Source organism: Pelodiscus sinensis, chromosome 14 (genome assembly GCF_049634645.1).
Source record: "Pelodiscus sinensis isolate JC-2024 chromosome 14, ASM4963464v1, whole genome shotgun sequence".
In the NCBI taxonomy this organism is placed as follows: Eukaryota; Metazoa; Chordata; order Testudines; family Trionychidae; genus Pelodiscus; species Pelodiscus sinensis.
Genome location: NC_134724.1, coordinates 18222268 through 18294356, shown reverse-complemented (window position 1 = coordinate 18294356; position 72089 = coordinate 18222268). Strand labels below are relative to the sequence as shown.

The 72089-nt window shown below is 42.4% G+C and overlaps 1 long non-coding RNA gene across 2 annotated transcripts; it reads left to right on the top strand.

Moving 5' to 3' along the window:
• Positions 1-30815: 30815 nt before the first annotated feature.
• On the top strand, positions 30816-66257 carry LOC106733083 (uncharacterized). Of its 2 annotated transcripts, XR_012895736.1 has the most exons (5): positions 30816-31174; positions 49742-49802; positions 52340-52453; positions 62209-62262; positions 63277-66257. It is a non-coding gene; the product is annotated as an uncharacterized LOC106733083 (long non-coding RNA). The 2 variants fall into 2 exon arrangements; XR_001369337.3 differs by lacking the exon at positions 30816-31174 and having other exon boundaries at positions 49151-49802.
• Positions 66258-72089: the final 5832 nt, after the last annotated feature.

Sequence of the window (72089 nt, the reverse complement as noted above, 5' to 3'; positions counted from 1 at the left end):
ATTTCAGGCTCCACTCAGCTCCTGGCAGGAATATAGCATAGGGCAAAGAGGTGATAGAAAAGGCAGGTGTGTGAATATATAGTCCAGGCCCACTAGTGAGGTAGGATAGGTCATGGGTCAATGTAGTAGCAAGAGGAGGATGACGGATACAGTAGTGGGGAAGTTAGCCCTGTTGCCCCCACCTCGAAATTGTTCATGTAGCTGCTTGAGCCCTGTAGCTGATAATGTGAAGGTCAGACAGCTGGCTATGGAAGGGTCAAAGAAACAGCTCAGAGATGGTGAGGTAGGTGAGTTTCATGCATCAATGTTTGTGGCATCATGCATACATTTGGATTCTGGACAGAGATGGCTTCAAGTATTTCCTTTAGTTCCTCCTTTTAGCTGTGACATGGGGCAGAGAAGAAGGAAATTATGTCACTGAACACCAGATGAAAAACATTTCTTTAATAGTGCTGCCAGTTTCTTGTACTGTTGAAATGATGATGAGATGATAGGAGCATGGGACCATTTCCATGGCTTATGGCCTTCCTTAATTGTTGACTATTACTAAACGTTGTCCTCTTCCCAGCATTGGCTTAGAAGGCATTCACTTGTCTGTTGGGAATATTGTCAGCTCCAGGCCCTCTGACTACGGAGTGTGGAAACCAAATGGCTTTCTTTGTTTTACTTTTTTCTTTTTTTAGAGGGTTTTTGTATTGACTTTTCGATAAGATTACAAGCCTTATTCTTGAGAGTGAGACAGAAATAAAGTGGTCCAGTAATAACTCGAAGGGAAGGGCAGGCAACAGAAGTCTAGTTTAATAGAAGGAAAGTATCCCTGCATTTCAACAACTTTTCTTCTAGTCTATTCACCCGCTCCCTTCCTCTAAACAATTTCACCTTCTGATCATTGGACTACCCCTTGCTCACCAATGACTCTTCAGAAATGCTGTACAGTTCCAAAACCGTAGTTTGTGGTGGTCAATTTATTTTCTCTTTTTTCAATTCTTCCAGTGGAGTCTGGGGTTGAAAAATGAGTTTGCACAACTCACGAAAATTAGATGTGGTTGGCATCTACCTGAGCACTCAGTAGCATTCTTTCTTTCATTGAAACTGTTGTTGAATCACACTTGCCTCTCAAAAATTATATTACTGTGCCACTGGCCCTTTTTCATGGCATCCAGACAGGATTCTTCATCTCAGTTAAATTACTGATTACTGTACATGCCATGTTTAATATTTAGACCTTTCAGAAACTTGCCTTCAAAGCCTATCTAATTTTTTACTATTGCTGCATTCTTAAATAGTCTGTTCCAAGTTGTTTTCACCTTTGGTTGTTTTTGCAAATACCTTTCATGTGGATTGATTATTAATATAACCTGATTCTGAAATGCAGACAAATGTGTCATCTTAAAGCATCTGGTTGGGCAACAAAAATGGGCAACAAAAACGATTAGAGGTATGGAACAGAGATTAATAAGGCAAGGATTATTCAACTTGGGAAAGAGACGACTAACGGGGGATATGATAGACATCTATAAAATTGTGAATGGTGTGGAGAAAGTGAATAAAGGAGTTATTGTTCCTTCCCATAACACCAAAACTAAGGGGGTCAACAAATGAAATTAATAGGTAGTAAGTTTAAAACAAACAAAAGGAAATACTTCTTCACACAATACAAGGTCAACCTGTGGAACTCTTTGCTAGAGGATGTTGTAAAGGCCAAGATTTTTAATAGAGTTTAAAAAAAGAACTACATACATTCATGGAGGATAAGTCCATCAATGGCTATTAGCCAGGATGGTGTCCCTAGCCTCTGTTTGTCAGAAGCTGGGAATGGGTGACAGGGGATGGATTACTTGAAGATTACCTTCTATTCATTCCCTTTGAGGCATCTTGCGTTGGCCAGTGCCAGAAAACAGGATACTGGGTTAGATGGACCTTTGCTTTGAACCGGTATGGCTAGTTCGCCAGGGTTGGTCCCTGGTGAGCCGCTGCCATTATATTTACCTATGCTTCCACAGGTACAGGCAATTGCAGCTCCCGTTGGCCGAGGAGCGCCATTCCCAACCAGTGGAAACTACAGAAAGCGGTGTCCTGGTCCATGTTGCTTCTCTCATCTGCCATTGGCTACGAATGGAGATCCATGGCCAATGGGAGCTGCAATCACCCATAGTTGGGGAGGCACAGGTAAATATATCAGCACTGGCCTGCCAGGGGCTAACCATGGTGAACTGGATCTGGGCCATAGGCCAATATTTTCCCACCCCTGCATTATAATCTGTTTGTCACACCTGGGATGGTTTGACACATTTGACACAACTTGAATGGTTCCTTCAGCTGATGCTGTTTACTGTGTTAAGGCCTACTCAGAAATTTTAATGTGAGCATTATTGGCCTCATTGAATGGCTCTTGAACCAGGGGAAGATTTAATATACTGGGTATGTGCACATTACTGCCTAGTATTGTGTCTACAAACTGTACTTCCCGTATTCAATAGCTGGTGTTTAAACCTCAGTACCGTAGCCTCTTCAATTTACATTTTAAAATATAAACAACCTTCAACAGTATAATCAATGTTAAAACATATATTAAAATTTTACGCACACAAAATATGTAAAAAACCAGAAGTTGTAAAGTCTAATATACAAAAGTGAGGAAAAGCCAGAATTAAGGATGGCTATGCAATCTTAATTTGCACCTGTGGTACATTGTCTTTAATAGCAGGTGATTTTTTTTTTATACAGGGTGCTTGCCTTATTCAGTGCATAAGATGAACGAAGTCTATGGTCAGGACAGTAACAGATGATGTACAAATATCAAGAAATAGAAGAATCATTACTGTGACCACTTCTCACAAGTATGTCCTCGATAGAGAGACTCCCTCTACCTCTGTAAGACCCCAGTTTTGCAAAGACTGACTAGTCTCACTGAAGTGTGTAAAGTGTGAGCACCGGTGTATATTTTTCCAGGATCAACGTGGAATTGTGAATAACTCCCAGGTTATCAAAAAGCCAGGCCCTTTTCACTTTTGCAGATGACCCACAGATAGCATAATTAGGCTAAATCCAATGCTAGTTTTATCAGCATGATATGAATTTCCCTGATTTTTTTTCAATACCAAATCATGTTGTCTTCACACTTGACAGATATAATAAAAATAGTCTTAAGTAACACCGTGTTCTTCACACAAAATGTTACTTGTAGAAGTTGCTGAAGGCTGAGAGGTTGTACAGTAATACAACTATGTTTATAAGGTAAGTAATTTAGATGGTGAAAAAATAGACTATTGTGCTGTCACCAAAATTTTCACACTCATACTTATGAGGTATGAATTTACATCTAATTTAGTTTAAAATTAACACTGAAAAGTTGTAGGTATTTAATCTGCACCTGACATTAAGAAAATCTGGGCTTTATTGCTTGCTGACACAATTCATTTCCATCTACACTTTTCTAGTTTTGTTTGCTGTTTGACTAACTTGAGGACTTGCAGAAACTAGGAGGTACTGTATTCCTCAGCATAGGGAAGAACTGTAAAAAAGGAAGTTGCAAAGATTTTTACATGGGTGTGACGGGTCCCCTGGAATACCTTCAAGTTTGCACTCACACCAACATCCACAGGCAGGGAGCACACCCAGCTGTGTTCATGAATGCTCTAGCCAGCCATTCATGAACTAATAGTAGAGAGGCTACAGCCAAAATACTCTCCATTCCCCAGTCTAAGACCCTAGATATGTACCATCTGGCCCTGTTCAAATGAAGACCAGTGTGAATTTATTATTCGAGTCTGCCACTTCTACAAAAGAAAGAGGCCATGCACCGACTTTTGTTCATGAGCTGAGATTTATCCCTTTGTACTTCAAACACCACAGTATTTTAGGTAAAATAAATGTATTAACTACAGAAAGAGGCTTTTTAAGTGATAGCAAACCAGTCAAAGTAGATTACCATAAGACATTTTTAAAAACCCCACAGTTGGAGCATTTTATCTTGTGATATCTTATGATTTGAGGTTACTCCTGGTTAGCTGCTTATGCTAGGCCTTATGCCTTGTTTAGCTTAGTCATTGTCCTATAGGTCTGTGGCTTGTAGGTTCATTGCTTTACTGACTTAACTTGTTAGGAATATCAGTAGACATCTGACCATAAGCTCACCATGGTAATTAATCGCTGTATATGTCTGAGTGAAAAGGGCTAATAACCTTTTACACCACACTAATACTGCATCCTGACATTAGGAAGGTGTCAAAGTTCAAAACAAGAAGAAGGGTATGTCTACACTGGCACCCTCTTTCAAGAGAGGGATGCAAATGCAGCTGAGTGAAATTGCAAATGAAGCACGGATTTTAATTTCCCGCGCTTCATTTGCATAATTGTGGATCGCCGCTTTTTCAAAATACCCTATTTTGAAATAACAAACGCTGTGTAGATGCGGTTATTTTGAAAGAAACCCCTTCTTTTGAAATAATCTTTACTCCTCAAAAAATGAGGTTTACCAGTTATTTTGAAATAAGGGCTTTCTATCGAAATAACCGTGTTTAGACAGTGTATCTTTTTTTGAAATAGCGCCATAATGTGAATATGCAAATGAAGCCCGGGATATTTAAATCCCAGCTTCATTTGCAGTTTCGAATGTCTACATTTGCATCTCTCTCTCGAAAGAGGGTGCAAGTGTAGATGTACCTAAAGGATTTAAACCATTACTGAATGTATATTGGGCATAGTGGCATTAGTATAAAAGTTGTATCCTGACCAGTGTGCTTTGGCAGGTGTCATTCTTAGGAGATGTCACAATGATAACCATTGGTGATGGTGAAGAGAAAGATGTCTAACACTTCTGGTTGTTCTGAAAGGCATGGTATGAGTAGAAAAATGCCCGTTCTGTATTTTCTTTCTCTACTTGCTGGGTTGGACTTTTTGTAACTTTTTCTAACTGTTATAAAATTGTTACTGTATCTGTATTACTAATACAAAAGTTTATTTTTCCTAAGTGTTGCAGACATGCACATTGTGGTTCCCAGCAGAACAGTAATTCCAATAAAGTGAGCCTGATCTTGGGAGAAGAACATTCTAAAGCTCAGTCTTAATGGGAAATTCTTAAGTAATCAATATAAATACACAATCAGTAGATCAAGCAACAGTTTGTGAGGACAGAGCTTTGCCCCATGGTCCTTGATCCTCCAATGTGTATGTTACATGGCTCTATGCTGGTGTAGGGGGTATCCTAGCTTGAGAATAGCTTTGAGATCTCTTTATTCTAGCATCAGCTAAGTCAGAAGAAAAGTCCTGCCCAATCCATGTTACCAGTGAGCTGAATTCCTTTGTCAGAATAACTAAGTTTCCCGTTGCCAGCGTTGTCCACATATTTACTCTGCTGACACCATTATTGGACCTAACCAATTCAGTTATAAGATCAAGAACACATATTCCTGCTCATCCAGAAATATAATTTGTCATCATGTGCCGACAGTGTCCGTCTGCTATGTACATTGGACAAACATCTCAGACGCTTCGCCAAAGAATCAATGTACACAAAACGGATATCAGACAGTATCACAAAGAAAAAACAGTTTCTTGTCATTTCAATGAGAAAGGGCATTGTCTCAACGACTTGATTACCTGCATCCTGCTTCAAAGGCATTTTAACACCAGACTTGAAAGAGAAACCTCTGAACTGTCATTTATGCTTAAATTTGACACTTTATTGCTCTGTCTTCCTAGTAGTGGCAGCTAAAGCTCCCACCCTTTTTTAGAATTGCCAGAACCCGGAGCAGTTGCACCATTTACCCTCCCCTGTCAGTGGGCCTGGTAACTGAAAAGGAAAATCAGTCATAGCAATACTTTCTCCATCTAGGCAGCAAACCATTTGCTTCTGAACTCTATCTAGAATTAGTTACAGCCATCCTTAATTTCTGTACATGAGACTCAGAAGAAATTCCTTAGGAAAACAGACATTTATAGCACTTCGGTGTTCCAGGCATCTATTTAACAATAGGAATAAAAATTCCTCAGTTGAGCTTTTCAAGAATTCACCTACTAAATATTTGTTTTGCAGTCTAACCACAATGCCTCCATTAAGTTTTTTCCCCTTTTTCATTTATTTGTTATAGAAGTAACAGAAGGTAACATATTTCATATAGAAGGTGCTACAGTATTATGGCAATGGGTGTGTGGTATGAGACTACAAAGGGAGTGAGCCTCATTAGTCATGTTTCAGACCTTTGAAAGAAAGGGTGACAAAGATTAAAAGCCTACCCGGCTCCAGGCTGCCTCACTCCCTGTTATATAACATAATTATACTGTAGAAGTAGTTCTTGGATAATGTACTTTATGGTCAAACAATATGATTAGTCATAGATTACTGATCACAGGATTTGCCAAAATATGCCAAGAGTGTTAGTGCTACTCAAAACATAATATAAAATGGGGGGGGGGGACTTTTGTTTCTTTTTCTTTTGTGAGTGTCACCAACCATAGATATGGGAAATAAGGACTGTAGCTTTGAAGTATCCCACCAGATTCTGCACCCCACACTAGGGTTCCAGCCACCAGTTCCAAGGGTCCCAGCTGCTGACCTTGCAACCTTTGGGGACTTGAGCTGTCAGCCCTGGGGGCTTCACTCTTGGCCCTGGGGTCCCAAACACCTGGGGGCTCTGCTGCTACCTGGGGTCTTGGTGACTCCACTACAGGCCCCAGGGCCCCAACCATGGGCCCCCCCACCCTCTTCAGCCAGCCCCAGCAAGGAGATGAAGCTGGGCAAAGCTCACCCTAAAAATTGTTCCTGTGGCACTGACCCCAACAAAACAGAACAAGGAGGATACAAAGTGGGGGAGGGAGGTTGCTTGGTCTTCTTTCATTGTTGGAGCAATTATATTTACCATATGCAAAATCACAGGTGTTATAGCATTTAATACATAGCCAGGTACTGAGTGTTATCATTCTTATTTCAAAGATTAGGCAGTTAAAGCTCAGCAAGCTGATATGCTTCTTGGGAGGCATTATGGTATTCTAGCATAGTTAGGTGCCATGAGATATGAGTTTTAATGCTGATACTAGATTGCCATGCAATTTTGAATGCACCACTTCACCTCGCCGAATCTGTGTCCCAACCTGTAAAATGGAGCTAAAAATGATCATTTTCCAAAACTTACTAATGCTTGAGAACCACAAAATTTAGCATTCATAATTGTGTACTCTCCAGTTTTGTCAGTCAGCTTTATTTCATTTTACTTAATACTACAAATGTTAAGCTACTGCCATTGTTTGGTTATACACCGCAATTGAGGGCTGTATGCATAACCACTTTACAGTCAATGGCAGATGTGGGGGGAAACCCTGACTTCCTGATTCCTAGCCTCTTGTTTAATTCTGTAGAGCAGCGTTTCTTAAAGTGGCAGTTGGATGTGTGCCGCGGAGAGAACAGAATTAAAAATGGCCACTCTTAAAGGGACAAGCCTCCTTTGCTCAATTTTTCCCTGGGGGCTTTTTTTTTTCCCTCAACCAAAAAATCCTCGTTGTTCCCCATAAAAAAATTATTTGGTGTTCCACAGTTTTAAAAAGTTTAAGAAACACTGCTGTAGAGTATATCTTTTAGATACCATTGCTAATCCTTTCACCGTGTGAAAACGGCTCTTGGAATTTTCATGCTTGCAAATTTTCCCACAGAAGTGTTTGTTTCCTTTTTATGTATAGGCCTCCTTTTGAATAATTCTCAGCCTCTATCCTATCTCCAAATGTCATGAAAATTGAAATTTTAGAATTGATAAATCAAATACAATTAGTAAAAAAACAAAACAAAAAAAACCCCATGAAACACAAAACACACAACTTCTGATATGTTTTATTGCACCAACTTTTGTCCAGCTCTACCAAAATTTTGTTGAAATATCATCAGGCTCTTAAGTGATTTTAGTAAGAGAAGAATTAATTTATTAGTGACCTGTTTGTGAAATCTTATTCGCAGTATACACAATTGAATGATACAGGGTCTGCACCTACATGCACTGCTCAATGTAATACTGTTGTGACTGAAATCAGCAGGATTTGCACAATTGAGCTCTTTATTTTGTACAGTTTATAGTTCTGGATGACCCAGTTCATAGTAGTTTATTTCCTTTACCAAACTAATATTGGGTTCAAATGTTCACTGTAATGTCAGGGACTAATATTTTTACTCTCCCCTTTTCTTAATTTTACTGGTTTTCAAAGCCAAGCATTCCATAAATTAGTTATAGTAAGAGGGATTATTGTGGAATGTGATATAATTGGCAACTTATTGCTGATGTAGGTGATTCATGTTAGCCCTGTAGTAATAGTTACTTATAATTGGAAACACATGTGTTTTCTGGTGTCTAGACTTGGGAACTTTCCCAGGAAGGACTTTCAAGGTTTTTATCTAAGCATAAAAGACCAAATGATTACCTATAAAGCTGTAGACATAGGAACTAAACAAATTTGCTGGCAAACATAGCAGTTTTATAAGTTTAACTTGTTGAATTATAGTACAAAAACTCTTAAATATTTTAGAAATTATTAGACCAGTTTTAATTCTGTGGTTTGTCTGGCTGATATTTTACCATTTCATTTCATGCCAGTGTTTTAAACTTGTTTTATGTTCTCCAGGGTTGCTCCCTAACCTGAAAATAATTTAATACAGTTCTGGGCATAGAGTTGGAGATTATGCCTATATGTCTAACAACATTAGCTATTTAATCTGCCCAATTTAATTGCAATAATGCATTATTGTTTAACCAATACCACAAAAACAGAGCTAGATATTAATATATTTATTAAACAGAGTTCTGTGAAATCGGTCTTGGTATAAAGAAATTACATGGTACCACTTTCTTTTCCATCCATGGTCAGTAGACTGATTTCTGGAAGGATCTCAGAAAGGTACCATGGCTGGAAGCTGTATAGCTTGGGTGTGATCTGACACTGTCCTGATCCTGCAGCTTGCCCTTGAGCAAATGTCTCATGTTAAAATATCCCTGGAAAAGGAAAGCACAGTTGGCTGTCCCAGCAGGAGTGCTTTGCAAATATTGTTCTGGGACTGGCTCAGCCTATGACTCAGGACGAATAATTTCAGTTCTGGCTCTCACTGTAAAATAGGAAACACAAAAGAAATTCAGTGGTGTACTGGAGCCTTACAGAATATGACTTAATCATCATGCTTCAGACAGTGAGTGTAGAAGAGCTATATTAACGGATGTCAGAAGCCTTCTGAATTCAGATCTCATGTACTGTACAGTCTTTTTTCATCCTACCTGTTATGACAGCAAAAAATGGCATACACTATCTGGCTTCTGCAGCCAAGTATATGGTTCAAACTATTTCATCAGGAGCCTAACAAAATCTGCTTGCTTGACTGCCTGCCTTTCAATCATTTTCTTAACTAATTAAGAAAGTCTGCCAAGCCTTACTGGGCTAAGGTACTAATTGTTCTCAAGCAAGTGTTCCAATCTTACACCAAGTTAGGAAGTGTCTGTATTTTAAATGACTACATGCCAAAATTCCAGTTCAGTCAGACCTATTAGTTTATATGGATATCTGGATATCCAAAGCATCAAGGAAATAACAAACCCAAAAGGCATTATTTTCCAGCAATTGAGAATCTGTAAGTCCTGTTTACTCTTAAAGGGGGTAGCATTCTGATACTTCTCCAGTTCAATTTCCAAACCAGAAAAAGAGCATAATACTATAGGAAAAACTATTTCTCCCAATCTTTCTGGTTAGGATGGTCCCATGATTCTGGTCTCAATGACAAAATTCCATTGACTCATTCATGCAAGATCTGTCAGTCGGATTTTATCTAGGTTGCTATACTGTACTCAGCATCACCAGGCTATCATTTAAAGAGCGGCCCCCTGACAACCAAGTCACTGGAAATTCAAGAACGCCTCTTTTAGCAACAGTTCCAATCTAATTTTGCAAACCAAAGAAGTTTGGAAGATTTGGAATAATGATGTGGATCCTTCTCCAAACCAAGGCACTGTGCCTATTTCTGCAAACTATTGTTCCTTACTCATAAATAGTTAACATTAATTTAATACACGTGGTAAGAAGAATGTTCCATTGTAGCATGTGTTGCATAGCAGAACTCTGATTCTGAAACATTGACGTTGCATTGATTTATTCCTGACAGTAGCTCACAGCCTGGTCATTCAATTAGTAAGTAAAAGACTTGTGCCTATCAACACACTCTCATTTTTAATCTGAATGCTGTATTTCTTTTCCCTACTCTTCATCAGTCTTTGGTCTTAATCCACAAGCTGTTCCACATGGGTCTGTAAGTATCCAGGGATGTGTTGAAGTATGACAGAAGCAGGATCAAAATCTTTGTCAAGAACAGTCTTCATATGTCTTTAGAAAGTGAGTAATGCGTTTTTGGGTGTTAACAAATACAAAAAGTTTTCTGTTTCTAAAGTAAAAAACAGTACAAGGACTCATTTAACACGGATAATTGCAAAGATTTACTCATGACTAGAACCACATGCAGATACAAAATTCGTATTAGTATCCACATCCATTTCTGCAAAAATGAGCCACATATTTCTGCATTAACATCCACATAAAGCAGATATCCACAAATTTTCAAGGCTCTATTCATGATCTTAAACTTAGATTCTGCTTCACAGAAATGTGTTTATTTCAAATGCCAGACTTTTTTGTTTTATACAGAAAATTAGAATGAATTAATCAAAATTATAGCAGAACTTGAAACATTTTATTGCTAGAACAGTTTTAAACAGCCATCTGTGCTAGGTAAGAAAGTGTGCCTAATACAAAGGTATTTGTTTCTACTTGAATGTGCAGCTGAAGAAGAGGAATTGGACAGGAGGTGGTATATTTGAACAGCTATTTCTGCATGTGTGTGCTGCTGCTTTGAAAATACTCCAAACTCAGTGCTTGTGGTTTTTGTCACGAGTTACCTGCTGCCTGGGTTTGCACATGCTGTTTTAATCATAATCAGTCTTTGCATTGTATAGTGTGGCTTTTTTTCCCATGAACATCTTTGCTAAATCATTTGTAAGGATGATGTACAATATGATAAAAATAATAGGAGCCAATTTATTTTGCCTGGCGGGTGCTCTAGTGAATAATCTCTTTAAAAGAGCATGTTGCTTGAGGACCTTGCAGAAATTACCGCTTGAGCAGAACATCTGGTTAGTGGGTTTGGCTAAAGGAAGCACATTACACTATCACCCCAAAGACTGCATGAATTCCTTATTCATTCTGGGGTACTTTTCCAGACGATGATATTGATCTTAAAAAGCTATATTAGTTTGGGTCATAACTACTAAATGGCATCTCTCCCTTTGTTCTACTATGTCACTTCGAATAAGATGATGCATGTAAGTTGGATGTGGGTGCCTAGATTGAAGGGCTTGGTGGCAAGAGATATTCAGTAAAAGGTCTTCAATTATCTGTTAATCAAACAGAGCCTGAGGTTTGTTGCAATTCATGGGAGAGGTGAAAGTCATCTGTTCAGCCCCGGGGGATGCAGGCTGCCAGTATAATCCATGCACCTTTTTGGAGTGGTGCACTGTCCCATCAAGTGGCACTGAGGACGATGAGTCTGCTGTACAGCTTTAGCTGAGAGCCAGCTGGCTTTGAGCTCATGTGGTACAGGCTCATGATCTATGCTTCAAAGGTCCCAGGTTTGATTCTGCCTGCTGGTGTTGCACCAGCGTCCCCCAAAGGTTGGTAAGGTAACTGATGATCCCTAGGGCACAAGGAAATGCCAGCCATGCCTATACACCAGTCAGTGACCACAGAGGAGGTGGTAGAGGAACTGCTATATTATCTCTGTGCCACCAAAACAACACCCTACACTGGCATGGTCAACTATGCTAAAGCACCTTGCATGTCGCAGCAGCAGAATTCCAACCACAGGTCTGGAGTTAGAGCACATTTGTACTTTGCACTGTTAAAATGCAACCTGTCTATCCTCAAATTATTTACTGAGTTGTATAATTAATATGGTGAGGAGCTACGGCACAGCATTGTCGGTACTATGTTTATAGTATGTGGCTTCTTGTTGGTTAAATAGTCTGTCAAAAATCTGCCCCAATTATAAATGGACTCATGCAATAAGAATATGCACATTACCAATGTGCACATTAGATGTTCTAGAATGGATTCTGCCCTGTTACATGGATGTAAATATGCAATAACTCCATTGACGTGAATGAAGACCAGACGTTAGTCCCTATATCCATCCTAACCCCATTCCAATTTTATGGAAATGACCATAAATTACTCAATTATTTTTTCTGGGGTTGGAAATTAATTTTATAGATGGTCCCTTTTGAGTTTGTTAGCCTGTCTATTTTTCAGTATCTTGGGTATTACAGGCAACAGCAATATAAACACACTCTCATCTCTTTAAATGAAAACACACAGAAACCCTTCTATTTTGCTGTATCCATTCACACACGTTTTTGCAATGACAAACCAGTGGGAGTTACATATGTAATACTCTAATGTTTCTACATGAGCTTTGCAGCAACTTAGCAAATACTGTTTTATATAAAGCCAGATGGTTTACCTTTTTAACCATTCATTGTGACAATTGTCTACTTCTTTGTAAATGGATTTTTATTTTACTATGTGGATTTCTTTAGGAAATCTCTTCAAAATTATTTCCTGGCTGCATTTTTCACATTGGGACTGAAATGTGGATAGTTAAAATGATTTGGAAAAGGTTTCCAATTTGATATTCATGCTTCAAATGCTGTTCATTAACCCAAGCATGAAACAGTGGTTTGGTGGTTGTTTTTTCCATATTCTCTTATTAGAATAAAAGCACACTTTCATTTATTTATAAAATTATTTAATGAGGTTAATGATTTATTTTCACCTGGGTTATACATCTTTTCTTTCTACCGGTCTGGCTGCCATGGGGGAGGGGGCGGCCCTCCAGTTAGCATGCCAGTAAGGCAGATGCTTACCAGTTAACTTTTGACATCCCTAATCTGATTATAGCTGAGTATGTTCTTTTAATAGTATAGGCATAACTTTCAAATGTTGACACTATCTTAGAAAACCACTGTTCTGCATATGAACGCCCAGACCCCAACTTTATGCCTAGCATTAGTTTTTGGTTACTGATAGAAGTTCCCAAATGTGAAACTGGAGGTAAAATCTAAAAGTTGGTTGTGTATTTGGGTGTATGCAAAAGAGGCTTTATTTTAACAGGAAGTGGTGCCATTTTTTGCTGGACTGTTCGTTAGTTTCTCCTTTTATGTAGAATAGTGATAGAGATGTAGCCGTGTTAGTCTGGGGTAGCTGAAGCAAAATGCAGGACAATGTAGCACTTTAAAGACTAACAAGATGGTGTATTAGATGATGAGCTTTCGTGGGCCAGACCCACTTCCTCAGATCAAATAGATCTGAGGAAGTGGGTCTGGCCCACGAAAGCTCATCATCTAATACACCATCTTGTTAGTCTTTAAAGTGCTACATTGTCCTGCATTTTGCTCCTTTTATGTAGGGATACATGTTCAGAAATTCATTTTTGATTAATCATGGTTTATTTTAAAAAATATATAGCAGTTCTTTTTGGATTCAGTATAATCAAGAATGTCAATGTTAATTTGTGCATGTGGGCAAGATTCTTCACAGTTTATAGCAAAATCAGGTTAGCTGTCTCAGAATCATATGAATTACAGTTACAGAATACCCAACTAAATCTGATCTGCTAAACTTCCAGCCAACAGTCATATCTAATTTTGTCTTAAGAACTAGTTTGTGCTTCTTTCTGCCTTAACCTAACTAGTAGGGATGTTTCTTGCAAATACTACTTAGGCCAGTTTCTTCCATATTCATTAGTTCTCATATTTGCTGCTAATTACGTTATAGGTTGAACCTCTCTAGTCTGGCAAAATCCATGATCTGGCATGATTTTACAGGCAGTCCCCGACTTACATGGATCCGACTTAAGTCGGATCCGCAGTTACGAACGCGGCTTTTCTCGCCCCGGAGGACACAGACTGCGGGACCTCGTGGTCCCGCCGCCCGTGTACTGCGGGGCGAGAAAAGCTGCTCCGCGTCTCCCTGGTCTGCAGAGGGGCTCGGGCAGCCGGGGCTTTGCAAAGCCACGGGGGAAGCCAGCAGCGGGACAGCCCAGGCGCGCCTGGGCTGCCCCGCAGCCCCAGCCCCTCTGCGGCTTTGCAAAGCCGCGGGGGAAGCCAACAGCGGGACAGCCCAGGTGTGCCTGGGGTGCCCCGCAGCCCCAGCCCCTCCGCGGCTTTGCAAAGCCGCGGGGGAAGCCGGCGGCGGGACAGCCCAGGCATGCCTGGCCTGTCCCGCTGCAGGCGTGCTCCAAGGCTTTGCTCCCCGTCTCCCTGCAGACCAGGGAGACAGGGAGCAAAGCCGCGGAGCACGCCCGCAGGGGGACAGCTCAAGTGTGCCCGGGCTGTCCCACTGCGGGCATGCTCCAAGGCTTTGCTCCCCATCTCCCTGGTCTGACCAGCAGACCAGGGAGACGGGGAGCAAAGCCTCGGAGCATGCCAGCAGTGGGACAGCGCGGCGCGCCTGGACTCTCCCGCTGCCCGCGTGCTCTGTGGCTTTGCTCCGCGTCTCCCAGGTCAGCAGACCAGGGAGACGGAGCAAAGCCGTGGAGGACTTGGGCGTCCCCACCCCCATCTCCCTGGTCTGCTGGGGGGGGGGGGGGTGCAGCTAGTGCCCCCCCCCAGCAGACCAGGCTTTTCTTGCCTACCCCTGGGGTAGAGCAGCTGGGGGCTGCTGGGTTGGTCCCGCAGCGCTGCTCCGGACCAACCCGGCAGCACCCCAGCTGCTCTGCCCCAGGAATCCTGATTCAGCCGCTGCTGGTCAGTTTCAGTAGCAGCTGAATCAGGACGCCTGAGGCAGAGCAGCTGGGGTGCTGCTGGGTTGCTCCAGTAGCGCCGAGGAGCCGCGCTACTGGAGCAACCCAGCAGCACCTCAGCTGCTCTGCCCCAGGCATCCCCAAGTCAGCCGCTGCTGAAACTGACCAGCGGCTGACTACAGGAAGCCCGAGGCAGAGTTGCTCTGCCCCAGGCTTCCTGGAATCAGCCGCTGATCAGTTTCAGCAGCAGCTGACTTGGGGACGCCTGGGTTTCTTAAGTTGAATCTGTATGTAAGTCAGAACTGGCGTCCAGATTCAGCCGCGGTTGAAACTGATCTTTTTCAGCAGCGGCTGACGCCGGTTCTGACTTACATACAGATTCAACTTAAGAACAAACCTACAGTCCCTATCTTTTACGTAACCCAGGGACTGCCTGTAGTTAGTTTATTGTCTGTTTATCGTGGGTGTGGCGTTGTTAAAAAAGTTTGTCTACAGCCACCAGTCCTGGCTTTCAGTGTTCTGTGCTGTTGTTTAGCTCTGTATCACCCCTCAATGTCTTCTAGGAGATTAGCAAGCAAGGGAAGTCCTGGTAATGCTGCTAAGCATAAGCATGTTTTTTGATGCTTTATCTACTTATTTGCTTATGCCAATACACAATTTTACTGTAACAACACTAACACTTTATGATGAAGAGAGCTAATAACCCTGGGCTAGGCATAGGCTTATATAGCGTGTTTCAGTATGTTCGTACATTATTAAGCAGCATTGCAAACACTATTCCGTTTATTTGCCTCAGCAAAATAAAAATAGAGACCCACTTGCTGCACTATCGACCTCCCATGGTTTGGCAAATTCTCTGGTTCAACATCGGTCAGGTCCCAAGCCTGCTGGACTAGAGAGGTTCAATCTGTACATTTAAAGTGTATTACAGACACATTTAGTCTGTTATTTCCCTTCAGATTAGCCAATTTTCATATATATGAAATAGAACTAACACCATGGCTATGCAAAATAATTCTTTAAAAACTTCAATTAGTTGAATATTAACTTCTTATAAACTTTTTATGTAAATGCAAAATCTGTAACTTTTAAATATTGTGATGTACACAAGGTGAGCCATGCAAATTATACTCATTGCTGCTGTCTCCCCAGGGCAACTGTTTAGCTAATGTAAACTGGCATAGTTCCACTGAAATCAGTGCAGCTCTGCCATGTTGATGTACAGTAACTGAAGATCTGGTCCTCCATTCTTAACTTGCCTCTCCACTTTGCTGTTTGACAGTTTTGTGGGTTGTTTCCTGCATTTAGTTGTGATGTGTGACGCCCCGTTTGAAACATAGCATTGTTAGAGCAAATAGGTGCCGTGATAAAGTACTAGCTAAATCCTCTTTATTTCTTTAACTACATTGAATTCATGCTGAAATTATCTCAATCAATAACTGGCAGAGGGAAAGCAAAGCTACTCTATAAAGAGCCTTGCTTGTTTCATCAACGGAATCTCTTACTCAGCACTGCTGTAGCAGAAAGCATGTGCATTGGAAGGCTGGGCTTGAGAATATCTGTCAATATTAAATGTTCATTTATTCCTGAGGCTCTTGAGGTGACATTCTGTTAGATAGTACTGTCTGATGTAAAACTGCTTCATACATGAAGTCAATAAGACTTATGTAGGCACAATTAACTATAGTAGGCTACACTTGCATTCAGGTATGGGAATACATCTTCACTTGTTGCAATTACATCTCTTCATCCAGCATTTGATTTCATTCCACAAATGGACCGATTAAAACTACAATTTAGATAAGTGATGCTAGTAGTGTAAATTGTTACGCCTCAGGAACTGCAGTCAGTTAAAACTTTAAAATTTAAATCTCTACGCTGGGGGTGGGGTTGGAGAAAACCCAGAGTGTTAATCCATGTGACTCAGACAAACTTGCAGTCCCAGTCACCACAGGTAAATTAGGGAACATGTTGATTTGGAAAACATGTGCTGCACTCCGCTATAGAAATCTGGATTTCATAAATAATTTTTAGCACCCGTAAGCTGATGCTGACTAGTGCCAACGAGACAATTTAATAAAGAGTTTAACATTATGCAACACAAGCCAGCTTTGCAAACACATGCTTTCCTGCTGAGATCAGAATGAATATCAAGTGCAGTATGCAAGCCAGACTGTACAAGCCAGCTTGTCTACATGGATCTCTCAACTGACTTCACTTATTGTTGTGATGGGCAGAGTTCCATGGCAGTAATCACAGCAGAGTGTTCACCCTGAGCGCCGTTCCAAGCTCCATCTTACTGGTTACAATGTCAATTATTTTAACATACCTCTTCATCCGCAAGCTGGCCTGTTCCGCTACATTTACCTTCCAAATTATAAACCTCCTGAATAAGATGGCCAACACATCTTGCCTCTGATTTTCTATTTTTTACTTGGGATTTAGCTATCACCAGCTCTAAAACATCCTCTTAATAAAGAGTGCAAATGAGTAGATTATGTGAGTTCTGTATTTTTCATCAGTTCCCTTTCAGGATGTTTTCTAAGTGATTTGGGCTAATACAGAATAAGTTGAAAATGATAGGAAGTTGGAAATAGGCTTCAGCCAAGTGTCTAACATTTAAGTGCTGTATGTTGATGAGAGAGGACTGAGTAATGATAAAGGACACATCCTTCTCCAGGTTACTGAAGCCAACTACATCCTTTGTTCCTGACCCAGCAGGGACTGGGAGTCTTGTGAAAACAGTTTGCTGGCCTCCTGGAGGAGAGGGAGTGCCTTCTGTGAGTCTGGGTGGTTCCAAAACTGTGATGATGCCCTCCTCTGTTTAGCCAGAGGAACTGAATGAAGTTCATAAATGATAAGGAACCACCCATAATTATGGTCATGCAGCAGCTACTTGCTAAACTTAAGGAAACCTTCCTCCATTCCAAAATAAGGAGAAAGAACCTAGGTTGTTTGTGAAGAGGCATAAGGAGATAAAGTATCCAGTCTGCTGCACTTGGGCAAGATGATATTGGGGCAGAAGGAGGCCCATACTTAAGGTACTAGCATAAAAAGAATGAGAGAAGCCTGGGGATAGAAAGCAAAGGCAGGAACAGGGGATATCAGATTACCCATATTCTAAAGGGCTGAGAGAAAGGAGAAGAGGTTGAAAGAAAAGAGAGGATCACTGACCATGACAATCTGTGTGGGAGACTAGATACACTAGAGAGCATACTGTATGGTTTTGGACTAGAACAGAGTTTCTCAAACTGTGAGTCGCGAGCAACTGAGTGGGGGGTTGCGGTACCACAAGTTTGAGAACCCCTGGATTAGAAGATCTACTTGACATTGCTCAGGTTCTTAACTCAATTCATTTTTGTTTTTTCTTCATTTAAATCATTGCTCTGGAGTGAGGCTTGGGAACAAAGGGTTCATTGTGCAGGCTGCCCTGGGGAGAGAAGACTACCCCAGTCTCCTCTCATTGCAGCAGGTTGGGGCCAGGTGAGAAGCACCCCTCCATGGCCGCTGCAGCTCCAGTGGGCACAGCCAAAGAAGGGGTGCAGACACACAAGGGGACAAACTCTCTCAAATATATTGCAGATAGCTGACCCTTTCTCCACGTCTGCCCCTTGCTGGCCCAATGGGGTTATAGCTTTCCCGCTCCCTATTTCTGGCCCCTTGCTGCCTCCCCATCCCCTCTGCCAGTCATTATACAGTACGACTGTCCCTGTTTTCTATCCTATATCCCAGGCTGCCTCCACGTGGTCATTATATAGCACAGCCCTCCCTTTCTGTTTTATGAGAACCTATCCTATTCCAGGCACATCCTGGCACAACCAATCCTGACCTTGCTTTAAGTTATGATAAGAGGATGCTGTATACTGTATTTGGTGATCCTAGCACTTATTGTTAGAAGGAGTTCTAGAACAGACAGACACTCTCAAATATATACAGGCAGTCCCCGGGTTACGTACAAGATAGGGACTGTAGGTTTGTTCTTAAGTTGAATTTGTATGTAAGTCGGAACTGGTACATATTGTAGGGGAAACTCTAGCCAAACTTTTTTTTAGTTTTGGATAGCATAGGGAAAGGTTAACACCCCTCTAATGTTTGTTTTGCTGTCTGTTCCCCTGTTCAGAAGATTTCACATCTATTTCTGTCCCTGTGACAAACTCAGGCCTAAAGGAGTAACTCATCAAATACCAAACAGCTCTGCACCATGCTTTGAGCTAATAGCTTTATTTCCACACACCACCCAGGGTTCTAGGAGGAGGGTCCTTTTTTTGCTAACACAATGTGGCCAGCACTTTGTTTGTTTTGGTGGAGTCTTTGTTTGCCCAGGGAGCCCAGCATGTATAGGGGGAGGAGGGGCGGAGAGGCTGCTTTTGTCTGCTGTTTGGCAGCCTGTTGCTCAGGGGAGGGGGCAGCCTGTTGCTGGCAGGGGGGGAGGGGAGAGGCGTGCAGGATGCGAGGCCGTGGGGGGGGGGGGCAGCGGGCGTGGGGAGGCACTTTTCCTCTGCCCGGCAGCTCTGTGGGATCCCTGTCCCTGTGGCCAGCTGCTGCAGGCAGAGGCCAGTTGGAGCCGGCCGAAGAGGAGGAGGAGGTGGATTCTAGGACCCAGGTGAGCGAGCCCCGGGGACGCTGCTGCGCTCCGGGAGCCCGGCATGTATAGAGGGGAGGAGGGGCAGAGAGGCTGCTTTTGTCTGTTCGGCAGCCTGTTGCTCAGGGGAGGGGGCAGCCTGTTGCTGGGGGGGGGGGGCAGCGGGCGTGGGGAGGCACTTTTCCTCTGGCCGGCAGCTCTGCGGGACCCCACTCGGAGCCGGCCCGAGGAGGAGGAGGATCCTAGGACCCAGGTGAGCGAGCCCCGGGAATGCTGCTGCGCATGTGTGGGAGTTGCCTCACCCCGTTCGTATCTAGGGATCCGACGTAAGTCGGATCCACGTAAGTCGGGGACTGCCTGTAGTAGATAATTTTACCAAATCTGATAGAGCTCTTTAAGTTAAAATAAAAGGGGTTATACTTCTGGCTTTTTGCTGCTGCTACATTTTCATATTTACTCATTCACATAATTTAGTAAACAACTTAGAAAGGGGCAAACCATGTCTGCTCACCAAGAGGTCTGAAGGCAACATGTGTAGGGGAGTCCCACTGCCCGTTGTGAAGACTGAGGACCAGGAGCCTGTGCGGGAGTTCTCCCTTTGAAGACTCACTGAGGACTCACTTGCAGAGTTACTGGAATAGAAGAATGAGGGGCGAGGAGTGTCAATTTGTGGGTAAATCTTTTGGTCTCCTGTAGCGGGGCTTGTACTTCATCTGAGTCCTATGTCAGCCTTCAGGTTGTAGCAGCGATTGTAGAACAGCTCAGCTTTGTTTTCATGGCTCTGGAATATGATCTGTCCCCCAACTCCTGCAGATTTCCTCTGTTGCCTGTATTACTCAGATTTGGAACAGGGAATCGGATTTGACCACAAACGGGGATTCTAATATCTTTCCAAGATGTCATGACATTTTACTGGAAAACTTATAAAAATGCCTATCTGTTTTTAATTGCTCTCCCTCCGGGTGAAAATTTTGATTTTATAGTTTCCTATAAGAAGGTCCAGAAGATTGATAGTAAAATCCCAGACTTGTGAACCACATGTTGAGTTCTGTGATAAAGCAATGCCTTCGTATTCAGCAGGATACTTTTACTGTACTTTTAGATAAGCCCTTGTATGTATGTGTTTTAGTTGTTAGTCTGTTCACCATGTGGAGAAATGTCGAATAGGTCTGGAATTGGCTTTTTAGCCCTTTTTTCTGGTCATCTTTGCTATTCTAAAATAAATACAGAGTGGGCAGGAGTGTGCTTAGCAAACCAAGTACACTGTGCAAAGTGATGAATAATGTAGCCTCTTCAATATTTGATGATACACAATTGCTAATACTATATAGGTTTGGATTGTCTGTCCTCTTGGATATAACACCTTTCTGTCCTCCAGCAGTGTTAGGTATTTGACATGTTCTCAGCCTTGTCACATCCATGCTAAAAGCTCCATTTTGAAATATTGGAAGGTCATGCAAGAATATGACTGGGCTGTATAAATAGGGCTTGGCTGAAACCGCTTCTAATCTAGATCATTCCCTTGTGAAAGAAGAGGAGGCACTGAGGCTGCATGAGGTGAATGCTCCCAAAGGAAATGTCCCAAAGAGAGTTCTCTGGCATACCATAGGAACTCAGTATGTATAGAATGGAATCTTTTCTAATTCAGTCTTCGTATCACATCCATCATATGGTATCTGAGATCCATGAAAACATGCACATAGACATTGCAGAACACTTTGATATTTAACCAAAACATTTTTATGGAAGGCCTGATGATGCCTCGTGGTTTTGATGAGGGGCTACAGAGCCCTTCTCATATATAGCACTTTTGCGACGTATGCACACCCCATCTCTTAGCAGAAAGTATACAGGGATGTGGACACCACCTAGTTGGCCATTAAATCATTGGCAATCCCTCTCTTGATCTAGGAATACCAATCCTTGGTGCAGAGTCGTGCCATCTAAGGGTTAGAGTCAATGAAGAGCGGCCCACTAACTCAGGGCAGCCCAGCCTAGTAGCCAAAGTCAGTAGGGATTGTTAGCCCTTGCACTCAGCTCGGTTCAGCTTGGTAGCCAAAGTCAGTAGTGGCTGGCCCATAACCTCAGGGCAACATGGCTTAGTAGCCAAAGTCCACAGGGGATGGCCCTTTAACTCCAGGTGGGACCGGCCTTGTAGCCAAAGTCAATAGGGGTAGGCCCTTTAACTCAGGGCATCATGGCTTGGTAGCTGAAGTCCGTAGTGGTCAGCCATTGTCGCAGCGCAGCACAGTCTAATGGCCAGAGTCAGTTATAGTTGGCCCCTGTCTCAAGGCAGTACGGCCTATTGGCTAGAGACAATGGGGTTTGGAGGCAACGGCCTCAGTAAGAGTAAGGTGGAAACCTGGGCCCCCCTGACTCCACTGGGTCCTGACCCAGGACCCTGTGAGCACCAGAGCGGTCTACCACTCCCTTGGCGGGGAATCCAGACACAACGCTCCAAATTTAACTGAGTGGGAGAGGCTGCTTCCTGGGTCACTTCCTACTGGTGTCGGTGGGGCAGCGTCCCATGTGATCGCTGGGTCCTCTGGTTCCCCAGCAGCCATTTCTCCCTGGGGCTCCCCTTGGGCTGTGTAGCAGCAGTCTTCTTGGGCTCTGGTTTGCGTTGTCAGGGTCACTGGCTGGTGGGGCCCTGGAGCCCCTGCTGGAGGTCCTTCTCCTTCCATGGCCAGCCCAGACTGAGCTGCTCTCTTGCCTTTTATGCTGCCCCAGCATTTGGAGCATGCCCAGTCTGGGTGGAGAGATGGGATTTCCTCTGTCCACAGAAATTTAACCCCACTGGCTTCAGTGCACACCCCATCCCAATCACTTGTTTGAATCCGGCCCTCGTTTGATAGAGGCTAAATATAATTAATAGCAGATAGTTGTTTGGTCACCTATATGACTTGAATTAATTATTTGGATTAGAATTTAATCCACTCTCTTATATGAAAACTGAGCTTAAAAGGCCAGTTATACAGCGTCTATAAATTCTCTCACTGTCCAACATTTAACAGTGACAGATAGATTTGGGATTATTTTTAAACAGAGCCCTGGGTTGTCCTCAATTACTTGGCAAATGCCTAAAAGCATTCATTCAGATTAAATGCTTATTGATTATATACAAGAAAGAACAAAAAATGGAAACAGGCATTTATATTGAAAATTGATTGATTGCAAAACAAACTTAGTCCAAACTTTTAAAGCCTTTCTCCTTTTGGAGGCAGAATATCAATGTCTTCAGAATAAGGTTTATTTTATTAAAAGGAAAGAGCTAATTTTACTCTGTTCTGATGCACAGGGAACATTTACTTATCCTGTAAATTGCCACACACAAGCAAGAGAGACAGTGTTGAAAAGATGAGTGAAATGTGACTTTACTGATATTTTCGGAACCCCGGACTGCTGGTTAGTTGTGAGTGACTGCTTTGGCTGCCAAGTTCACCATGACATCTGCTGCTTGGACCCTCTTTACAATCTAGTCGGGGAAGTCATGTGATTGGACGTAGTCTCTTTAGACAAGAAAAGTTTGGAGGAATACTGCATAGTTCACTGCAGGATTTGATAAAAAGCCAAGCACATGAGAGAGGGAGGCTAGGAGGAAAGGAAAGGAGGCAGCAAATAAAGCAGTTGCTAATTAAATATTCCAACTGAAGGGATGAGGGTAGGCTGTCATAGTTTGATGACTTTCAGCATTCACCGGTAAAAACAAATTTCCTTGAACAAGATTAAGGCCAGCTGGCTGCTGCCTTAGGAAGAAAGTCCTTTAACTGAGTCAAGAGATGAGTTGTACGGATGGCATTTCAGGAGAGGAGTGGAGATTCAAAGTGGAATGGGAGATGAGAGAAAGAACTATAGTGATCTAAACTGCACTTTTCTTTTTTTTCAAAGTCTCCTTGTTAAGGAACTGAAACAAGGGGAAAAACTAGGCCTCCTAGTTTCATTTCCTAATTATTTTGTCCATCAGTTAGGCCTAATATCAATCATAACAGTTTTAGTCTGTCAGCTTCTGATTCCATATCTTTTGTTTTTACCAAGCATAATTTGAAAAAAAAAAAAAGTATTATATTGACAAGGCCTTTTTGGTTTAAATTAATCTAGCTTCTTTGTCTGGAACTTTTGTATTTGTTGCAGAGTTCAGTATTGTAAACAATTTGACTTATTTTTCATGGTTATTGTAATACCCTATGAACTTTTCCATACTTTTCACATTTGGGTTACACTTTGTAGGTAGGGTTGCCAGATGGTTGAAACAAAAATAGTGAACACCCTCCCCCCCCCAAAAAAAATGACTGGGAAAAAATTCTGTTGAAAGCGGAAAAAGGGGGGTGGCAAAGTTGTTGAGCAGAAAGGGAAAAAAAGAAAAAAAAAGGACTCCAAGGACTTAAGCCAAAAAAAAAAAAAATTAAAAATAAAACAGCATTAAAACAGCATGTCCCCTTTAAGAGTGAGTGGCAGGGATAGGAACAGGGGAGCGGTTGAGCACTAAGACCCAGCATTGCTTCCCCTAGGTCTTTTGGCCAGCAGCCATTTTGTGCTGGCAGCTTCGGGGAACCAGGTAAGCATGGGGGTTGGGAGTTTTGAGGTTCGGAGGGGGGGAGGCCAGGTGCCTGGCATTTTCACCTCCTGGCCGGGGAAAAATTCAGAAAATACTGGACATCTTAGGTGTCTGGTATTCTTTGAATTTTTTTACCGGACTGTCTGGGTGAATACTGGACACCTGGCAACCCTATTTGTAGGCCTAATAGTCACATATCAGTAGCACCACTATAGGTAGTTACAGCAGAGGGGAGGAGCAGACAGAGGATTGGCTCTGATAATGCCCATTCTTTTCCCTTTACGGAAGCCCCTTCTCATCTGGACGGAGTCATCACTGGAAATTTTACATTGCTTGTTGCCTGTTCCGAAGATAACCAGAAGAATTCAGGCTCCAGGACTGTCAAGTTGGCACATTTTCTGGTTCTTAATGTATGTTAATAGGAAACAAGCCAGGTGTTACCAAAGTTGATGTCAGTCTCCTGTCAAGTGGCTATTCTTTGGCACGAAAGGGGGGAGGGAGGCAGGAACAAACAGATCTGCATTTTAGCAAACAGCATGGAACCTCTTTCACTGTTAGAATCCTTATCTCCATCCTCACAGTGTGAATGAACTTTCTCTGGAGGTAACCTTCAAGAAAATGCATCTCAAAGGAAAACTAGACCTAGATGGACATGGGAAGTAGTGGTGCAGTACTCCCAGGTTTTGGGTATCATGGCCATGTGCTCCTGCTGTCCAGGGGCTCTGCTACTAACCACAGGTCCTGCAACCCAGGGTCCCACTTGGCTGCTGGCCATGGAGATTTGGCTGCCAGCAACAGAGTCCTGCTCGGTCTCTGGGCTCATATATGTGGTGTGCCCTTGGCCTTAGGGTCCTGCAACTGGCCCCACAGCAGGGTCCTTGCTGCCAGCCCCAGCTCTAGGAGGTGGAGAGGGGCAGAGACAGGAATAAGAAGTTCAGCTCAGCACCCCTGCTCTAAAAACTGTGTTCCAGTGCAAGTGTTCCAGTGCCACTGCTAGACTATAAAGTAGGGGCAAAACACCCCAGGGTATTTCTTCCTATTTCTGGCTCTCAGACACTTAAGATGGCAAAAATGATCAGCCTGACCTGACATTTGCTCAGTCCTGTTTCTAGGACTCTGTGGTAAGGTTTTTGATCTTAAACCAAGTCTACTTTAAGTGTGTATTTTTATTTCCCCTATAATCGTTTCTGACTTTAATGCATTGTACTTGTACTTACTTAAAATCTGCTCTTTTTTGTAGTTAAATAAACTTGTTTTATTCTTTAATCATGTTGTGGTCAAACTGGGCTGGGTGGTAACTCCATTTAAAGTAGAAAACTGTTGTATACTGTTTCCTTTTAAGAGCCGCGGACCAAAAATAGCTGAATTTCCAGGAGAGGGTTGGACAATGCAGAACACATGGCTGGAGGAAAAATTCAGGACTGGGGATGTGTTGGAATTACCCTGCAAGTGGTAACAAAGGCTGGTGGAAACCAGAACATAACAGGAATGTGCTGGCAGGGTATAGCTAACTACAAAGATGCAGAGTGTGATGTGCGTGCTGTTTGGCTGATTGTGAGGGGCCCAGGTCGGGAGCTACAGTACAAAATGTTGAGACACCTCAGGTTGCAGGGCAAGGATGACACAGTTCCCCACTGGTCTGGTTTGCACCCCAAAACATAATAGCAAATATTAAATGCCTTTGAGCAAACCAAGAGAAACACTTTGCAATGGTCTGGAAAAACTACCAAACAGCCGAGTAGCAGATGGATAATGATAGTTCTAAAGTGGATGTGAAAAGATTGGAAGATGCACCCTCATTATAATGTTGAAAAATCTCATGCTTTTCTCAACAATGGGTGTGGCATTTGTCTACAGGTGTCCCTATCATATTGTCTAACCTAGTCACCATCTTTTAGGATCAGAGATGAGAGTTTACTGGTGCAGTGATGTCATTCCTATAAATTTTGTTTTAGGTCTGTATTCATGTGACTTATATCAGTTCCCTAGGCCAGTCACTTCTGTCATAGGGTATATCTACACTACAAAGTTAATTTGAAATAACAGCAATTATTTTGGATTACCTTTAATAGCGTCTATACAACCAAACTGCTATTTCGAAATAAATTTGAAATAGTGGAGCACTTATTTCGAATTTGGTAAACCTCATTCTACAAGGAATAACACCAAATTCGAAATAGCTAAGTCAAAATAAGTGCTGTATAGACAGTTATTTCGAATTAGGGGGCCTCCAGCCCTTCCCAGTTTCCCCTGGTGGCCACTCTGGGCCAAACCAGGAAAACTCCTCTCCTCTCCCCCAGCCCCAGGCCCCTTAAAGGGGTAGACTCTGGCCACTGGGCATGTGCGAGGGCCAGGTCTGCCAGCAGCTGCAGACCCTCAGCCAGTGGCCATGCAATGGCAGCCAGTGGCAGCCAGCCATCACCCACCCAGTCCCCCAGCATCCAGGGGCCAGCCAGAGGCCGTAGACGGCGCGCGCCCTCATAGACTAGTGTGGAGATCATGGACCTCATTGAGGTTTGGGGGAAGGCCCCCAACGACCATGATCTCTGCACTAGCCAGAGAAACGCGGACATCTACTGCCCATAGCAGCCACCATGGCCAGGAAAGGCCACAGGCGCACCCAGGAGGAGGTGTGCCTGAAAGTGAAGAAGCTGCGGCAGGCGTACGCCAGGGCCACCAGGAGCGGTGCTGCAGCAGGGGCTGCCACCTGCCCCTCCTTCCCCATCCTTGACCAAATCCTGGGGGGCGGGGCAGTCTGCGCAAGCCCTGGGGGGCAGGGAGCCGGGAGCTGAGGGCCCTGACCTGGGCACAGAAGAGGGGCCTCCATCAGCTGTCCCATCACCGGAGTCAGCAGGATCATTCAGGGAGGCCATACCAGGTAAGTGCCAGAACTGTCCCCTACCTGGGGAGGAGGCGGGGAGGGAGACCAGGGACTGCGCAGGTGGGCCATGCCTCCCACGGATCATGCAGCCATCTGTGCACATGCGGGCACGTGCCGTGCCACCCTTGGGCAGGTGGCTCCATCTGCGTGTCCCACAGGGGCCATGGCCCGATAACCACGCGTGTGTGAAGAGACCCAACACGCTCCTGACCTCGGGGTGGGACACAGCAGGGTGCCCTCCCTTCACACACACCCCCTCTACACAGGGGCAGGGGACATCTTCCCCCCCTCCCTGCCCCGCCCCGGCAGCACTATACACAGCACAGGGGCACGGGTGCAGTCTCGGGGCAGCTCCCACACCTGGGCAGAGCCAGACTTGCCAACCATGGCCTCTGTGCAAGCACATCGGCTCTGACGGTGTAGGAGATGGTCACTATGGTCGCCCTCACCTCACAGGGAGGGCTAGGCATTATACACTGCGTCCCCAGGGACAACTGACCACTTCTTTTCTTTCTCCATAGCCGTACCAGCTGCGTCTGCAGTGCGCACCACCCATCCTGGGACATACTCCTGCACCCGTGGCCTCAGCAATACCACCACCATGTGGCAGGGGTACAGAGAGCAGCACTTGCAGGCCCTGCGAGCCCAGATCCGGATCATGGAGCAGCAGGCGCAGGACAACCGGGAGTTCTGGCGGGAACTGCTTGTCCAGGGTCGTGCCATCTGTCACCGTCTGCAGGCCCTGGTGCAGAGCGTGCTGCCCCATGCTGGTCCTGCGCCTGCTGCCTCCCCTGCTACTGTTCCTCCTCCCACTCCTGCCCCCCCTCCCACCTCTTACTCCATATCCTCCTCCCCATCCCTCTGGGGATGCTGAGGCCCCCTCCTCCTTGGTGCTGGGAGGCAGTTGGCCCGGTGAGACCCCCACCCCTGAGTGCTGAGCTTTCCCTCTTCCTTCTTCCCCTTGCTTCCCCCTTCCAGCTGCCTCCTCCCAGTTTTCCCCCTTCCCTCTCCCACCCTCTCTCCTGCCCTCTCCCACCTGAAGTTCATTTCCTTCCCCCCAGTTGTGTTAAATAAAGACAGTTTCTATTTTAGAAAATACGCGTATTTTATTTGACATCGGGGGGAGGGGGACTAGGAAAGGGTAAGTGGAAGGACGAGAGGGAGGGATGGGGTATAGCTAACTACAAAGATGCAGAGTGTGATGTGTGTGCTGTTTGGCTTATTGTGAGGGGCCCAGGTCGGGAACTACAGTACAAAATGTTGTGAGACACGTCAGGTTGCAGGGCAAGCCCCCGTGGGGCAGACCGGGGAGACTGTTAGCACTCCTCAGGGTGGAAGCTCTCCAGCAGGGCCCCCTGGATCCTGATAGCCCCTCGATGGTCCTCCCAGACGGCAGCATGCAGACAGTGCAGCCAGGCTGCTGGCAACGTGTCCACAAGATGCAGCACAGTCCCGGGGGCAGGTCTGGTTCCATGTTGCAGAGTGCTGTGGTGTCCCGAGTGAGGGCAAGCAGACCATTCCGAGACATAAATGCTTTGCTGTCCCTCAGCGAGGTAGACCAGCAAGCAGAGAAACCTGAGAACTGTCTTTCCGGGATGGAGGATCGGGTCCCTTTAAGCACAGACCTCGGATAGCCTGAGGCAGCAGACCCACCACACACTAAGTGTGACCCTGATGCCCTGCTGGCACTGGTTCTGGCCAGCCTTACCTTCAATTCAGGGTCCACTCAATGTGTACTTGCTATTTCGAATTAGTTTTTGTGTCTAGATGAGTTATTTCGAATTAACTAATTCGAAATAAGTTAATTTGAAATAGCGTTGTAGTGTAGACATACCCATCTTGCCTTGTACTGTGGATTGGGTCACTTCAGTACTTTTCTGGTGGACCTCTGGGCGGTGTCTGAGTGATGCAGGAAGTGGTGTTGGTGATTCAGGATGTGACATTCTTTCTTTTGGGTCATTCCTGTATTGATCTCCCTGAAATGCTGTTCGAGGGCTGTGCTGCTGGAGATGAGACCTACACAGATTTGGTTCTGACCACTTGTAATCATTAATGATCCTATTGCACTTTTTGTTCGGCAAAGCATGCAGGGATTTTTCTTGAACTCGAATTCCAATTGAGAAAATGACATTATACTTAACTCTGCACTTTCAGTTGTGTAAGATACTCTTCATATCCTGTCCTTAACCATTGTGTTTTTAAACAGTTGTGTTTCATCCCACAAGGTGTGAAATAAACTCTGCTTACATATCTCTTACCCAGTCTCAGTGGAGTGTTCTGGCTGATGTTTGTTTAATGCTTGCAAAGAGTTTTGAGATCCTCAGATGAAAAGTGTCTTGGTACTTATCACTTTTGGAAATTGAGCCACATTGCAACACATTGCCAGGTATTGTCTTCATGTTCAAAAGACACAGCCATCAAGTGGTGACTGGCCAAATATTAAAGCAGATTTAAGCAGTTAACAGAATTTCTAATCCAGTAGTTCTGCTCTCTAGATGAACATTTCCTGCATATTACACAGCTGAGACTCAAATTAGGAGCCATTCTGCATTGTGCTCAGCCACTTTGGGTCAGCGTGGAATCATGCTTCATGCCAAATATAGAATCACAATAACTCCATAGACTTTTGAGGAACTTCTTTCAGTACAACTATGTTCTCTGGGATTTTCTAACTAGAGGTGGCCCACACAAGAAAATGTTGATCTGCAGCTAAACTTTCTGAAAATTTGGTTATCTTGCGATCTGTGGCTTTGGTTTAGGCAAGTGGTGGACACCCTAGGCTAGTGAGTGGCCCTCCTTCATCTCAGTGGGCCACAAGATTGTCGTAACCAGAATAGGGTAGTCCTGCTAACTGCACATCCATACCTGGAATTTGCAAGGTGTGCCAATTGAACCATAACAGTGCATTCGTTGGATGCAGAGGGAGCGCACGGCTCTTGCTGTCAATGTTGTGTGCAGTCAGCATGCACCTCACTTCATGTGCCCTTGCTTTATGTGCATGTCACCTTAGTAATACTGGTGTGAAACAAACAATGCAGATAGAAACCAGGGGAATCTCTCAACCTTGCGTATGGACAACAGTAACAAATGTCTATGACCTGCAGGTTGTCCACCACTTTAGGCCCATCTGTATAACACAAATACTATCTTATTATCCACAACAAATGTGAAATAACCCAGTTTGAAGGTTGACTCTCTCCAGGCCGTTCTAGGAGTTCCAGCTCCCCAGACCCTTCTGAAAACTCCTGTTAGCAATTCCCTCAATTTCAAAAATAAAGCAGTCAGAGACTACAAGTTGCTCTGCGCTGTAAATCTGAATTTCATTGGTTTTGTAGCGTTAAGTCAGAGCCTCATGTGAATATCATAGTTTGTGGTTTAGCTCCTTTTGTTTGGTTTATTTTGGTTTACAGTCAGCATTTTTTAAAAGCATTCACTAGACCCAATTGATGTGTGTGTATTTGTGTGAGAGAGTGTTTTGAGGTTTTTGTGTTATACTGTGACAATCTGAAGCATGAGATTAGTTCAGGGAAACAGTTGGCCATGAGGATTCTGTTAATATATAAACAGCCGCATTAAAATAACATCAGAAGATTTTTAACCACGCAAGAAAAGGAATATGATTCAAATGCAAGATTTGCAAAACATACCAGAAAGGAAGCGGAATGTCTGACGCTGGTAGCTATGCTGTTTCTTTTTCCCATAGGCCAAACTATCACTGCAAGGAAATAGTTGTACTTGAGCAGCATTCTTGGTATTTACTTGCTAATTTGCACACACAAGTCTTACAGCCTTTTACAAGGGCTGGAGAAGCTTGAAACTAGTTTTTCATTATTAGACCAATTTTAATTTCTCTCTGAAATTATATATTGTATCTCTCTCAGTGGTGTAGTGAGTGTGTTATGCACCCGGGGGCAAAGGCAACATTTCCTCCCCCACCACAATCATTTGTTACTACCTGTGGGACTTTACACATTCCAGTCTTCAATGGGAGGGGAACAGGAACCTCTGTGCTACCCCTGTCCGGCTAAAGTGCAGAATTTGCTGTGTGGGAAGCGGGAGCTTGCAGCCCACAAGGCGAGCAGGGCCCAGCAGTTTGGGGTGACAATGAATCGCACCCATGTGGGCGGCCGAGAGAATTGCTTGAGCTCTGCGCAGGAGCAGTGTGCCGTTCGCATCCAGTGTGTCCGCGCCGAGCTTGGCAGCAAGACTGTGGCTCATGGGAAGTTCAGAACCTGGGGCTTCTGAAGGAGGCTGACGAGACTGGGCTGCAAGGGACCGGGCTTAAACTGCTGTGCGAGTCCCGGGTGGCATCACGTTGTAAGCAGCCGCAGCAGCGTAACCAAGGTGAGAGCGGGTCTCTGTAGAGCGCTGGGCAATGTCCCCAGCTTTGCTCGTGTGCTTCAGCGGAGGGATGGTGTTTCTTTGCTTCTCTTTTCTATTAGAAATCAAAGGGAAAACATACAAACTTCATTTAATGATGGGGGTACAAGAGTGAGGGCAGGGGTTTGGGGCACGTAGGGGGGCTCAGGGCAGGGGGTGCTGGTGTTAGAAAGTAGGTTCAGGACAAGGGGTTGGTATTTGGAGCGGCACGGGGGGAGTTGAGGAGTCAGGCAGGGTGTTGGGTGGGGGAAGCTCCAGGAAGCAGGTGAGGGTTTAATAGTCAGGGATGGCAGTGGGGGCTGAAGGGCTCAGGGCAGGGCGCTGGAAGGCGGGAGTAGCTTACCGGGACTGGCCAGTGGCGAGTGAGACGCAGCTTTTGTGGCGGATCCTCACAGGAGCAAGGGACTCCAGGAGCTGGCCCTGGCTTCCATCTACTCTCCTCCAGTGAGTGGAGAGGCCTAGCTCTAGGGGTCAGCCCTGGCCTGCAACTGCTCCTGCAGCTCTTGGGGGTTTCGTAGCTCCAGGGTCTGCCTGGCCTCCAGCTACACCCCAGCCTCCAGCTGGACTGGGAGAAGGTGGAAGTCAGAATCAGACCTGAACTCCAGGTGCTACCCCTCCATCCCCCAAATTCAGGTTCGCCATCGTGGGGTTGCTCCGATCTTGCACAGAGGCTTCAGTGTAAATAGAAGCCAAGTCTCTCTGTCTTGCCCAGGCTGCGCTGCATGGGCTATTCACAAGCAGCTAAATTGGTGCCCCCTAGCCTAGTGCCTGGGGGCAACTGCCCTCTTGCTACGCCACTGACCTCTCATCCTTGACCCGGACCTTGGTCCAGTATTTTTGCCTCCTGTTCGGTTAAAAAAAAATTCAGAAAATACCGGACACCTAACATGGCTGGTATTTTCTGATTTTTTTTTTTCCTCCCCCAGCCAAGAGGCAAAAATCCTGGGTGCTTCCCAGGTTCTGCAGGGGAGCTGTTTGGCCTAGACCAGGGAGAGAAGATGGCGGATGGCCGCTGACAGCCTGGTAGGGCCAAAAAGCCTCAAAAGCATTCCTTAAAGAGGCCATGCTATTTAAAAAAAAAAATTAAGGGTTTTTTTATATTTTTTTTTAATTAACAGCTCTCAGGGTCCTTTTTTGGCTCAACAACTTTGGTCTCCCCCTTTTTATTCCTCAACAGAATTTTTTCCCCAGTGTTTTTTTTGTTTTGTTTTGTTTTGTTTTTGCAGTGGGGTGTTTGGTATTTTTGGTTAAACCATCTGACAACCCTATCGATCAGGTGAGTCTAGAAAGAAATGGAGAAGGGGGTTTGATATGGAGAAGAAGATATGGAGAGGAAAACAGGGATTCATAGAACTGTGCTTTCTGGTGTTTGCAGGTCTCTCACTCATCGTGAGGCATATGGAAGGATTTGTGACAGTGGTGGAGCATTGATGGAGGGTTACAAAATTTTTTGGAGGGCCCTGAAGCATAGGGAAGGGGAGCGTGAGAATACAAGGGAGAGAGGCATGGAAGGAATATATGGCATGTGTAAAAGAGCAACATCTTTTCCACATGTGGAATGAATTCAGCTATGAAGTAAAACTTTTACAATGCAATTGAGGGGAAAAACTTGAGCTTACAATTCACATTTCTTATTGGATATGATGTTCTTATTTCATTTACAGTATTGATTGATCACATGCAACAAAAATTTGTTGGATTATGTCCACTTTTACAGCATGCTTTTTTTTCTACTGAAGGTCTCCTATTTTCAACCCTCCTACATATTATGCTCATTTTTAGATTTCTCTACACAAACCAGCTTTTTCTTTTCCCTGACAGCTACATTAATACGACCAGGCCTATTGATCTGTATTGATTGTATCTAATTATTTATAATGTTTGTTGATGGCATTAGTGTATATAATAGGGGTTTTCTCTATAAAAATCATTAACTAATATGCAACTCCTATTACCAAATAATAAATGAAATACCGGTATAATTTACAAATTCTACTACCCTGTTGGAATTGAGTCATAATTAATTTAAAAAAATCCTTTTTGTCCTATTAGAGATCCCATCACTTTAACTTCTCTGCAATAGCAATATTTGCAGGCCCCTGCTGCAGTATTGCTGTAAGAACCAGGACTAAGTGGTAAACACAGTGGGTCAGCTCTAAATCTGCTATTAAAAGTTTTCACTAAGAATATTTTCTTACTTGTGTCAGTTACTTACATGGTAGGAAACTTTTGTGTAGCATTCAGCATGCAGTCTGACCTTTAGCAGGAGGTAGGAGATGATATTTCCCTTAAAGATTTTTTCTCTGGGATTTTCTGTTCTTACATATTGAGTGCTTAGAATATCCAACTAATGTAAAAATAAATTAGGCCAGTCAATACCTTTTATTGTTTATTTTATTACAAGCATCGCTTGTGAATCATGTGGGAGAATTGTTCAAGAAGACCTGCAGGTAATTCCTCCAAAGTCTACAGCATGTCTATGTTTAACAGGTTTTGTTTTTTCCTGGCAAGCACTTTAGATATCAGTGAGTTCACATGCTTTTCAAAATGGAGCTGTCACCACCTCCTTTTGTCTTCTGTTACTCCTGGCTTTTTCTCTTTAACCTCCTTCCTCTGAAAGGAAGTGATATGAAATGACGACGCTAAAGGGTACATTGATTTTGATGTGTCTGCTATAAGCCTCTGTCATTACCCTATAGAAGAATTGCCAGTGATTTTTCTAGGGATTCAATTAAAAAAGGTGACTAAGTAGATTACTACATTGAACTTTGATTGTGATTGGGCTTTTCACCAAAACCTGTTCCTGACTGTTTCTATGCTGTCCTTTATATTCTGATTGATGAAGAAAAGGGACTTCGTGAAGGAGGAATGGCCCACTCAGGCAGTTACATTTTGCAGGATCCATCCCTAATGGGAGAAATTATCTTTTCTTCAAGGTGAATCATTCATAAAGGTCCCACCTGGATATTAGTTAATATATACACTCAGCTTTCAGCATAAAAAATTGGGCAGCCTTCCAACTTAAAACAAGCTGCTTTCTTGTAGTATTTTCTCTGGGCATGGAGGAGAACCTTGCAGAGGCTTTACAGTCATGCAGCACTACAAATATCAGTACTATAGACTGGTTTTACTTAACATCTTAATTAGTAATCTAGAAAGAAAAATAAATAGCCCAGGAATGGAATTTAACAAAATATATAAATACGTATTTGGACAAGATTTAATACAAAGGGTCTGGAGAGACTTTTAGAACCAATTTTAATGTATATGGCAAATAGTACTCAACCAACTATAGAGCTAATGGAATATTAGAAATAAGTTATGAGAAGAAAAGTGGTAATAGATATCAAATAACATCTTTTTTCTGTTTCGCCAACTAAAGAGAAGATGATCCATGATAGAGCTGCTAGAGAAGGATAGGGTTAAAGTGGGAATGGCAAACTGGTTACTGACCAGAAAGAGAATACTTTTGGGAGTTCCTTCTGGGGGATTTTGAGCCAAAAAATTAAAAACTCTGTGCATAATATTAAAAAAATGCAATATAGTTATGCGGTTTCTATTATTTTGGTAACTTATTTAAAGTACAGCACATTGGATGGAGAATAGAATTGGGGAGCATTGGAGGAAATCCCCAAGTCTACTGTAATAGTAATGTAGCTAGTATTGACCCTTTATTTCTAGTTACTAGTCAACTATATACAGCCATTTTCTCATTGTTGCATCATAGGCAACTGAAGAGCAAGGGGAAGATTGGGACTCAAATTCACAATATATGACAGCTAACTATCTCCAGGAAGGTCAGTAGCAAACATTTCACGGACCACATTTTGATAGGATTTTTTTTTCAATCCAAAAATAAGATCAGTTCTAATCATTAAAGTACCATAAGCATGTTAAGACCATACTGTCTTTGACAATAAAGCTCCTTTACACCACTCTAGCAATGCAAAGGAGCCTTAACATTTTTACTCCTGTTTATACTCCTAGAGGACTTCACTAAGAACAATGGAAACAATTCACTAAGGAGGCAGGATGCTTATATTCTGTTCTGCCTGAGGAGATAGAGCCTGCCCCACAACTAACTCCTCAGAAACACTCTAAAGCCTTTTCCCTCATACAGAGTGAGCTGCAAGCACTGTTTGTCTCTCTTTCTCACACACATGCATGAGTGCCCAGACCCCTCCTATCCTAGCAGTGATTTTATGTATTCTTATCTGCTCTGGACAGCCAAACTGACCTGCCTGCACCACTGGGGAGGAATCGTGACTGCTCTTGTGGCTTTCCTTTACGTCCCCCTCAAAAGACATTATTCCGCGGGGAAGCAAAAAATCTGTGGGACCATGAATTCTGTGCATGTGCAGTGATGCAAAATTCCCTCAGGTGTAGGAGATGCTGGAAAACAGAATATTTTGCCAAATGCTGATTTAATTTTCATTTCTGTGGCTAAATATATGTCAAACTGCAACTTTTTGTCTTCCTATTCATGGCAAATTATCATATTTCTCTCTAGATATCACTATAGAGTTCATGGTGTTTTTTCAAAGGTGGGGAATATTGCCCCGGTTTGAAGATGGGGGAAATAAAAGCATGGAAAGATTAAGTGACTTTAAAAAAAAAATAATTAAAAAAAAGCTATTGATAGAGCTGGGAGTATGCTGACTCAGTTATGGAGATGAAAATATACACAAAAATAGGAGTGGTGTGCTGTTCTTGATCTTCTATTGTGATGGTTAAATATTATTGTCCCAATGGAGCATCTTCAAGGACTATAGTAAAAAAAATTTTTTTTGTTTAAAAAATAACTGCCTTGCCAAAGTTCCCCAACTAGTAACAGTGAACAACCATTACTCTATTTCCAGTAAGATACCAAGTCTCACCAGTTGGCAGTTTTTCTTTCCTGCAGTCTAGACTGACTGAAAGAGCACTTGATTATTTAGGAGGCAGCAACAGCATTACCATATAGCTGCTTCTTCAACTTTCTTTTCTACAGGAAAATAGAAAAGCAGCTGGAAAAGGAGTGGTGGGGATTCCCTTATCTGCATTTTCACATCTGTGTACTTCACAGGGCTTAGTAAGTGCATTGATTCTCTGCCATATAAATACTTATCCAGGGCAGTGTTCATCCCAAAATTGACAAAGAACGAGAGAGAAATTCTTTCTTCCTAGTAGCCTTTGACTATCAGTACTACTACTACTACTAATTGTTCATTTTCTTGTCAGATCAAAGAAAAGGTAGAGAGAGAAACAGAAGCAGGTAAAAAAGTTAAATAGTCAATGCTGCATAATTTTGTATTATATCCATTAGGGATGTTAAAATTAGATTAATTCACTAATTGAATAATCAATGGAATTTCCATTGATTATTCGATTAGTGGATAAGGGTACGTCTACTTTGAAATGTAGCAACAGCCAGGCAGGCTCTTGCAACATTTCAAAGGTGGAAGTGTTGTGTGGCGTTCCGCCTTTGAAATGTATAAGAGCCCCTAATGGGCTCTTGTACATATCAAATGTGCATATCAAAGATTGAAATGCTGCATGGAGCTTAGGGCCAGCAGGGGACTTAAAGTCCCCCGCTGGCCCTGAGCTCAATGCAGCAGTTATGCTTTGAAATGTTCAAGAGCCCCAGCAGGGACTCTTTTCTATATCAAAGGTGGAATGCCACCCCTACTTCCTCCCACAGAGCTGGAGCTGGGGAGATGTGATGGCGCGTTGGGGTCCCCCGTCTCCTGCACCCTGAAATGGCACGAACAGACTCCACCAGCCAATAGAATGGAGGTAGTTTATTGCTTCTCCAGGATATAGCACAGCACAGATGTAATCTGGTTACAGGAACTGGGGCTAAGAGGCCTCAGTGCCTCCCTTGAGATGGGGGAGTCCCAGCCCCCTCCCCAGCTCCTTCTCCCCTGCTTTCCAGACAGGAACTAACCCACTCTCCTCCAGCCCTGCCCCCAGCCAGGGCAGCATCCACCTTCCTTTGTTTCTCCCCATGGGGGGTGGCTGGTCAGACCGGTTTGGAGCCACCTTTGCATAATGACTCCCCCCTTCCCTGCTGGGTCTTGCTACAGACAGCAGAGGTCACCACAGCCCTAGCAAGGTCGCCCACAGCCCTAGCAAGTTACCCCCACTACGTCACAGGAGAACCCCCCAGCACCCTCTCCACTTCCCTCCCCTTGCTGCCTCTTTCTCATAGAGGTAGCAAAGGGGGCGGGGGAGGAGAAAGAAGCGACTAGTCACTTACCTTCATTGGCTATTAGGGATGTAAGGGAAGTTGAGGGTGTTGCATAAATAAAAGCCTCCACCTGAGCCTGCTTGATTTTACACATGCATTTTCAGGAAATACACTAAAGTGTAAGTTCTAAGATTTTAAATGGCAACTGATTGTAACCTTTGCAACTTGCTGTAATCTTGGTAAAACTTTGTCATCTTTGTAACTCTCAGCCACCTTGCTTGTAACTTGCTCTAAACTGCATTCTTCCCTGAGTGATGAGTGTGTATGTGTGTGTTTGTGTTTTTGTTTGAAGCTGCAAGGCTAAGGCTGGAGCACATGGTGATGAGTCATCAGAGACTGCTTCTTTGCTGGATAAAAGGAAGTCTGGGCGTGCTCTCTAGTGACAAGGTGGATGAGTCACAGGGGCCATACAGATATAATATAAAGGAGAGGAAGCACATGTGAGACACACTCTCTTTCTTCCTCTACTCCTGAGAAACTCCTCTTTACAGCCAGTGTCTTTCCTGACCAGCTCCCCAGCCACAATGAGCAGACAGACCCTCGAGGATCTACATGCCTTGACTCTTTCTGCAACCCATATGCCTGTGTTAGTGTGTGAGTGCCTGAGGGCAGGAATGAAAGTATGTGAAGAAGTGAATGAATGGAGGGGTGTGTATGCCTGTTTGTGTGTGTGTATGAGAGAGAGAGCTAGTTCCATTCTTTAGTTTAAACCTTTGGTGGCAGCTCTATCCTCTTTAGTTTAACAGTGTAGTGCAAATAGTGAAGTGTTAATTCCTCAAACAATAAACTCATACTAGTGTAACCCTGGGTGGTCTCCAGTGGGAACTTTTTGGGGTAACAGAGGGAACTCAGTGTCTATTAAAATTAAGCATCTATGAAGCTTTTTATGGTAGGGAATTTATCATCTTGTATTTATTTATAAAGTGTCTTATACCTATATGGATTTATCAAAGTAAGCCATCATTAAAAAAATGGGTTGGATCATCTGGTTCAGAGCAAATGAGTGTTGACACAGTACCAAGTGCTTGCCCGTTTCTAGAACTAAACTCAACATATCTGTGACATGATGATGATAATTAGATTAGGAATGAAAACTGAAATCTTTGGGGGGCAGGAATTGTCTTATTTGTTAGTGGTCCATGAAAGTTTTAGCTTAGTGGGGGCCCAGATGCTTGGCTGGAGATCTTGGTGGGAGCCTGCCTCAGGGAAGTAGTATAGTGGTATGAAGTTGACTCAATTGATGATAAAGGGCTATGAAAATGCTAAGTGGTGTATAAGATGCTGCTGCTACTATTATGATCTTACAGAGAGAAAGCTGCCAAAATATTTGAGGAGAGGCCATGTAGCATTTCCAGGAATCAGAAAGTACCAAAAATCTTGAGAATACTTCCTTTTTTAAAAATTATTATATAAATTGTGCAGATTCCATTATTTCGAAAAAGCTTTAAGGAAGCATCAACTACAGCCTCATTCCCAATGAGTGTAAATCAGCATAGCTTAATTTACTATAGGGCTAGGCTAGTCCTATTTACGTCAGCTGAGGATCTAACCCTGTAATTTTTGTGTTTTGTCTGACTCTTAATGAAACTGTTCACAGCTGTCCTTTCACGGTCATTGGGTTCTTTTTCCAGTCTGTTACCCGTTATGACAGGCAATGCCTCCACTGAATGATCTAGCCTTCACTCCTTTGCCCTATTTATATTTAAAAAAAACCCACCTTGAAATCCCAAATCAAAAGTTCTCCTTTTAATAATGTTTTCTAACATCTCTGTGCAAAAATCCATCCTCTCCAGCATAATACAGACTTTAGCTGGGCAATCCATTTCAGCAAAGGTTTAAATCAAAGGTACATTCTTTTTAACTTGTTCCTATGGAATCCATTTTATCTCCTCTACTGCTGATTCTCAGTGTGAAAGAAGCTATTTGACTGTCCATTTCTTGGAGAGCTTTTAATGTTGTTTTTAGATTTATAAGAGGAGTATTTTACCAATAAGCCTGTTCAACTTCACCACTAGAATGATATTTAATGGACATCCAGTGGTTTCATACTAAGCAGTTTCCTTTCGCTTTTTTCTCCCTAGGGAAGAATACATTGAATGGCTGGAAGTGTTGGTAATCGCATTAGCTGAAACCATTTTAGTGGCTACAACCCCAGGCATATATTGCCCTTACTCATTTTCCTCTTCCTCACTGCTTTTCCAAAAATTAGGGAAACTTCCTGTAGCCAAATAGGTCATAAAACATTATGGACCAATACTTTGCTAATATAAATGGTATGTTTCCATAGATGTCAATAGGGTTTCGCCATTTAAGGCAGCAGAAAAGATGGCCCCATATGGGCAAAATATTCAGAACTGAAAGAGAACAGTGAAGCAAAGAAAAGGAAGGGAAAGTGTGAGAATCTAAGTGCATTTGTAGCATCCTACATAGATGTAGCATAACTGCATTGAGCTTGGTGAGAGAGATTTTGCAGAAGTATCCCTGTCCACTCTGTTTCCTGCAGATCCCATTGGCCGGGAGCAGCGATTCGTGGCCAATAGGAGCTATGATTGCTAGTAATAGCGGCAGCTTGCTAAGGGCTGACCATGGCGAACCGCCACTATATTATTGCCTATCTCTGATCAATATCCTTTTGTTTTTGCATGCTTTTTAGGTTATGTGATTTAAATTCAAAACATGCACGCGCAACTCGCTATGTTATGCAAAAGGTATCACAGGTTATTCTTATCATATGTATGTTGCTTCTCTTTCTCTACTATCTTGAAGAAAAGAAAAACAAGCTTTTATATATTTGAATCACATCAGACATGACAGGATATTTGATAGATTGTGATGTAAACTTAAAACCCCCGCTTATCTGAACCTAACAATCTTTAATACTGAGCCCAACATACCTAACAAATGTGCAAACAATTTCTAATTCACATCTGCCATATTTTAAAATGGTATCCTTCTATAGATATTTCCTGGGCTATCAGCATGTATCATTTTCTCTGTCAAGTTAGTTATTTAATGCCATGTATATATAGTGAGCAATGAGTCTACAGAATTATTTGCATAGATAGTGATTTTACTGCTTCCTGGGAATTAAAGACCAAAAAGTGGTATAATCTGGAATTTTCTGCCTTATTTTTCTTAGCATCCAAAAATGTGAGGTTATGCAATTCCCATAGTGACTATGTTGTCAAAGAAAATAGTGGGAAGTTTTCCCAAAAAAATAGTGTAGCCATATTCTTTTTTTCATGCTGTGTTGAAATGTGTCTTATTATTCTACAGACAATCCTTAAGAAAACAAAACTCTTCTGCATGAGAATGTTTAGATGTAGACTTACTGTGCTTCAGTGTATTCCCTGTCCTCTGTGATTCTAAGGAAAAGTTTGGAATGGGAAGTTTCTATTCATTTTCCTATTAGCTTAACATTTGTAATCTTCATTTACTTGGAGGAGGGGGGACTCCCTTAGGGTATGTCTACACTACAGCGCTAATTCGAACTAACTTAGTTCAAATTAGTTCATTCGAACTAAGCTAAATCGAACTAACGCATCCAGACTAAAAAACTAGTTCGAATTAGCATGTCCACATTAAGTGGACCCTGAACCAGGGTTAAGGATGGCCGGAAGCAGTGCTGGCAGGGCATCAGATGAGGACTTAGAGCATGGCGCTGCTGCCTCAGGCTAGCCGAGGGCTGTGCTTAAAGGGTCCTGACCCCCACCTCGGACAGACAGTTCTCAGGGGTTCCCCACTTGCAAAGCAGTTCTGGCTTGGAGTGCCCTCAGTGCCCACACTGGGCACATCACAGCACTCGGCCATCAGACCGGCTGCACTTGCCGCAGGCTGCCATCTGGGGAGAGGGGGCAATTGGGGGGCTGCAGGAGAGCTTCCACCCCCAGAAGCCCACAGAGCCAGCCCAGTCCTCCCCATCGGGGGCTCGTACCCCATTCCTCCCTCACCTCCTTCCACTTACCCTTCCCTAGCCCCCCTTCCTGATGTACAAAATAAAGAAAACGTGTGGTCAAAAATAGAATCTCTCTTTATTGAACAAAACTCGGGGAGACTGGGAAAAGGAGGTGGGAGAGGGGAAGAGAGAGGCTGGGAGAGGGGAGGGCAACTAAAATGATCAGGGGTTTGGAACAGGTCCCATATGAAGAGAGGCTAAAGAGACTGGGACTTTTCAGTTTAGAAAAGAGGAGACTGAGGGGGGATAGGATAGAGGTCTATAAAAACATGAGTGGGGTGGAGAGGGTGCATACAGAAAAGTTCTTCATTAGTTCCCATAATATAACGACTAGAGGACACCAAAGGAAAGGAATGGGTAGCAGGCTTCAAACTAGTAACAGAAAGTTGTTCTTCACAAAGCAAAGAGTCAACCTGTGGAACTCCTTGCTGCAGGAGGCTGTGAAGGCTAGAACTAGAACAGAGTTTAAAGAGAAGTGAGATAAAGCGATGGAGGTTGGGTCCATGGAATGGTATTAGCCAGGGGGTAGGAGTGGTGTCCCTGCCCAAAGTTTGTGGAAGGCTGGAGAGGGATGGCACGAGACAAATGGCTTGGTCATTGTCTTCGGTCCATCCCCTCCAGGGTCCCTAGGGTTGGCCGCTGTCGGCAGACAGGCTACTGGGCTAGATGGATCTTTGGTCTGACCCAGTATGACCATTGTAAGCTCAGGGCTCAGGGTAGGGGGTCTCAGTGGACCACCTTGATTTTCATGCACACCTGCTCCTGGGTGGCCAGGCTGGCAGCTCTCCTGCCCTAGATGGCCACTTTCCTGTGCCTAGTGCGGAGGTCGTGGACGAGGTCCACGATGTCCGCACTAGACCGCCTCTTGCGGTCCTGGGCAAGCTCCCGGGAGCCGCCAGCCTGGTCCCGGGAAGAGGGGGAGGGCTGGGGGGCATCGGGTGGGTGGCTCGAGCCGTGCCAGGTGCAGGGTCTGCTGGCTGGGTGCTGGCAGGCTTGCACCTGGCACGGGCACCGTAGCCAGCCCATGCCCCTTTAAGAGGTCCGGGGCCGGGAGGGGGGCAGTAGAGTTTCCCTGGTGTTGGCCAGAGTGGCCACCAGGGAAAGCTGGGGAGGGCTAGCCTCCCACTAGTTCGAATTAAGGGGCTACACACCCCTTAATTCGAACTAGTAAGTTCGAACTAGGCTTAGTCCTCGCAGAATGAGGTTTACCTAGTTCGAACTAAGCGCTCCGCTAGTTCGAATTAAGTTCGAACTAGCGGAGCGCTTGTGTAGCGCCTATCAAAGTTAATTCGAACTAACGTCCGTTAGTTCGAATTAACTTTGTGGTGTAGACATACTCTTGATTTGACTAAACATTTTGTTGCTCATTCCAGTGGGCAGGGAAATAATAAACACCAAGGACATGTCTTTATTGTGGGTTGGATCAATGAGCAGTGATTCCTCTAGTAGGAATCAATTTCTCGCATCTAATATATATGTTAGTGCTTTTTTGCTAACGGGTTAACTGATAAGAGATTGCTTATCGGTTAACTATCCTGGTTAACCACAGTGCCCACCCCCATGCGTGCTGCATTTAAAATTCAGACCTCCAGCTGATTCAGTCCCTGCCCGTCCGAGTATTAAATGAAGAGCATGCAGGGGAGTTGCCTGCCACCCTGCACTGCTACCTTTGATTCAGATTTTTAAACTAACTCCTCTTGCAGACTGACTCCACCTGCCACCCTGCCTTGCTGCTGCCTTTGATACAGAGGCAGCAATGCAGGGTAACGGGGCTCCCCAGAAGTGGGTCCAGGAGCACACCGACTGCCAGCCCCACCCCTAGAGGGAGAATTTAGTAACCTTGTAACTGCTAAGAATTGTTGCGGCTACATGAATACTAAAATAAACTATTTCTAACACCCGTAATAGATGCGATACAGCAACTGCCAAGTGCTGTCCTATCGATTCTGGTACTACATCAAAATGGGAGGGGTAAGTGGAGTCAACGGAAAAGCGTCAGCTGTTGACTTACCAATGTGAAGATACTGTGGTAAGCAGACCTAAATACATCATTATTGATATAGCCGAAGTTGTGTAATTTAGATTGATGGCCTGTGGTGGTATAGACAAGGGCTGAGGGATAGAGTATGACTTGAGGCCCTGCAATAGGAGATGATTTGACTCACAGATACACCATGACACAGTTTCTCCCCAAGCTTCTTCCTTGCTCCTGAGGTATCGTAATTTTCATTCCCTTCCCAGCTGATGTGAGGAGGGAATATTACTCTTATGCTCCAGGACCCAATGTCTGAATAACTCACTCAGGAAATATGGGGAAGTTGGCAGGAGCAGGGTCCTTACTCCCTGTTAGGGGTGCATTAGCCAAATATCAGTGGAAATCTAAGTCGCTTTGTTAGTATTCAGGTGGGCTACGTCTACACTGGCATGATTTTGCGCAAATACTTTTAACAGAAGAGTTTTTCCATTAAAAGTATTTGCGCAGGAGAGCGTCTATACTGGCATGTGCCTTTGTGCAAAAGCATCCATACCAGTCTAGACGCTCTCTTGCGCAAGAAAACTCCGATGGTCATTTTAGCCATCAGGCTTTCTTGCGCAAGAAATTGATGTTACCTGTCTACACTGGCCTCTTGCGCAAGAAGACTTATCCCTGAGCGGGAGCGTCAGAGTATTTGCGCAAGAAGCACTGATTTTGTACATTACAACGTCAGTGTTCTTGCGCAAATACTCGCAGCCAGTGTAGACAGGTGGCAAAATCTTGCCAATGTAGACACAGCCATGTTGTTTCCATATAGTAGTATGAAATTGAGTTAATCTTACGTTAATAAAAATTAATTTTAAAAAGTAAAATCCTTAACTAGAGATGAGTATAAAATAATGTTCCTTTGGTATACTAGCTCAGGACAGATTTGTCCATCCTTATCCACATTGGGTGATATGTATTCCATGAGTGGTTTTATTGGAATCAGTGGAACAAATTGTGAGTCAAGTATACAAGCAGCATGAGTAAGCGCAGCAGACTGACACTGTGTTTGTAAAATTCAAGTCATTTTAGAAGAAACAGAAACCTGTATAATGCTAGTTGCAAACTCATTTCAATGAATAAATGTCCTTTTGAAAAACAAACAAACAAATGTTTGAGTTTCAGCATGCTCTAGCCAGGGAAATAAAGAGGACTGCATTTTTAAAGGTTCAAAAATTGTATTTCTAGTAGGTAAAGATTTTTTGTTGCCATTCATTATTTATGAATACCAAATCCATTTTAATATAATTTCTGCAAATAGCATTATGTGAATTCTTGTATCCCCTGGGCTAGCTTCCTTCATTAACTTATGTCCTAAAATTCATTCGTCTCTGTATGGCAAGCTGTCAAATGGTGATGTAAACTCCGGTCGATAGAGCGAGTCTTGGAGTGGCACTCCTGACTCTGCAGATAGGCTCTCATCTTGCTTGTCCACAACCTGAGGCTAACTGAAAGGCCACACATAAACAGGAGCAAAAAAGAAGATTCCAAATTGCTTTTCCACACTAGACTTAAGCAGACAGAGATCAGGATGTTGCAGGATTAAATTTTGCAGCTTCCATGCATACTTATGGATAATGTATCAGATTTATAATAACTGGGAGCCATTAATTCATACTAACTAATACATTACATGCACATTCCTAGATGGTGACAAGTTGCAAAGTTATTAGTGGAATATATGAAATTGGTACTTACGCCATGTGTTTTTAGCTTCTCTATAATTTAAAACTAGAAAATTAATGTACAAAAATGATTGATAATTAATATAAATATAGATAAAATGCTTCTTTTCTCCAGGATGCACATAATCTCTCAATTTTTTGTGGCTATTTGGAATCTTTCATCATGTCAAATGATGAATTAAAGTTTGCAGATTCCTTGGTAAATGACTTCTAAATGGAGATTCACTCTAAACTGCCAATTTTTTGCATGAGACAGACTATTGTGAGCAGAGATTTCAGTAGTGCTGTTGCTTATTGCCGTGTTCTTGCTACGTTATTAGAAAGTTTTACAAGTGTTTCATTGTGGCAGGCTTAAAAAAAATTTTTTTTTTAAATTTCAGAAGTTGAAAATAGTGTTCTATTTTTTTCTACATAAATGTATGTTTTAAAATATAACACCTAAAAAGGTATCTTTCAAAATCAAGCTCGTGTTCCTCCATGTCATGATGAAGTTTCAAGATAGGTAACATTTAGCATGTCAGGAGGATATACAGTGATCTTCTGCATATTCTTTCTTTTCATATGTCAATTAGAGTTTATTATATCATTACAGTTGTGAGTTGTCATGTAGTCGAAGTTTCATCCTTTCCACTCTAGTCATCCAAGAAAGCAGATAGATCTCTGCCATCTTATTTCCCTTAGGACAGATGGGCTAAACAGTGAAGTATTTTTACTTAAAAAGACCTAATATGGTTCAGAACAGTCACAAAATACATTTGGTGTAGCGAGATGCTTTATAGGTCCAGTGTAACTAAAACCCTGACCAGTTCTGAGTCATATTTTGTGAGCGTTCATTTCTTAGCGTGCCTTTTGCTATATAATTAAAGACAAAATCTGACATTTACTTTTGGTCTGTGGCTGATGGGATAAAATCATAATAATGTTCTTTCAGAGAGGTAACTTTGTTTGTCTGTTTAAGTAAACACAACAAGGAGTACAGTGGCACTTTAAAGTCTAACAATTTTATTATGACATAAGCTTCTAGGAGATTAAAAGGATCTCCAGTATTCGGTGTTTGTTCTTACCATTTTTCAGGGTTTCGTTTATGCCAATCATTTTTCAGGGTTTCATTTGTCACTGAAAAAATAGCATATACTGTAAATTTGTCTGTTTAGTTTAAATTTGGATGACTACTTTTGGAAAGAGAACATTCGTTGGTGTTTTCTTTGGTTAAATATTTTTTCTGTTAAATGAACCAATTATAAGTCCCAAAGCTACAGACACTTATTGCTTGCTGTTCTGCTTGCTGCGGTGAAACTACCCATCTGTGTGTTTGCGGGATTGGATAAAATGTGTGTCATAAAAATTAAAAACTATTAATTCCACTGCAGTAGCATTTGAAATTAGCAGCAAGAGGTGTAACATGCCAGGATATTTTTCTGTGCCACCAAGGAGCAACTTAGCTCTTTCTTACCAAGTTGCCTCTATGCTATCTAGATCTTTCTCACCTCTCCTTAGCAGAAAAAAAGTCAACTTCAAATGCCTTCTACCTAACAGGGCTACTATACTGGCTGCTGTCCTCCTTGATTAGCCATTCATGAGTCAACATAGAGATTTCAGAGCTCCACAGGAGACACTTACTCCTGTTTAAAAATGATCCATGATGCACTGAAGGTATGTTTTGATCTGACGGTCATACAGGTAATCTCATACAGGTTTTATAAACTTCTTTCTATGTTTCATAAATGCTGGCTAGTATTGAGACTGCTGCCCAAGTATGTTGGACAAGACATGAGACCCATTAAACTTATTCTCAAGGTTAAACAGGTCACAAAGTATAATTCCCGCTCATCCAAGTGTTTCTTTGTCAGATTTGTTAATAATAGACCAGCAACTATGTGGTCACGCGTCTGGTTTCTAGGTCAAAATATCAGGAATGGTTAAAACTTTAATTCACTTATATTAATCTTTTTGATGTATGACATGAGCAACACTGGCAAATGTTGCCAGTAGCTGTCAGATTACATATGCGCTATGAATGAAGTCAGTTTAAGTGCAGGCCTGCATCTCTCTGAAGATCTTAGCATCATGTATTCCAATTCAATTTATTTTTATATCTCATCTTTCACACGCCGTTTCTGAAATGCTCAGCAGTGAGAGATAGAATAATGAGATAATGCTTTACAGAATTGTGGAAAGTGACTTGCATACAGATAGGAAAGTGGAGATAGACAGGAGCAAAAAAAGACAGAGGCGTAACTTCAAAGCAACGATAATGTAAATAAGCATTCTTGCAAATGTAACTCTTCTGCCAGGGAGAGCCAGTAGCAGCCAGGGACATGTTCAATGTCTAGGGCTTCCTCTCTATCTATCCAGCACAGAATTGGCTCAAGTCCCCACCCAGTAATCTGAGAAATTCACACACCATCCCAAGCACCTTTGAGAGGCAATTTTTCCTCACTCACAAGCACAGAGTCTGTGTGTAGAAATGAAACTTTTAAAAAAAGGAAGGGAAGTATAACGTGGCATTAATTTGAGAAAACACCACAAACAGAGTTCATAACCAAAACCACGAGTAAAAGTCCCTCCCTGTGTAGGTTTGGCAATGTTCTCCCATCAGGTTCTTAAGTCTAGCAATCTAAAAGTCCCTTTCACTGGACCAACCCTTCTGTATACCCCACTCACAGTCACTGCCCTTGGTCAGAGCAGACCCAGAGTTCAGAAATGCATCCCCAGAGTTCACCGCCCATCCTGAGTCGGGGGAGGTAAAGAGGCATCTTACTCCGCTGGTCACTTGCCATCTGCCTGCTCACTACTTTCCACTGCCACTCTGTTGGCCACTCATCACACCAACATTGCTCTGCTGGCTACTCGTCACCACTCTGCTGGCCATGCCACCACCATTCCATTGCCGCTCTGCTGGCTGCCCTGTCAGCCGCTTGCTTTCTGCTGTGCCTACCAGCCAACTGCTTGCTGCTTCCGCCAGCTTGTTGTGTTTTTGATTCTGGGCAAAACCCAATGATTTCAGTTCTCAGTGTCTTCGGCTCTTGGCCCAAAGCAAAGTCCAGCCACAAGAAATTTCTGCATCCACTGGAGTAAAATTAAAATAACAAAAGAGACTCCTTATGGAGCCTATTTTAACTCTATCATTGAAACAGTGGGGAGAAACATGTTGAATCAGTCTTACAGCTCATCCTGCAGGACATGTAGCCTGCTGATTCAGGGTCCAGCCCTCCCCACTTAGCTTCACAGAGCTCTGGCAGTGGATCCTTTGTTCATCTGAGGTTCTTTACACTGACAATGGGTTAATCTCACTTCATCAGATGCCATCAGCAGAAAGTTGATTTTATTTTTTGGTGGTTTGGGTTCTATAGTTTCTGCATTGGAGTATTGCTCTTTTAAGACTCGGAATCATAGGGTTGGAAGAAACCTCAGGAGGTCATCAAGTCCAACCCCCTGCTAAATGCAGGACCAGTCCCAACTAAATCATCTCAACCAGGGGTTTGTCAAGCCAGGACTTAAAAATCTCTAGAGATGGAGATTCCACCACCTCTCTAGATAACCCATTCCAGTACTTCATCACCTTCCTAGTAAAGTGGATATTAGGAAAAACTAACCTAGACTTCCCCCCCACTGCAATTTGAGACCATTGCTAATCATTCTGTCATTCGTCACTACTGAGAACAGTCACTCTCCATCCTCTTTGGAACCCCCCTTCAGGTAACTGAAGGCTGATATCAAATTTCCCCTCACTCTTCTCTTCTGTAGAGGAAATAAGCCCAGATCCCTCCATCTCTCCTCAAGTCATGTGCTCCAGCCCCCAATCATGTTTGTTGCTCTCTGATGGACCCAGAATTAGACGCAGTACCACAGATATGGCCTCAAGTGCCAAATAAAGGGGAATAACAACTTCTCTAGATCTGCTGGCAATGCTCCTCCTAATGCTCCCTAATATGCCATTAGCCTTCTTGCCTACAAGGGCACACTGTTGACTCATGTCCAGCTTCACATCCACTGTAACCCCCAGGTCCTTTTCTGCTGAACTGCTTCTTTGCCAGTTGGTCTCCAGTCTGTAGCAGTGCTTGGGATTCTTCTGTTGCAAGTGCAAGACTCTGTTCTTGTCCTTGTCAAACCTCATCAGATTTCTTTTGGCCCAGTCTTCCAATTTGTCTAGCTTGCTTTGGTCCCTGTCCCTACCCTCGAGCATATCTCCCTCTCCCTCTAGGTTGTGTCATCAGCAATGAGGGTGCAATTCATCCCTTCATCAAGGTCATTAATAAAGATATTGAACACAACCTTGGGGCACTCCACGTGATACTGACTGTCAAGCAGACATCAAACCATTAATCACTACCCGTTGAGCCTGATGATCTAGCTAGCTTTCTACCCACCTTACAGTCTGTTTATCCAGTCCATACTTCCTTACCTTGTTTGCATGAATACAATGGGAGACTGTATAAAAAACTTTAGCAAAGTCAATGTATATCATGTCTGCTTCCATGATGAGGTAACTGGCTCTGTGGATATGGGGAAGATGGTAGTCAGGTTGGTCAGGCATGACTTGCCCTTGGTCAATCCCTGTTCACTGTTCGGGATCACTTTCTTCTCTTCCAAGTGCTTTAAAATGGAATAATTTAGGATCTCCTCCGTGATTTTTCCACAGACTGAGGTGAGGCTGACTGATCTGAAGATCCGTGGATTGTCCTTCTTCCCTTTTTTTAAAGGTGAGCACTACATTTGTCTTTTTCCAATCTTCCAAAAGCATGCTCTACTCTCATCCCTGTTAGGCTTTGAGAGACACTTTAGATTCTTATACCTTGGGTTGAGTGCTGTAGCTATCTTTAGAAATCTCACATTGATAACTTCTTTGCATTTTGACAAATCTTCAGTGAAAGTGTTCTTAAAAACAAACAATATGTGCTGAGTCATCATCTGAGACTGCTATAATATGAAGTATATGGCAGAGTGTGGGTAAAACAGAGCCAAAGACATACAATTGTCCCCCAAGGAGTTCAGTCACAAATTTAATTTACATGTTATTTTTTTGGTGAGTGTAATCTGCATGGGAGCATGCCTTCTGGAATGGTGGCTGAAGCACAAAGGGACATACTAATGCTTAGCCTATTTGACACTGTACATACCTTGCTATGCCAGCTACAAAAGTCCCATGTATGCTTAGTCTCACTTTCTGCTGACATTGTAAAGTGGACAAAGTATCACCCTTAAATATCAACAAATTCTGTGTCTCAGTGATTGGCTGAAGAAGTAGTAGGAATAAGTGGACTTATAAAACTTTAGGCCCTACACTGTTTTGTTTCTGAGTGCAGTTATGTAACACAAATATCTGCATTTGTGAGTTGCGCTTTCACAATAAAGAGATTGCTCTACAGTATTTTGTATGAGATGAATTGAAAAATGCTATTTCTTTTGTTTATAATTTTTACAGTGCAAATATTTGTAATAAAATATAAAGCAAGCAGTGTACACTTTGTATTCTGTGTTGTAGTTGAAATCAATATATTGAAAAATGTAGAAAAACATCCAAGAATATGTAGTAAATTTCAATTGGGATTCTATTGTTTAACTGTGTGATTAAACCTGCAATTAATAATGATTAATTTTTAAATGTGATTAATTTGTTAGTTAACTGTGATTAAATCAAAAGCCCTAGATCTATTAATAAGAACTTCTGCTACAAGCTGGGAGCTTCTCAGTTGGAAGCAACAGAGCAGGAGAGACATCTGAGTAAGTGGATCGGTCACAAGATGTCTGAGAGCCGCCAGAGTGATCCTAATATGTGTTAGGCAAGGTATTTCCGGTATAGATAGAGCGGTATTAATGCCATTGTAAAAGGCACTGGTAAAGCTCATTCAGAATACTGTCTACAGTTCTGGTCACACATGTTCAAAAAAGATGAATTAAGTCTGGAACAGGTGTAGAGAAGAGCTGCTCAGATAATCAGGGGAATGTAGAGGCTGACTTATGAAAAGTGATTCGAACATCTTTCCTTGAACGGCCTAGCAAAATGAAAGCAGAAGGGGATATGGTTGCTTTCTAGAAACATTTTGGAGAGTAAATACCGAGTAGGGCAAAGAGCTATGAACAACTCTGGGCTGAAATTAGAAGACTTTTCTAACCATCAGAGGGGAGAGGTTCTGCAGCAGCCCCACAATTGGAGTTGTGGACGCAAACAACGTAATTAATTTTAAAAGCAAGCCAAACAAATGTATGAGTGGGTGTGTCTAACATGGATGATGGTGGTGGGCAATGCTCAATAGCCTTTGGGCTCACTTCTGGTTCATGTCTTATGTTCCTAAAGCTCGTGCTGCAGGGTTTCAGCCAGCCACCAGCAGAGGTCAGAAAGGGATTCCTCCCCACAATGAATTCTGGAAGAATTTTTTTTGTTTAATTTTCCTCTGCAGCATCAGGGATGGCCATGGGATATTGGGTAGCGTGGGCTACTGCTGTGAGGTGGTGTGGACCATTTTCTCTCTCAAGTGCTTGACTGTTTGGTTCTTGGTAAGGATAAGAAGCAGATAATTGACTAATTATGCACTCAATACAATTTGTATCGCATAAAGGCCCCCTCTGCGGCTCTGCAGTTTAAATGTAGTAGGAGCCGGGCACTCAGGCAGCCGAGCTCCTACTACATTTAAACTGAGAGCCGCAGTGGAGGTAGGTCCCAGACCCAGCACGAGCCAAGACTGTTGAGTTCCAGCTTGCATTGGGTACTGCACGTACCCCACCACAGCTGCCCATTTAAATGTAGTAAATGGGGTAGGTTCAGGACCCGGTGGAAGCAGTGACTCCAGAGTCCTGGCTCGTGTTGGGTCTGGGACCTACCGCCACTCTGCTGAGACTCTGCCTCCACTACCTGCCTCCCTGCCCCGCCCTCCCCCCACACACAGTGGAGACGGTGCTGGGGGGAACCAGCTTTTAAGCTATCTCCTGCTTCCTCCCCACCCCCACCCCCACCCCGTTGCCTCTGAGATAGAAATAAAAAGGGCAGGGGTGGAATGTGAGGAGTCAACTCAACTAGCTTATCGGGTAGTCAACTAATAACTAGTCTTTTACATCCCTAGTTCTTGCTCACATGCTCAGCGCCTGACCAATTGCTATATGTGGGGTTGGGAAGGAATTTTCCCAGAAGTCAGACTGTCAGCAACCTTGGGCTGTGGATTACTTTCCTCTACAGCGTGTAGGTGTGGAATATTTGGCAGTATTATATGGTACAGCTCACTAAATCATTTTCTTTCCAAAGTGACAGTCTTGAGCACTTGTGCACCTCGGTCCTTCATATTCTCTGCCTGTGGCACGTGAGTTTCATCCAGGAATGGACAATAATTTTCATAAGGGGGCCACTCGATGAATTTTGGTAAGTCATCACAGGTCGCACATTTCTACTGTATTAAATAAGTTGCCTCACCATTTATTGTAAAAAGACTCCATTACGTTCTTTGCACAACAAAGTAATTACTAGGAGTAACAACTGAATATGCAATTATCCAAAACTTACTTTCGAAGGCCATTATATTGTAAACTGTTTTGTGAACACTTGTAAAATTTGTAATAACTTTTACGCTAAATTTTTACTTACAACTGACATGAATTTTAATAATGTTTTATTGAAAAAATGAAACTCAGTGTGAAGAAAAAAGTCTCTGTTGTGCATTAATAAGATAAGTGAAATCGGGTATCATCCTAGGCAAGGTGTGGAGGGGAGGCCAGTTCCAGAACCCCAGAAGGGGTGGAGCCTCAGATGGAATGGTTGGCACTGAGGCTAGCCTTCCCCAGCCAGCCTTTCAGTGCTACCTGGCCCATGCCACCCTAGGCTTCAGTGATATTTTAAAGGACTCCATCTGCTGCAGCGGTAGTTTCCTCAATTGCCGGGAACCCTGGTAGTCCAGGTGGAAATATCAGATAGGCCGGATCTGGTTCCTGGACCATGTTTTGACCCCCTCTACTTTAATATCTTGTGGGCTGTAATACTTCGGTCTAATTTTGGTTGTTGGGTTTAGTGTGCAGATGCTGGGTGTTATAGGTGGTCTGTGGTATATAGATGTTAGGCTAGATGGTCTGGTGTTTCTTTTTGTCCTTAAACTCTGACTCAAAAAATCCATCTCAGCTGCGGAGTGTTTACAATCCCTGGCTCACAATGATACAAAAACTATTCATACACTCTTAATACCATATGGCCTCCCAAAGATACTTCAAAATGTTGTCCTGTCTCTCACTCATTTTTTGTTTCCTGCCCCATAAGCTTAATTTTTTCTCAATCACTTGATTTTCTCATCAGGTTTCTCCAAGGAGGATGTCCTTCGGTATTTACTTTCACATAAGCAAAGGATACATTGGCCTTTCTTCATTTACTTTGAGGCATTTTGAAGCTGCCCATGCATATCTGTGAAATCTTTCAGCCACTGTGATGGACCAGACCGGGTCTGGGCACCGCTGAGGGCATCAGCTCAGGGTGAATTGCTCAAAACCAGGACTACTTATAGCCCTCAACTGGAGAGCTTTCTCAAATAGGCCATAAACCAGTCACGCAGAGCGCTTCAGCTGCCAATCTGGCCAGCAGGAAGCCTCATGAGCAAAACCCCTCAGATATTCCAGCTCTCCCTGTGCCACAATCAGTCCCAGGTCTTACACAGAGGTGAGAGGTTATAAAACCCGATCTCACCAACTCTGAACAGATCCTCCCGGTCCCAAATAACTAGCCACAGTCCCCGGTCAATTTAAACTTTAGATCTTACTCATGAGAGCACACCGAGCCAGTCCTTGAGAATCTAAAGGTTTATTAATAAAAGAAAGAAAAGGCTGAGAGTAAGATTGTTAAGGAGAATACATTACATACATCAACTACCAAGTTCTTGATGCAGGCACTTAGCAGAGATGTTACAAACTGCTAACTTAAATGTCTCTGGTGTACATCCTGTGTTAGGATGGGTCAGCAAGTCCTTCCCCGTTTCTGTCCCTAGCAAGGATGCCTCTGGAATCAGTAGCAAGATTGAAGACCAGATGGAGATGGCCTCATGGGATTTTTATATTCCTTGTGACTTCTAAGCTGGAGCTGGTCACATGATCAAATGGCCTATCTGTGTTTCACATGCAAGTAGTCATTATGCACTGACCAGTCTGCAGGTTTCCAGACACATTCCTCAGGTGTGAATTGGCTCCTCTGAGAGCCATTGTCTATGAAGCAAGGCTAATAAGCATAGCCATTTACTGAATAATCCTTTCTAACAATAGGTAGTCCATGCCCATTGCTCTCTCCTAGACAGAGAATATTTACAATACAAGAACAGAGCCCATATTCATTACTTCACATAAAAAAATTATACATGAGTATCATACATAGAAGAAGCAGAGCATAAGCTTTCATTGACACCTTGCATGGCCCACTTTGTGCAGAATTTGGGACATATGCCACCAGTGAGTGCAACAGTGATCTGTCTGCTCACTTTAAAATCCAATAACATGACAACCACTAAGCATGAACTATACATCATTGCTGTGCAGTGGAGTGGATTTCACCCAGCAGGGATGACCTGACTAAAGATGTCTTCATAAAAAGGTCTATATAACAACTTTTGCTCAGCTGCCTCTCTTCTTTCCTATGTGTATTTCATCTGTCATGCTGCAATGAGGAATGACTGTGAAAATTAATAGGATTTGATATTCGTTCCTGTGACTGGCACTGGAATAAACCTGGTTATAATGGTACAACTGCATCTACACTAGAGCTTTTACCAGCATAGTGGTCTATCAGTGAAAAATCACATCCCTAACTGATGTAGCTAGTAAAGCTTTTAGGGGCAGACCAACCCATAGATATAAGTGAACATAGCATCTTTTTGGAAACTACAACAATTGCTCCTATGGAAAATAATATTGGGAAAATAATTATGACTGCATATTCAAAAGTGATGTTGGGAACCCCTTTATAGGTACCATCCTCAAGACACCTTAAAGGGAGCTGATGTTCAGGATTGCAGGTGATATGCCCTTACTCAGAAATTGGGATCCTTTAAGAGTACCCAAAATTTGAAACAACCAAAATCTTTTGTGGTTTATGAATATTTGGGCTTTATGTAGTTTGCCTGTCTTTAATTGGGTGCATATTTTGCTCTCTGTGGTATGTGGTGGGAGGAAAAGTTAATTATGTAGTTTTGCTTTTCATTTTCCTCGCCAATACGTTCTGCTGCTCTCATTTGGAAACAGATCCAACAGCATATGACCAGAAAGATCTCTAATGGACTATCACCAAAGCTCTGTAAAATGTGTTTTTGGGACTTCTGTACTAGTCTAATCAAAGTGTTAGAAAACACAAGACATGGGTAATTCACATATATTACCCCACTCATTGACCAACACACTACTGTCCGTCATAGCTGCAAAAGGTCAGCTCCTCATCAGTATTTTTCATAGACAGTGCCTGATGCAGATGATAGTTTGAGATGCTTCAGAAATAGTGTGCCCTGAGATTTATTCAGCTCTTGATTTTAGATAAAAAGCAGATGTCAAGTAATGCACTTTTATGTAATCGCTACTCAAAAGCTATCCAGAAATGATGCAGCAATTCACAGTAAGAGCACAAGAAGGAAAGGAAAAATCAGTCAAGTTATAACATATGGGCCTCTCAGGTCTGTGCAATCTAAAGAGGAATATGGAAATTCCATTTTAAAAATTAGTACATGTTGCTTTGTCCTGTTACCTGTTCAGAGCTGGGTTTCAAGGTGATTTTATGAAGTTCTGGCGAGATGTGTAACACTGTCATCTTAGGATGTGTAGTAAGACATGTGCATGTATTTTGAATAAACATCTTAATGTTGAGATTATAATGTTATAGTATCTAATTACTGCAAAAGGCATTATTTTTTTCTGACATGACTTCCTATAAATTAACTAGCTGGAAATCTTTGTGCCATAGTTTTATTTTTTTCATAGATGCATCTGAGTTTGTTGCAGCACTGTAATATAATTAGATAATAGCTGGCAATAATATATTACCTAGTAATAAAAAAATCAAACTATTAATATTGTTACACTTAAAAAACACAATGACCTTCAACACATCAGACTTGACTTGAATTATTATTGTGTACACAGACCTCCCACCACTCTGTAAAGTGCAATGTGCCATTCCATTTATAGTAAAACTGCTTGAGACAAATTGTTCTTTTATGTACACAACTGTGCTATAATGCAGATTATGGAAGTAACAGTGCATAAATAAGCCCTGCTTTCTACTTCTCTTCATAATGTCATCCACTTTTGGAAACTACAGAATACTTTTGAAATGCTAAACCTGTAATTTATCTGTGAATCCTGGATCTTTCCTTTATCCTTTTATCAAATGGCTTTGCCGCAGCCCCAGTAACAGTGCACCATGATCAGAAAGATTTTATATCTGAAAGATTTTATCACCTTAATACCACACTAAATGGTTGAGCTAAGTTGCACTCTGGGTCTATGGATAATTAATAAAATATGAACTTAGCCCACACGCTAATATTGATTTCCCTGGAAAAGACTCAGTTGTTACTAGATAATGATGGTGCATATGGACAATAGATGACTTAAAAGACCCCCTTATCTCTTTAATCTTCACACTGCACTTTCAAGAAGTTCTCCAAATATACCTGTAGGTTCCCTATCTGATCAACTGTGTTATGTCTGTTATGTCTCTTTTTTTCAATTTTGAAAAATAGGTTGACTTTTTCTTGATATCTCACTGAGATAATATAGGTCAAGTTGTGTGACTTGGGGTGAGAGGCTCGGTTCAAACAAAGCAGAGATAAAGCCTCTGATAGTCAAAATCAAAATGTTTCCGTATGTATCTTGAAATAATAAAATCATGCTTTCATGATCTGAGAAACCGCGTGAACAAGCTCTTCTAAAAAGGGGGTTAGAGTATGCCTTAGCCATCCACCTGGGGCACAAGAAGACCAAGCCTTTCTGTACCTTTAGTTCAGAAACCTGTAGAAAAAGAAGCCTGCATAAGAATTGTGAGTGTCACTGTTACTTTCCATGTGCATAAGTGGCAGCTAGGGGCATGTAATAAAAATTCCCACTGTTGGCAAAAAAAATCAGATTTATATGGTTTCTCGGGAATGCAAAATATTTTTGAAGCTTTGCTTCAGAGTTAGGGCTGGCTTTTGTCAAGAAAATACAATACACATTTCCCCAGGTATAAATTGTCACTGTGCTGCCTAGAATCTGCCTTTCACAATGACTCAAAATCACAACTAGCTGTGGAAATCTAAGTTTTTACATGTGAATAAACATGAATTGAGAGGTAATTTCACAGAGCTCAAGTGTCAGCCCAGCCTCTCCATCTGAATCACCATCATTTCAAGTGCCAATTTCTACTCCTTTCTTATTCTTACTAAGTCCTTAATTCTTGATGAGTGCTATCACCAGGCCTCTGTACACTATAACCATCTTCTAGATAATTCCCACTCATCCAACAGACAAAAGCCTTCCTACTAGGTTATGAAGACAGGAAGGCACTATTTTCACATTTCCTTACTTCAGGGGAATCCCTCATGCAATTAACTCAAACCAAAATCAATGTGATTACTAACAAGCATGTAAAATATTTTTGTACTTTGTACATAAAATATTTTTAGGTCTATCCAAGTCATTTATAAATAGCATTCTACAAAATCACTGTAGCCCACATTAAGTGGATTAAAAGCTGCTTAATTGATAAATCACAGTATTGCAATCTCGTGGGGTGGCTGATGTGGGGTTTGTGGGGATCTGTTCTTGACCCAGTGCTATTCAGTGTCTTTATGCAGGAAGGAAATAGAAAGTAATTGCTGGTAAAATTTGCAATTGACATGAATATTGGTGGAATGATAAATAGCGACGGGGGTTACTGCAGCTAAACACAATAATCTAAATCGTTTGGTAAAACGGGCTCATTGGCAGAATGTGTTTTTAACACAGGCAAGTGCATAGTTCATACGTGTAGGAACAAAGAATGTAAGTCACACTTTGGAGGTGGGGTACTATATGGTGGAAAGCAGCAACTCTGGAAAGGACTTGAGGGGTCATAGTACGTAACCCATTGAATATGAGTTCCTAGTCTGATGCTGTAGTTAAAAGGGTCAGTGCAATTCTGGGATATATAAGCAGGGAAATATCAAATAGGAGTAAAGAGATGGTATTTGTAACACTTCCTGGGGGTACCTAGGGCTGAGAGACACCTTACTGCTATTTGCCTTTAACACGGGGAAACCTTCTTTGTGCCTGCTGGGGATCAGCTCCTTTACTTTCCCCACAGGCTACAAGGTTGCCACTTCTCTAGTTCCAGAAAACCGAACATCCTTGCCCTGCTCAATGCCCCACCAATTCCCTGAGGCCTCACCTCTGCTCAGTCCTTCCCCCACCTCTCTCCATTGCTTGCTCTTCCCCATTCTCCCTCACATGCTCATTTTCATTGCAAGGCTCACATGGGCATATTTATTGTTCTGATAGATGCATTGTGCTAAATCGGTGGTCACCAACCAGTAGATTGGGATCTACTGGCAAAGTTTGGAGTCTCTGGCAGGTGATCCTGACAAGTCTGGCTAGGAGGCGATCAAGTGCCAGCACTTCATCTGCCCCTTGCAGCACTACCATGCTGCTCCTTCCCTCTGCCTTGGAGCTGCCCCCAGTCCTTGGAGCTTCTTACTTGCTGCGCAGGGCACAGGAACAAGAGGAAGAGGGGGTGCTGATGTCAGGGTGCCCCTCCCTCCACCCTGAACCCCATCTCCACAGAGCAAGGGGGGGGGGGGGAAGGAGCTTAGGGTTGGAGAGACTTTGCTGGCTGGTTTTGGAAGCAGAGGTGAGCCTGCCTTAGTCCTCTGCACCACGACCCAGAAGCCACCTGTGGTAAGCAGTGCCCAGCTGAAGCCTGCATCCAAACCCCGGCCCCAGTCCTGAACCTCGCCTGCACCCGCACCCCAACCCCCTGCCCTATCCCTGAGTCCCCCTGCACCCAAATTCCCTCCCAGAACCTGAATCCTAACCACCACCCCCTGCTGCTCAACTACCTTAGCTCAGAATCCCTCCCACCCTCCAAATCCTTTAGCCCAAGATCAGAGTCCATATTCCCCTCCCCCTCACCCCAGCCTTCTGCCCTCAGCCTGATAAAAATGAGTGACGAGGAGGAGGGAGGAAGGATGGCGCAAGCAGGGGCAGGGTCTTGGAGAAGGAGTGCGAAGGAAGCAGGGCAAGCGTGTTTGGGTTTGAGGTAGATCCTGGATTTCACTTAAATTCAAAAAGTGATCTCATGCTTGAAAAGGTTGGAGACCACTGTGCTAAATTGCGGTTTGATTTGTTACAGGACACTGGAGCTGGCAACAATATAGTCAAAAAGGGTGTTTTTTTAAAAAAAAATATTTCATAAATATTTTCATCATTCTTTCCCTCCCTTCTTCCCAATTTTCATAACCAGCTCCATGTGTTTGTTCACAAAAGTTACTGTAATTTTATATGTGGATTTAGTACCACAGATTATCGCAGCTGCGATTGATCCATTGAAGGCCCACTGCTAAAATCCAAATACAAATCCATAGAGCACAAATATAGAAACGCATGCCTGTCCAGATACCTATATAAATAAATCTGTCAAAACTGATGCCCACATCTGCACGCAGATACACATATATGCATGAGTACACATCTAGCATGCACTAACACACATTATTCCACATTATTTAGTATTAGAGTGACTAGAGACTGAATGGTTTGAGAGATTCAAGTATTGGCAGAGTCCATATGTGGGAAAATAAGAAGTCTATATTGTGTAACCTACAAAAATGATAAAACCGTCATGTACATCATCGCAAACTAGTGCGTATATAATATGGTTCCATGTGTCAGTCTTTTCATCATTAAACAAATCATCCTAGAAAGGGAGGTTCACCTTCCTCTGCAGAATGTGGTACAGATCACTTTGTGGGCATATCCCACTTCATCTTTTCTTTGCCATTGCGGGAGGGGGCTCTGTTTGGTCCCTTCTATTCTCTTCCTGTGGCACAAAATAGTCTTTGTCTCCAGTGGGTTGTCCTGCTTGCTTTGGTGTAATTCTGTGGCTGTTGGGTTTCATGTGAGAGTGCTGGGTTGTGTCGGTGGCCTGTATGTACAGAAGGTCAGACTATCTGGCTTGATCTAAAAAATGTTCTGAAACTTTTCATATCAGTTTTAAAAGATCAACCTCTAATTTGTTCTACATGTATTCCAACAAATAGAAAAATGAGATTGCCTCTGTCTCTCTTAATTTTTTAAATAAAGTTACTGTAAAAATATCTTCATGTACATTGGTTATTAAAATAAATAAGTTGCTTCACTGAGCAAGTTACTGCTTAAACGTGAAAACACTGAATCACCCTAAAGTAGCACTAGCAAAGAGGGAAGTTATTTTGAAAACTTACCTTTAAATCAAGGTTCCATCCAGGGTCTCTATATTCTTTGGAAATGGATTGCGACAAGCACGTAACATATTCTGTTGTTGCAATTTCTTCACTACCACTGAACTGCAGCCATCCAATCAGATGGACCATTCGTATGACCCACTGCGGCCATTTTTATGTTTATCTCTGGGGTGGAAAGGAGCAACTCTTATTATTCACTGTATTCGGATAAAACATTTTGCACATGAAGTGACAAATATTGTATTCTATTGAAACTGTAGCAGGAAATATGGCAATGTTATTACTCAAAGACCAGGACATGAGGTTAGCACTTCTGTTGGGGAGATGGGAGGGAAGGTGGAGAAAGTGGTATGAGATCTCTCACTTCAAGTGGCAAAGGACCTCAGTTGTAAGTCTAATTTCAGACAGCATCTCCTGCAGCAATAGTCCCTTACAATGTGCTCTTGCACTGGTTCGGTACCATTTCAAAGGGAAGAGTGCCACCTACTGAATCATCAGCACCACTTCCTGCAGCACTTGGGTTTTCTATAGCATCATCCAAATCCAGAGTGGAATTCATATATACCAGACCTACTTAGTGTTTGAGATTTGAAGAGCTCAAAGCTCTGGGTGCATTGCTGCAAAATAAATGGCCATTACTGTACCATGGCACACAGATACATTAAGGAGGTAGGAATCCTTTATTCACGTGGGTATTGGAAGTTGTAATTCAAAAATACTAATTATAATATACTGCAATAAAAGTAAAATGAATAGCTCCCCATGTAGCATTAGTGTCATTTGCCCTGGATTTGAACCTTTCATTCCGATGCATATGAAAATACACTGCTATTAATGGTTTCCTCATAGACTTGCTAATAATTGAGGTAATATTTCACTTCTGTTACCACAAAAATTAGAAATCTTAAAAAATTAAAGTAATAAACCTCTTCTTGCTTCCATGTAAACACTCTAGTGTATTTCATAAGAGTCTCTCATGCAAAATATTTCACATAAGTATGGATGAAATTAAAAAAAACCTCATATATAGTTGTCCCATAAACTCTTCTGTTCATTCTAACATGGCTAAATATCATGACTTTCTTTATGGAATCTTTTCTAACAACTTTATCTGGCACAGTATGAAAGCAAACCTTCCTGTCTTTGCCATGTGTTTGCCCATCGAAACCCAAAATTGGACAACCTTTAATATTTCAGTAAAGTTAAATAAACCTCATACCTTGAAAACACTTGCTGAACCTCCATTAGAACCTCTGAATATATGTTCAAAATATATATCTTTTTATTTTTGCAGTGGTCCTCTGGCTGATACGAGTATATTAACTACATAAAATTAAACCAAGAATTTCCAGAATACCTGACCCTGTGCTGTATGAATAGTGTGTTGAAAAAGGATTATTGAAATGATTACAGTATGAACACCACATTTACTTACTGACTGAAAAATCACTTAGCGTATTCTTAAGTAGAGAACTACTTAGATTTTTTACCACAGCCTGACAAAGTCCTGCCCCATTTTTGACATTAGACACAATCTCCAGGCCTGGCTTGACAGCTAGGACTTTTTATCTCAAGTATAAACACATTTAGTTAACTCTGCAGTGAAGACATACCCTATATTTAATTCCTAGTAGGTTTAAAACTAATGGAATTTTAATATAAATTCTCCAGTGTAAACTAGGCTTTTCTCTTGATTTAACTTTAGGTTTAATACTTGGCTGAGAAGACTTGAATAGAAAATACCATGTGAGTAGTCCAGGTGAGGTCGTTGTTGAAAGCTTAATGTTGTCCAATTCATCTGATGAAGTGGGTTTTATCCATGAAAGCTCATGAGTCTATATTTTTTGTTAGTCTCTAAGGCAGGGGTGGGCAATAATTTTTAATAGGGGCCACACCAAGATTTTTGGAAAGTGGTTGAGGGCCACATTCTTCCATGATATTAGTGGAGGAAGTGCGGGGTCTGGGATGCAGTCTGGGTGCAGAAGGGAGCTTGGGGTAAGAGATTGGGGTGCAGGAGGGAGAGTGGTGTCTGGGAGGGAGCCTGGGTAAAGGAGGTGGTTTTGACCTGGGATGGGGGACTGGGGTGCAGGGGTTTGTGATGTGACCTAGGGCAGGAAGGAGTTGTGACCTGCAACAGGGGACTGGGATATAGGAAAGGGTGCAGGGGCTTTGGGGTACATAGTTTTCCCTGACCTCACACACTGTCTGGCAGATTTTGATGCATAACAAGCTCCAGGAAGACCTTCTTATTCCAATGAGGTGCGGTCCCCTTTACACTACATTTCTGGTTAAAAGGCACCAACTCTTAGATCCACATTACAGAGATCAATTCAACAAGGTGCTGAAGAACATGTTACTTCAATGAGAGTACTTACATGATTAAAGTTAGAGATGTGTATGGTACCTTACTGAGCTGAGGCCCAAAAGGATACCCTTGAATGAACAATAATTAGTAGAGAGGCTTGTCTCTAAATACTGATTGCTAGGTGAAATTCACTGTTAGGAGCTGATCCTACATGCAGAAGAAATTTAATAATCCTGGTTGAGATCTCTTCTACATATTTTCATCCTTTTCTCACATTTTGTTTACTCTCAAGATTATCTTTTCTATTTATCATAAATAAATATGCAGGATGCTAGAAGTGCCTTTATATGTCAGGCTTGTTATTGTATTCAGCAACAAACTGATGCTTTATTCTAGTTCATAGCAAATTGTCACTGAGAATAGTGTATAGAGCATTGAGTTTCATGTGTTTTCTTTGTTTCTTTGCAGAAAAATGATGTGACAGGTGCTTAGCCTCATTTTTCATGCTAGCTTTGCCATGCCATTTTCACCAGTAATGAAGGCAGCTGCCAGAGCTCGAGGAAGTCAGGCGAAAAATTCAGCTGGCAGGTAGACCCAGTCACTTTAAGAAACATAATCTTATGTTAGCAGATGGTAATTAAAAGGCAGAAGAAATAAAATTTTGTCTCCGTTTTCTGCACTGTTACATCAATTAAATCTGCAACTGAAATGCAAGCAGAAAATAACATTTATTTCCATGTGGCTACACAACATGATTGTATTAAAATCTACTTATTTATTTTGCAAAAATTATGGCAATTTTTAATCTAAGCAAAATAACTAATCATTTCCAAAGACAATCATAGAATTATAGGGCTGGAAGGAGCTCGAGAGATCATCAAGTCTAGTCCCCTGCACACATGGCAGGCCCAAGCATCATCTAGATCATCCCTGGCCGGTGTATGTCTAACCTGCTCTTAAAATCTCCAATGATGGAGATTCCACAATTTCCATTGGCAATTTATTGCAATACTTAACCACCCTGACAGTTAGGACGTTTTTGTTAATTCCAACTTAAACCTCCCATGCGTCAAGTTAAGCCCATTGCTTTTTGTCCTACCATCACAGGTTAAGGAGAATAACTTTTCTTCCTCCTCCTTGTAACACCCTTGTAGGTGGTACTTGAAAGCTGTTATTGTGTCCCCACTTAGGTAGTGTTATCTGGACCTTTAATAACTTTTGTTGCTTTTCTCTGGAATTTTTCCAGTTTGTCAACATCTTTCTGGAAATGTGGTACCCAGAACTGGACACAATACTATAACTGAGGCCTAATCAGCTCAGAGTAGAGTGGAAGAAATATTTCCCATGTCTTGCTCACAACACTCCTGTTAATGCATCTCACAATCATGTTTGTGGGTTTTTTGTTTTTTTGCAACAGTCACTGTTGACTCATATTTAGCTTGTGGTCCACTATGACCCCTAGATTCCTTTCAGCAGTGCTCCTTCCTAGACAATCACTTCCCATTCTGTATGTGTGAAACACTGTTCCTTCCTAAGTGGAGTACTTTGCATTTGTCCTTATTAAACGTAATCCTATTTACCTCAGACAATTTCTGCATTTTGTCCGGATCATTCTGAATTATGACCCTATCCTCCAAAGCAATTGCAACTCCTCCCAGGTTGGTATCATCTGCAAGCAGGTAAGCTGCTGGAGGGCTCATAATGCTTTGTTTATCTAAGTGTCCATAGTTACGGAACCTCACAGTGCCTGTTCGCTGCAGTTCGCCATTTCCAGTGAGGGGGAGGAAGCAGCAGCTTCAGACAATTAGACAAACAAAATATTGCAGGCCCACCAGCAGCTTACCCAGGCAGAGGCCTGCAACCCTACTTTGAAAACCACTGCTCTATGACAATCTAAATCCTTGATAAAGATAGTAATCAGAGCCAAACCCTGAACAGATCCCTGCAGAATCCCACTTGTTATGCCCTTATAGCACGACTGTGAACAATTGATAACTACTCTCTGAGAATGATTATTCAGCACGTTATGCACCCACCTTACCATAGCTCCATGTTTATATTTCTCTAGTTTGTTAAAGAATGCATAACTAAATATTAAATTTATAACTCATTATTAAATCTGCAGTCTTTAGACCTTGTGGCTGTGTCTAGACAGGCCAGTTTTTCTGGAAAATCAGCCGCTTTTCCGGAAAAACTTGCCAGCTGTCTACACTGGCCGCTTGAATTTCCGCAAAAGCACTGACTTCCTACTGTAAGAAATCAGTGCTTTTTGCGGAAATACTATGCTGCTCCCGTTCGGGCAAAAGTCCCTTTTGCACAAAACTTTAGACAGCTGAGATTTGTTTTCTGCAAAAAAGCCCCGATCACAAAAATGGCGATTGGGCCTTTTTTGCGCAAAAGCGCGTTTAGATTGGCCACGGACGATTTTCCGCAAAAAATGCTTTTGCAGAAAAGCGTCCGTGCCAATCTTGACGCGCTTTTCCGAAAATGCTTTTAACGGATAACTTTTCCGTTAAAAGCATTTCCAGAAAATCATGCCAGTCTAGACATAGCCTGTATGTCCTAGAGGTATCTAATAGCATTTCCTCAAGTATCAGAGGTAGCCATGTTAGTCTAGATCTGCAAAAGTGACAAGGAGTCCTGTGGTACCTTATAGACTAACAGATGTATTGGAGCATAAGCTTTCATGGGCAAAGACCCACTTCGTCAGATGCATATAGTAGAAATTTCCAGAGGTAGGTATAAATATGCAGGCTAGAGATAACGAGGTTAATTCAGTCAGGGAGGGTGAGGCCTACTTCTAGCAGCTGATGTGGAGGTGTGAACAACAAGAGAGGAAAAACTGCTTTTGTACTTGGCTAGCCATTCACAGTCTTTGTTTAATCCTAAACTGATGGTGTCAAATTTGCAGTGTCTAAACTCATCTTGCAGTAATCTCAGCAATTTTTAGTGAAGTGGAAAACTGCAACAGGTCTCAGGAGGCTCTTCCTGTTAAAAGAAGAGATCCAGAAACTTCAGAGATGAATCTGTTCACATCTGCTATAATTTGCTGGCAAGGGCAGTTATAATCTTGCAAGAAAGTAACTTTTTGATTTGGACAAGAATCCTGAGAGTTCTCTATTGTGTACATACCATTTAAAATATTTAGTGTTTAAAAGACAAAACTTAGTAATTCTTAACATGTATTTATCTTTATGAATGCAACTAGACTCATGAAAAACATGTGCATATCAAGAATCTTCAAATCAATTGAAGTGTGGAATAATTACATAATTAAAGCTTATTATGGTATTGATGAAACTGAAATGTTGTTGAAGTTATGTCACTCTTTCCATTACAAGCCCTAATTTGCAAGGGTTTATAAATCAATCATAAACATTCACACACATTCAAAATGTACCTTATAAAGTCTGGCTGGAATATATTTTCCAAAAACGCATTTGGTCACTTTAAAATTATGTATGTTTAAAGTGGGGGAAAGGTATTTGTGAGTTCAGATACTTATTTTGGGTTTCCACAACACAAACTAGATTTGGTTTTTGTGCCTTATGAAAAGTCTCTCTTAAAACAAATGAAAAAATATCAAGATATGTTTAATAAAAATTCATATATCTATGCATTTTGTATTCTGTGTTTGATGGATCGATTCCTGCTACAATAAAAGATAATAGAAGTTTATCTTTTGTTTTGAATAAGATTGGGATTTAGAATTAGTTTCACAAACATTTTTAAAGTAGTTTTTTAAAACATAATTGATGAACTGAAATGTAAATGATTGAGTAAGCAGATAGTTACATACCTGATCAATTGCTCATTTGTATTCTAGTCCTCTTGATAAATTAGATCTGAACTAAAATAAATGTATAACACATTGGATGATTGAGTTCATGTGTTGAAGAATGTACATCACTTTTGAACTAAAGATCACATTAATACCATGACTCTAAGTGATTAGAACCTTTAAATTTGAGAAATTCTATTTGGAAATTCATTCATGCCTCTCTGTTGAATGATCCACATTTTGTTGCAAAAAACAGAAAGTGACTAATACAATTAATGACTGTTAACAGTTAAAAAGGAAGGAACGTTTGCCACTTTTTTTTAGACATAAGTGGATAAAATTTCTGTGAACCAACAATGTGATCTCTGGTTTTGAGAGATGGACTGATATGGTGGATTCTGTTTGTGCAAAGTGCACAGAAAATAAATCTTTGAGGGCATTGAATTTCTTTGGAGGCACATTACCTGTAGATCACAAGCTTAATGTAGGATGGGGGTTAGCAGTGACTGAATGCATAGCCATCTTACAGATGTGATGGATGAAAAATGAGTCTGTGGTTTCTTTTCAGTTGGTCATGATGGATTCTCCATCATGGACAACTTTTAAATTGAGATTGGCTGTTTCTCTAAAAGATTTACTCTAGGAATTATTCTGGGGAACCTCTACAGCCTGGGCTATATAGGAGGTCAGACTAGATGCTCAGTGGTCCATTCTGGCCTTAGCCCCAATGTTGAACAGGTGTCATTGTCACAAAATAAGCCTTCCATCATGGTTGTCGTTAATCGTTCATGCCTGGAGACCAAGCAGTGAGTGGAGATAAAAATACTTCTTAGTCCTTGGTATGCTCCCTTCCATGTCAAAGTTGGGGTTTGTTAATAGAGTACTGTTTGGAAGCATATAGAGAGGACCTTGGTTTCCAGAGCTGCCAGCCTGTCCCAATCACAGCATGTACAAAAATGTCTTGACAACAGCTAGAACGTTCCCTTTTGATCGCAGAGCACAGGTGTGATGTGTGGCATGTCTCTCATAACTTATACCAATGTTCAAGCTTTGTAATTTAATTGCTCATGTAAGTGAGGGCCTTAGGGTGCTATCCATTGTTAGGTGCATTATCTGCAAAACCCTCTTCATTCCAGGCCTGGGTCTTCTGCAAGCAAAAATTACTATTTTTTCCCAAACTGTGTGCTTCTGAAGTAAAGACAGAGGCTCACTAGAACTTAGGGGAGAACTTAAGGTGAGATCACCAAACTTGGCTTCACCAGTGACCTAAGATAAGATTGAACCCGGGACTCTAAGGGTATGTCTCCACTACATGGCTCCGTCGACAGAGCCATGTAGATTAGGCTACCTGGCATAGGAAAATGAAGTGGCGATTTAAATAATGGCCTCTTCATTTGAATTTAAATGGCTGCCGCACTGTGCCGATCAGCTGTTTGTTGGCTCAATGCGCTAGTCTGGACGCTCCACGGTTGATATCAAAGGCATTTGTCGACCTCCCCGGTATGCCTCGTGGGATGAGGTTTACCGAGGAGGTCGATAAATGCCTTTCATGTTGACCGCGGAGCATTCAGACTAGCGTGCTGAGCTGACAAACAGCTGATTGGCACAGTGCGGCAGCCATTTAAATTTAAATGAAGCGGACATTATTTAAATCGCCGCTTCATTTTCCTACGCCGGATAGCATAATCTACATGCCTCTGTCTCCAGAGGCATGTAGTCTAGACAAACCCTAAAGGTGAAAGACCAAGGCATAACTCATCCTTCCAAATCTTAACTTGTAACTACCTAGCTTTTGTCATTACTTTAATGAGATCTAAATGTGTTTGTATTTAATAGCTTACACATGGAATAAAGGAATAAATGAGCCAAAGAAAATGTGAAAGAAAACTTCTATAACAGATCTGTTATATTGGGTTTCCCTTGATAATGCTTCTTACTATTTTCCCTTTCCTTTTACAGGCATTGTAATTTGGCATCTAGAAAGATATTCTTGCACTAATAAACCCTTCTCTTTCCTTAGACCCTAAGCATCTCATCTCTGATTTGCTCAGTGAATCATAGATAGGTATGGAAGCTAAGTATTTGACTCTCCGTACCTTCAAGTGAGTAACAGTGTATGGACGTCTGGGACAACTGAGGATATGTGGTAGTTCAGTGCTGTACAAGGTGAGAGAGCTTGCTGCCTTTGCATTCAAACCAGGGTCCTATGGGAGCTTACATCTGCTCATATTCTGAAATGGGCAAGAGTTGTTCAGAATGGGGTCTTCCAAAAATTAACCTAGGAACCCATTCTGTATATTTCATGCTGAGGAAGGAAACTGAAGAGTGGTTTGTTTAGTGTCTTCTTTTACCAACAAGCCAGGGAAGAATGAGAATGGGAAGCAAGAGATCTGGAAAATATGAAAAGTGAAATAGATCCAGGTAATATTTTTAAAAATAAGCCTAAGATTTTCAAAAGTGATTAGTGGTTTTGTGTGACTTGGATTTTGGGTGTTCACACTGAGAGTTAAGTGGGCCTGCTGCTCCAGAAAGTGCAGAGTTACTGCCCTCTTAAAAAATCATGCCTCTTTAAAATGTCTCCTGTATTCCTCCCACCCACCCACCCCAAAAAAACCCCCACTAGTCACTTTTGAAAATCAGGCATAGGTATTTACAAACCATGGGGACTCTTGGTAAATATTACCAGAAAGCCCTTTCTCCACCGATAGCTTCTTAAAGACAGAAATGATTGGTACAGTGCGCTGGTGGTAAAGGGAATGTACTTGATAAATCAATTCAAAGGACTGAGATAAAGGGGGGCAAGGTGGAAGGTAGAGAATAGTTGGAATTGAGTCTGACATTTTCTTTTACAACACTTGTCCTGAGTGAGTTCATGCAGGAATAGTAATTTCTCAGCACTGTGTCAGGTACATGAAGAAGTGTGACAGCCCTCTTTGCTAACTTGCGCTGCCTGCTAGACATTTTTGTCATTCATTATTCTTATTTTAACTAACTATAAGCATGCTCCTGCTCCCACTAAAGTGGAATGACAAAAATCCTACTGTCCTCAATGGTGCAAGCTCAGGTCGGATGTTTCCAATTGCTGTTTAAAGTAGTACAAGTGCTGTCTGAGACCGTATTTATATTGTGGTGATTGGGATTTATGTTCTGATTTGTTAATGAAGTGTATGAGAGGGACTGCTGTAAAATAGTAGCTGCTTTTACACAGAGAAAATGAGTTTTATGTGAGTCCTGAGCATTGATATTATTCATTACCAGATGTAGCCACTCCATCAGCATAATAGCTTTTCTTGGACAGTATTCTGATCCAGTGGATAAACTTAAATAATTACTCTGCCACCACACTAAAAAAAAATAAATCTCCTCTAGATTCCTGATTTCTAATGTGTTCCAGTTTATAGGAAACTGATAGGCCAGCGTTTCAATGCCTCTGACATGTTCTCAATCAGCAACATTGAAATGCAGAATATTTTAAAACCAAATCCGTAAGCCTGCAAGCTACTTTGAAGAAATATGTCAACAAATGCTGCCAGCTCCTTGACTCCTGACAGGCTGTGCAGACTTCAAAACATTCTGAGCTGTAGTTTGCCCATTAAATCAGAAAATGTGTTTGGTGGGCTATTGATAGTTATTTTCAGAAAGGCAAGGACTAGACAGTAATTGTATCTAATGTTTAAGATCTGCTGTCAGTGCAAAGTGCAGAGGTGAGCAAATGAAACTTCATTCAAGGCATGAAAGCAATAGCATTCTTGCCATAGAAGGAAACCCTGCAGATAGTCACACGTTATTAATTTGAATTAGGTGGGGATGAAGTGTCCAGAATGGCTAATTGAAAACTGTTTCTCTTCCCCAGCCATGGAGAAGGGGTGACATGTTTTAGAGAGAAAAGGTGGATGAGGTAATACCTTTTACTAGACCAGCTTCTGTTGGTGAGGGAGACAAGCTTGTGAGCCTACACTGAGCAGTTCAGATGTTTTGGAGCAGTACTGCTGTATGTCACTTATCTTAATGCTTCTTTCTGCTGTCCTTGTAGCATGTAATTTTCTGGCTTTTTCCAGAGGCACAGCACTATAATGCCACAGATTCTGTATTATGAGAAAATCCTTTGCTCCCAAGGTACATTTAGTTGCCAAGTGAGCTGGCTTGGCAAGGTACATTCAAGTATTTCTGGTTTGCACTCAGAGCCATTGGACGGTTTGGGGGCACTTGCCCCAGATCCATGCTTTGGGGGGCCCCATGATCTCCAGAGTGGCTTGGGAGGCTAGTGGGAAATTGGATACCTGCAATAAGGATCAGGCCATTCCCTGCACTCATCCGTGGTGGTGGGAAGCGGAGCAACTCGGTCGCAGCCTGCTCCACTGCCCCAGTCGCATCACTTGGGAAAAAGGCATGGAACCACCCCCCACACTGACAAGCTGCAGTGGGAAGGAGAATGATGCGAGTAGGAGTCGGGAGGGGGGCGGCATAGCAGGTTGGGACTGAGTCGTTCCACTTCCTGCTGCAGCTGGTGAGTGCAAGGGTGGGTCCAGGCTTTGCTGCTGCTCCCAGGCTCCCTGTTAGTCCCTCAGACCCTGTTGCTCAGGGGTGGAGGTTTGGTGGAAAGGGCAGGAGGGGGCAGAGTTGGGGAAGGAAGAGGCAAGGCAGGAGCAGGGTCTGTAGTGGAAGGGATATGTCCTGAGCCCCACCTCTCCCTAGGGACAACCCTGTTTGCACTGAAGGGGAAGATAATACATTGAGTTGCTGGATGCAATTGGTTGAACATTTTGCATGCCAGTTTAATAGATTGTAAGACTGGAATATCTTATTACAAGATCAAACATGGTTAAAAATTTAAAGAAATTCTGTCTGTTTGTTCCACCGATTTACAAGAGACACATCCATGTGCTTTCCTTATCTCGTGCCTTCATGAGTTCATAAAAATTCTTCTGTTGCCAATGGCCTAATAACTGTGTGTTTCTCCTGTAATGCAAACTGAAAGGCCACTTCCATTAAGGTGCCACAAAAACAGAGGTAAGAATTCACTATTATTATATTTACATTATTTACTGTAAAGCTTAGTCATAAGTTAAGATAAGACCATGAAACTGTATACACCCAAGAATTACAGTACATATTTAAAATATGCCTTGATTTCTATCCCTTTGTTCCCAAGTTAAATCTGATTTTCCTGTATATCATAATAGCCTATACTTTTATTTTTCCTGGCACAAAATTCCTCATGTAATGTCCTTCAGTTAGTGGAAGGCAGAATTCTCTCCCTGAGAGAGAGGGAGATTAATTTGTTTCACTGGAATTTCATACTGTAGGATGACAGTCTTTTCTGGCACACATTAAGTTCACCACAGTCAACAGCATACATGAAATCATAATCAAAGACAGATGCCTTTCCCTGTTATAAATAATCATTGCTTCTTGCACAGGCCAGGAAAAATCCTTGTTTAGACTGGTCTGTCTTACTTTCTTGGACCTCAGTATTTCCCTTGGCCTTCCCCTTTTTCAT